A 72,089-nucleotide genomic window follows, 5' to 3' on the forward strand; every position below is an offset into this window, starting at 1 on the left:
GTGGAGAAATGGATTAAAGGCGCTCAGAAACTACCTTTTTAAAGATTTCCCAAAGTTTATGTAAGAATGGATAAAGAACCCAAAAGTTGAGTTTTTGATCCAAAAATCCGAGTTTGAGATTAGGTAAACATGCTTCTAGACCTTTTAATGAATCCTAAAGGTTTTTATGATTAGAAATGGATGAATCACAACATAAACTAAAGAGAAAACACAAGTTTAGCTTTGATTTTTGGTTGAGTTTTAAAAATGGTAGAGTTTCTTTAAGTTTTCAAAAAATCCTCTCCAACACAATTCCCAATGCCCTATTTATAGGCAAATGGGAATGTGTTGCCCTATTTTAGGGCTTCTGTGGCAAAAATGCCACTAGTGGGTCCCAAAATAGTGTCGGACCCACTTTTCTAAAATCGAATCTGGTGGCATTCATAGCGAGGCGATGCATTGAAAAGTGTGCCGAGTGGGCTCGACAAGCTTCTCGGGCTCGATTTTGTCACGAAACACTTGGTGATTCGAAAAAGTGAAAATGGTTACACATGTGTATTATCTCAGCCACGAACATTGGTATAAAAATCGGGACAATCGAGAATCCCGATCCAATCTTATGTTAAAAACGGTTTACCATCACTAAGCTATCAAGGCAAAATTTGAGCGTCTACAAATTGGTTGATTTTTGGATTATTTCATCATCTTCCTTTTTTTTTGTGTTTATATTTAAGCTGCTATGAACTTATGATGTGGATTAGTGTTGTTTAAACTTTGAACTTTTCCATTGAGTATTTTGAACTATAATGAATTTAAATACATCAAACAAGTTGACACAAATATGTTTTGGTTAAATTTAGGCTATGTTTGGTTGAATGTAATACAATGTAATGTAATTAAAGATGTAATACAATGAAAAATATTATAATTGAATGAAATGTAACTAAGATTCCACTAGTATATTTGGTAATATAATTGACAAAATTTATGGAATGTAATCACCATTCGATTTTTATGTTTGTTTGTAAATATATAATATTAAAACACTACCACCACCAATCACACTGCCACCACCACCACCACTCCTTCACCACCACCACCACCCCGCCACCACCACCACCACCACCACCACCACCACCGCCACCACCACCACCACTCTACCACTACCACAGCCACCACCACCACCACATCATTATTAATACAAAAGAAATATTTGAACTAAAAACTATTCATTGTATTAAGCTATTAAAGATCATTTAGATTTATAAATTTATTTGAACTAAAAAAAAAATTAAAAGAAGGTAAGCAAGAAAAAAATGTAATTTATAAATTTATCAATTACTACTTAAACAAAGTAAAAACTGAAATATTTTTAATTTTATTATCTACTTAATTAAAACGACATAGTTTTGAGATTCGATTAATTTGATTAATTCGGTTAAATTAATTTTTACCCGATCACTGAAATTGTAATTTTCTTTAATCAAACTTTTAACCGAACATTTATTCACCGAACCAAATTGATTGAATTAATCGAATTAACTGATCTGGCCGAATCGAATGCTCACCCTAATGTAATATAACAAAATAAAAGTTAATTAGGTCATTATAAATTAACTTTTTTTTCATATATTTTCATTGAATAAATTAAATTACAATATAAAATTATCAGTATTTTTATCTTTTTAGTGATTTTTCATTATATTTATATTCTTCCCATTCCTATAATAAAATAAAATAATAAAATATAATTTTTATTTCGTGTTGCATATTAAACACCAAAATATAATTTTTATTATGTGGTGGTGGTTGTGGTGATCATGGTAAAGTGATCGAGGTGGTGGTGACAGCAACGCAAAGTAATGGTTGTGGTGGTGATGATGGTAATTGAGGTGGCGTTGGTGGTTGAGGTGGAGGCGATGGAGCAGTGGTGATAGTGCTGGTGGTAGTTGAGGTGGTGATGGTGGTTAAGGTGGTGGTAGTGGGAGGAGTGGTGGAGTGGTTGTGGTTGAGGTGGTGGAGCGATGGTGGTGGTGGTGGTTGAGGTGGTGGTGAGGGTGGTGATAGTTGTGGCACAAGGGTGGTGTGGAGCAATGGTGGTGGTAGTGGAGCGGTAATGGTGGTGGTGGAGTACTGATTAAGCGATGGTGGTAGTGGTGGCACTGTTGTGGTGATAGAGTGGTTGAGGTAGTAGTGGTGGTGGTGGTTGTGATGGTGAGGTGGTAGTATTAAATAGCCTTGAATGTAAAGTTTTTATTAATAACTTTATGTAATTAGTATTATATGTGCTTGATGTAATGGGTAATATATGTTTTTTCATGTAATGAATATTACATCAAATTAAGTAATAAAGATTACACATTTAATTTCAATTACATTACATTGTTCAAAAATAGTCTAACCAAACAATGTAATCATTCATATAATGTAATCCACATTCCATTACATGGTTGATTACATCATACCAAACATGACCTTAAGTCGTCAAGCTCAAATTTTAAAGCTCATCGAGCTTCAAGCCTAGCGAGCTCGAGCAGAGCTTCGAGCCTGGCTAGCTCGAGCTCAGCTCATTTACATCCCTAGATCCATCACCTCTTTATAGATCAAACTAATGAAATTATGAATTTTCTAAAAAATATTCCGACTTTATTTTTTTTAGTGTGGTCAAAAATACATTCATTTCGATAAAAATCTTCAATTTCATTAATTTAGTCTATAAATAGAACTATAAATCCAATTTAGGTAAATTTTTCCCTTTAATTATATGTTTTTTAATTTACCAAATGGTACCTACTCGTTCAATCACCACATTTCCCCCAAAGCTTACATTCACATACCTAAAGACTTTTCATCAGAAACCTCTTTCTTTTCTTCATTTTTTTCATTTTCATTTTGTTTAGATAATCCACGATAAAACAAAAATAAAAATAAAATAAAATAAAAAAAAGGGTTGCAGATTTGCCTTCATCTCTCATCTGTTTGTTCTATATTTGGCTAATTTTGCCCATCGGAAAGTTGTACCTACCAAAAGCAAATAAAAAACACTCGGGGGGTAAAGTTAGTATGTTGTTCAATTTAATCAAAATACAAACCATAAAAAATGAAAAATAAAAAACAAGGAAGCTAGAAGTTCAATTATCCTTGTACACAATAGTATGCATTACAATGTGTGTGCTGACCCAAGGTTTACGAGTAGACAACAGTATAAACCAAGATCATGTTGACCATAACACTTGACAAGAATGGATAAAGCCAATAACAGAATCCTGCGGGAAGTTTCTAAGAGTTGTCTTTGCATGTGGTTAGCAGAAAAATATTCGTCAGCTGAAGTCACCTGTTGATACGGAACCGGGATCGAATCAAAGGAATGAGATGTAAGTTCGCCTCTATCGCACCCCACGTTTATAATGAAACGGAAACACCAATAATCGAGATTAAAACGCTCTATGGCACCCCACGTTTATAATGAAACGGTAACACCAATAATCGAGCAAAGAACAAGATAAATGCCACAAATGAATTGATAAGTTTACCTTAATTCTTGATGCAATTAGAGGATAGCAAATTCTCACAATCACTCTAATTAAGAAGAACATGCAAGAGCATGGACAATTCTGCCTTTGATTCAAATTATGCCAAAAATCTCGTTTTACATCTTAAGGAGGCTATTTATATGCCTCAACAACCCTAAATTTAAAGAAGAGTATCTAACTAGGCTGCCCTAAGACCAAAACACATGGGCCTAACTATTACACACAAAATAGAATCATTTCCAACCCAAAATAGACAACGTAATATTGGGCAGATTGCATGCATATAAAATTAGCCCAAAACAACTTAAAACAAACACTATAAGCCCATATCCCTTACATAGTAATTAGACCAAAACAAGCAACAAGAAATAAGAACACGTCCAAGCCCACATCCCTTACATATTAGCATGGCTAGAGTGTGCTACACCAACAGCACATGTCTCCAACATTGTAAGAAGCTTAGGTTTGCCTTCAAGTTCCACATAACACTTGTTAAATGCCACATCATGAAGCTCTTGTGTAATTTGGGCTTGAACATATAAGGATATGGCTGCCCCATATCTCTTTGCTTGACTTCTTGTAATTGGCCCACTAGGAAACACTAATGGATCTCCTATGTTGTTCTCCTTGTTCCCTTGAGCTCCATGGTTGAGTGATGGTTGATCCATATCATTCCCCCCTTCCTCAAAAAGATTTGTCCTCAAATCTGCATCCATGTCAAAAGGAGACAAATCACTAACGTTAAAGGTAGCGGAAACACCATACTCACCTGGCAAGTCTATCTTGTAGGCGTTGTCATTGATGCGTTCCAAGACTTGGAATGGACCATCTCCACGTGCATCTAGCTTAGACTTTCGTTGGTTGGGAAACCTCTCCTTCCGAAGGTGCACCCAAACCCAATCTCCAGGTGCAAACACCAGCTTCTTCCTTCCTTTGTTTGCCTTGTCAGCATACTGTTTGTTCCTCTTTTCAATATTCGCTCGAGCCTTCTCGTGTAAAGACTTCACCAATTCAGCCTTTTTATCACCATCTAGACTAGAGAGCTCATGTAAAGGTAAAGGAACAAGATCCAAAACAGTTAGTGGGTTAAATCCATAAACAAGTTCAAATGGAGTAAAACCTGAAGTAGAATGTATGCTTTGATTATATGCAAATTCAATAAATGGCAAACAATCCTCCCAAGTTTTCAAATTTTTACCCACTATAGCACGAAGTAAAGTTCCTAAAGTCCTATTCACAACTTCAGTTTGTCCATCTGTTTGTGGATGACAAGTAGTAGAATAAAGTAATTTTGTACCTAGCTTACCCCACAAAACCTTCCAAAAATGTGAAAGGAACTTAGCATCCCTATCAGAAACGATAGTCCGCGGAACTCCATGTAATCGTACCACCTCTCTAAAGAACAATTTAGCAACATGAATAGCATCATCAGTTTTATGACAAGGAATGAAATGAGCCATTTTGCTGAACCTATCAACCACTACAAATATACTGTCTCTACCATGCCTAGTCCTAGGTAATCCAAGTACAAAATCCATAGATATATCAACCCAAGGTAAACTAGGAACTAGTAAAGGCATATACAAGCCATGAGGCATAGACTTAGACTTGGCCTGTTTACAAGTAAGACAAGAATCACAAACTTTCTCGACATCTTTACGCATATGAGGCCAATAAAAATGTTCATTCAACATGTCATAAGTCTTATGTACCCCAAAATGTCCCATCAATCCCCCACAATGAGACTCAAGTACAAGCAAATCACGCATAGAGCATTTAGGAACACAAAGTTTACTGCCCTTAAACAAATATCCTTCATGTCGATAAAATTTGTCAAATGCTCCATGTTCACATGCCAAATACACATTGCCAAAATCAGAATCAGACACATACAAATCCTTAACATACTCGAATCCTAGCAACTTAGAACTAAGAGTAGTAAGTAAAGCATGTCTCCGTGACAATGCATCAGCAACAATGTTATCCTTTCCATGCTTGTATTTAATAACGTAAGGGAATTGTTCAATGAACTCAACCCACTTACCATGTCGCTTGTTGAGCTTACCTTGACCCTTCAAGTGTTTTAGGGCTTCGTGATCAGTGTGAATGACAAACTCCTTAGGTAATAAGTAGTGTTGCCATACGTTCAAAGTCCTCACCAAGGCATATAGCTCCTTGTCATAGGTCGAGTAATTGAGTTGTGCTCCATTCAACTTCTCACTGAAATAGGCAATTGGCTTCTTCTCTTGCATCAGCACTCCTCCAATACCTACACCAGAAGCATCACACTCAATTTCAAAGGTGTTCTCAAAATTAGGTAAAGAAAGTATTGGAGCGGATGTCAACTTCCCTTTAAGCATGTCAAATGGTTTCTGTTGTTCCTCGCCCCACTTGAACCCAACTTCCTTTTTAATTACCTCCATGAGTGGTGCGGCAATTGAAGAGAAATCTTGTACAAACCGTCGGTAGAAACTTGCCAACCCATGGAAACTTCGTACATCCGAAGCTGATTTCGGCGTCGGCCATTCCTTGATAGCGTTCACTTTCTCGTCATCCACCTCTATACCCTGCGCACTCACAACAAAACCAAGAAACACAAGTCTATCTATACAAAATGTGCATTTCTTAAGCTTAGCATACAATTGTTCAGTTCTCAAAGCTTGTAATACTAGCCTAACATGCCCAACATGATCATTAAGAGACTTGCTATAAACAAGAATATCATCAAAGTACACAACTACAAATTTTCCTAAGAAAGCACGTAAAACATGGTTCATAAGCCTCATGAAAGTACTAGGTGCATTAGACAATCCAAAAGGCATAACTAACCATTCATACAAACCATACTTAGTTTTGAAAGCAGTTTTCCATTCATCACCTGGTTGCATTCGAATTTGATGATAACCACTCATTAAATCGATCTTTGTAAAGTAAGTAGACCCACACAACTCATCTAACATGTCATCAAGTCTAGGAATAGGGTGTCTATACTTTACAGTGATTTTGTTGACCGCCCTGCAGTCAATACACATTCGCCATGTACCATCCTTTTTGGGTACTAAAAGTACTGGAATGGCACAAGGACTCATGCTCTCTCGCACCAATCCTTTCTCCATAAGCTCATCAACTTGCCTCTGCAACTCCTTTGTCTCCGTTGGATTGCTTCGATAGGCTGGTCGATTTGGAATGGTGGAGCCAGGAATGAAATCAATCTGATGTTCTATCCCTCTCAAAGGCGGTAATCCACTAGGTAGCTCCTCTAGAAAAACATCAGTGAATTCCTGTAACATAGAAACAAACACAGGAGGTAAACCATCAAGATTAGTGTCAGCGTTAGAAAACAAAATTTCCTTGAACCTAAGAAGCAACACGGGTTGCCTCAAGGCTATGGCACACTTAACCTCTCTAGCTCTCGCATAAAAAGTGTGTTTCTTTCTCTCCCCTCTTTGTGTTTCACTCACTTTTGGGCTAATAATCTGTTTGGTATCTTTTGTGGCCTCTTTCTTTTCAACCTCTCTTTTAATACTCTTTTGTTCTCTCGAACTGGATGTCTCACTCTCATTTTCCCTCAAAGCTGAAGTTTCTCTCTCTCTCTCTCAAATATTTTCTTCTGATCGGTGTACACTTCTTGAGGTGATAATGGAACAAGAGTCACCTTCTTCCCCATATGAACCAAAGAGTATCGGTTAAAGAACCCATCATGTAGTGCCTTTCGATCATATTGCCATGGCCTTCCCAACAATAGATGGCCTGCCTGCATCGGTACTACATCACACAAAATCTCATCTTTGTACCATCCAATGGAGAATGGCACAAGCACCTGGCGTGTCACCTTCACCTCTCCACCATCATTCAACCATTGTAATCTATAAGGTTTAGGATGTTTAAGACATGCCAAATTCAACTTATTCACCATACTCACACTAGCAACATTAGTGCAACTACCCCCATCAATAATAAGCAAGCACACTTTTCCATGTATCAAGCATCTAGTGTGAAATATGTTCTCACGTTGTTCAAGGCTCTCCTCCTTAACATGCATATTCAAAACTCGCCTAACAACCAGAGATTCTCCACGTTCAGCAAACAACAAGTTATGCTCATCCTCATCTGAATTATCATTATCAACATCATGCAAATGAGGCATATCATCACAATCACTACATTCGGATTCAGAACTAACATTTCCATCTTCCCTAACAATCATAACCCTTTTATTAGGACATTGAGATGCAATATGCCCTTTTCCTAAACACTTAAAGCATTTAATTTCTCTAGCAGGGTTTATAGAGTTAGAAGTACCTTTGTTTCCTTTGAATGTAGTTTGGGCAACCTCTTTACCTTTCGAAACTGATTCCGTTCTTTGGAAACTAGGACCTTTGAAATCTCTCTTCTCTCCTCCTTTGGACCATTTGGTTCTCAAAGTATTGTTGGAATATTTGTTGGTAGACTTTCCCTTTTTCTGCCTTTCTAGCTTCATGGCCATATCTACCATCTCTTCTAGTGTATCATAGCGATACATCTCCAAAGCATCAGCAATATCGCTATTTAGACCTCCAAGGAATCGTGACATGGTAATTTGGACATCTTCCTCAATCTTGGCTCTTGCCATGCAAATCTCCATCTCCTTATAGTACTCTTCCACGCTCCTCCCTCCTTGCACCATTCTTGCTAGTTTGTTGTGTAAATCCCTAAAGTAATGAGCAGGGACAAACTTTTGGTGCATTAATTCCTTCATGATCTCCCATGGTGGTACCGGTCGCATCCCCCTACTTCTTCTTTTTAGTAGCAATTGTTCCCACCAAAACATAGCATATCCTTTGAACTCCACAGCTGCAAGATGGGATATCTTCTCCTGGGAATAATTATGGCATTCAAAGATTTGTTCTACCTTTCTCTCCCATTCAAGGTATTCTTCAGCATTATTGTTGCCATTGAATTCTGGGATCCTCATTTGATTGCTCCCAAGTCTCCATCAATTTTATTAGGATTAGTATCTTCAGTTTCCTCATTATCATGGGTTTGAATTCTAACTTGGGGACGGGCTCTAGTGGCATTAGAGCTTTGTGAAGCCTTCATCTCTTGCAATTCTTCCCTCATGTCTTGAAAGAGATTGTTGAAGGTTCTAAATTGTCCTTGGATAGATTCCATGAACAACTTTAGTTGAGGATCTCTAATTGGATTTCCATCTCCGTTACCATCTCCAGATGTGCCTGAACTCATGGTTAGTATTCAAGAATAGAAAACACGAAAAAGATTTGAGTTAGTGATAAAGCACTTCCTCACGTGTTTACACTCCTCAATCACTCCTTGCAAATCCTCCAATTGTACTTCAGAATTTTAGGCCAACCAATCAATCTCAAAGCACGTTTAGAACACAAGGAAAATAAACCTTAACAAAAGAAACGTAAGCACAATTCTAGAAAGAAAACTCAAACAAAATGAATGGTAGCACAAGAACAAAACAATGTACTACTTGATTATTAATTAGAGTGTTGGAACAAGCAAATACACCCTAACAATATAAATGAAGCAAAGATAGCACACAAACAAGAAATAGAAACTAGAATTTAAAAGACAATTTAGGGATATAGTGTATGAATTTAGTTTACTACAAAGCAAACCAAATATGGACCTAATTAATTCTACCCAATCAAAGCAAGCAAACAAAGAAAACCCAAAAAAATTTTTTTTTTTTTTTAAAGGTACTGTAGCAAGTTTGCTTCTGAGTTCCTGTAGCAAGTTACTGTAGCAGACGTGCTTGGCTTGTATCCTCACTTAACCCACAAATGTGACCCAATTTAGGTAGGGTAAGGCCTTAACAAGGTATAAGTGGATGGTTTGTGTCTCCCAATTTCAATTTAGGTAGGTAATGACTTAATATTTAGGTTGTCCAACAATGACTTTTGTGTCTCCCAATTCAACTTAGGTAGGTAACCAACAATGAATTTTGTGTCTCCCAATTCAATTTAGGTAGGTAATGACTTTAACAAGATTTGACTTACCTCTCTTTTTTTTTTTTTTTTTTTTTTTTTTATCAACAAGATTCAAGAAGACAAACAAATCTCTAGATTTGGTATTTAATAACTTATAAATTCTTAATAACGTAATCAATTGATTTTTTTTTTTGTTTTTTGTTTTTTTTTTAATAAACAAACAAACAACAAGAAGATCCAAAGAGAAAACTCAGATCCAAGAACATCTAAAAGAAAAAGTATAGATCCAAGAAGATCTAAAGAGGAAAATCCAGATCTAGAATGAAAGCAAGTATTAAGATAACATCAAAGGAAATCCAGCAAATAGAAAACTCAAATTCCTAAACTAAGATAACAGAACTTACCCCAAAACTTTGATTTGGCTCTGATACCAAATGATACGGAACCGAGATCGAATCAAAGGAATGAGATGTAAGTTCGCCTCTATGGCACCCCACGTTTATAATGAAACGGAAACACCAATAATCGAGATTAAAACGCTCTATGGCACCCCACGTTTATAATGAAACGGTAACACCAATAATCGAGCAAAGAACAAGATAAACGCCACAAATGAATTGATAAGTTTACCTTAATTTTTGATGCAATTAGAGGATAGCAAATTCTCACAATCACTCTAATTAAGAAGAACATGCAAGAGCATGGACAATTCTGCCTTTGATTCAAATTATGCCAAAAATCTCGTTTTACATCTTAAGGAGGCTATTTATATGCCTCAACAACCCTAAATTTAAAGAAGAGTATTTAACTAGGCTGCCCTAAGACCAAAACACATGGGTCTAACTATTACACACAAAATAGAATCATTTCCAACCCAAAATAGACAACTTAATATTGGGCAGATTGCATGCATATAAAATTAGCCCAAAACAACTTAAAACAAACACTATAAGCCCATATCCCTTACATAGTAATTAGACCAAAACAAGCAACAAGAAATAAGAACACGTCCAAGCCCACATCCCTTACATATTAGCATGGCTAGAGTGTGCTACACCAACAGCACATGTCTCCAACATTGTAAGAAGCTTAGGTTTGCCTTCAAGTTCCACATAACACTTGTTAAATGCCACATCATGAAGCTCTTGTGTAATTTGGGCTTGAACATATAAGGATATGGCTGCCCCATATCTCTTTGCTTGACTTCTTGTAATTGGCCCACTAGGAAACACTAATGGATCTCCTATGTTGTTCTCCTTGCTCCCTTGAGCTCCATGGTTGAGTGATGGTTGATCCATATCACCTGTGCTTGAAAACAATAACTATAGCAGTGCAGTTGTCTTTGCAGCGCCGCTCTATCACAGCCTCCCTTATAAGACGGCGGCTCACAGCTGTAGCAGTTAAGCCCTCCTGTCCAACATATGCAAGCTTTGTATTTAATCATTTAAGATCAACACTGCAACTAAATTATTACTAAAAGAATAAGCTTAATCTAGTTCCAGATTAAGCAAAGCATTGAGAAACATTTTCCATCTCCATTTTACAACTAACACCATGAGAAAAAGTAGACCAGAATTTCCTCAACTCAGGTGACAGTTGACAAACAAATTTTATGCTAATGGATGTTATGTTTGTCCTTTTTTCCCCGTAATTGGGGCTGTGAAGTTTGAATATTATGCAAGTCATTTGTAAATTGAAGAGAAAAACTGGCGTGATCTAGCAATTTCTGTATATCAAAACCCTTGCATGCCCTTAATAAGAGCAACTTAAAGGGGAAAATATTATTTGTGTAAATGAAAGCAATAGCTCGATTGGCTAGTGCAAGCTATATACAATCAAGTAGTGTTCTAAGTGAAATGTAATCTTACTTTCAATAGTCTCTGAACAAATTCAACAGCATCATTTGGCCCAAATACCTGAAATAATCTGAAAAGAATTATCATGTTTACAAAGAACACAAAGACTTGATATTACATGAGATACGTACCCCCCATAGACCATCGCAACCAAGAATGATGAAGTGTTCTCTGTCTGTCAGGTCAAAAGAATGAATATCTGGAGTGGCCACCACACCCACCTGAAACTCACATGCTCATTTAGATAGCAACACATTATTGACTACAGGTATACTTATGGGTTTCTCGCCTTATGATAAAACATGCAAAAATGGACCACAAAAATGTAACAAAGAGATGATAGATACTTGATCAAATTCACAGTGCGCTCTAATCTTTGAACCAAAAGAAAATTCATTTATTCTTATCTTGTTCATATCTTCCATTTGATTAAAAGCAACCATCTATGACCAGTCAACTCCTTAGTGCATCATCAAGTTGTAACAGAAGTTTATTACTCTATACCCCATTTATCCAAGTTTCAATATAGCAATATGCTATATTAATTATGAAGTACCATATAGTCAATATTCTAGGGTATTAACCACTAAAATGGTACTTTTTGGATGAAAAAACTCAATAGTTTAATGGAAATAAATCTTAGGGACTAATAAATATATTTACCAAATAAGAGGAATGAAATTATAATTAGGACCAAACATAAGGGATTAAATAGTTATTTAACTATTCACACCTTACCACCACAACCCCCCACCTCCCCTCCCTCTCTCTCTCTCCCTCCACACCCCCCCCCCCCCCCCCCCCCCCAAAAAAAAAAAAAAAGGCACGAGCAATAGAACTAGATTTCTCATTCATTTTCAGTTATTCATCTTCTAGACAGTTTCCTTCTTGTCTAACAATCCATGAACAAATGCAAATATCAGGCATGAAAAACAATAAATTTTTGGCACCCTCCTAGAAACCTCAATTATTCTGCCAATATGAAACTGCAGTGTCAATTATGCACAAAGAAAGCACTTTGAACCTTCTTGAACTGGCGATCCCCAAAAGCCCTTGAAACTTCAAGACGACCTTGTAATCGCCCATTTGAACTTACAATACCGCCAGCCTGGGAATAACAGAATGCTTGTTCGATAATCATCAGTTTGTATTACTCCAATGATACATGCAGATGAACATAGAATATAAGCACAATACAGGCATGAGAGATCATAATAATTTAAAGAGTAGGATAACAAAGTATAATGGCAATGGTAAAATAATACAAAAATTAATTCAATTAATCAAACAAAAATCAATCTATTTGTTGAAATCAAAACTGTTTCTTACTTCTTTTCCCACCTTTATTGTAGTTTTAATCAAACTTGATCTAAGGTGCTTATCTTAATGAGAAGAAAAATCAAAAAAGAAAATAAAGGTAGAGTAAATTATATAACATACTGTAAAGTATTACAAAAAATAGAACAAAACAAAGGAAAATTTGTTACTTTTTTTCTGTTTGTATATGGGTTTTTACATGAGACCTAAAAAATTGTATGATATGTATTTAAAAGATGTATGTTTTATTAGGCATACTTTGTGCCCACTGTGTATTGGATACATGTTGAACAAATCTTACATCCAATTCAGCATAACATCTCATAGGATCTTTGAAGGAAAGAACACTTCATTATTTGTAAACTCAGTTTCATCATCTAAAGATGATTAACCTTGACTCGAATATTTTACATTAGAATTGTAGAGCTTAAATGATTCGGTGATAATTAAAGTTGAAGAACTAAATTAGACATTTATTCAAAGTTCAAGAACTGACCAAATCACCATTTTTTTCCCTTTTCTTATAGTTCTTCCCACCAGCCAATACACTCTCCCTCCCCCACCACTGCTGCCAAACGCTTTATATTAGGCTGGTTGCTAATTCTGTCATTTGCGTTCATTATCCATCATGGATTACTCTTTCTTTTCTTCTTTTTCTTTCTTTTGTACATTGTTAAATCAGTTTGAATTAACATCTCTCTTCAAGCTCTATGCAAGATCTTTGTGATAATAAACTTTACAGTGATATTAAATGTCCAAAGCAATAAGTCATAATTTCAGACCACAAGAGAGAGATATAACAGTTAAAAACAGACAAACAAAATGGGTTGAAATATAAAAGATTCAGGATAGCATTCTTAGACTTGATGAAAAGATTTTCAAGCATATATGGACACAGGAAAAGTTAAACTAAATCAAAAGACAACAATATTTCAGTAGAATTTGTAGACTGAAACTGAAACCAACCAAGCTGACCCACACCCAATACTATTTAAATTTGGTCAAGCAAGCAGAAGGCATAACAAACTCAGTGGCAACCAGCATCCATTTGTCAAACTTTGACTATATTATATTTCAGTGTCATGACATGATTGCAACAAATTCAATGAATCGAATCAGTGCTCCAATCCTTGAACTTTTGCTATAGACTCAAACTCGAAATTTGTTGTTGCAAGTTGTAACTTAATGTCTTATACTGTTCCACCAGGCAATGCGTTTCTCTATTCATCTTTCAACTTTAATTCCCCTAACTTCACCTAATCATTATGATGCATTTCAAGAAGAGAGGGAGAACCATATGAAGTGGAAAATAATTTCAAATTGAACATTTGCAGTTTGTACCTTCTGTATTCGTGCACGTTCTTGTGGATATATGGCTTTATGTTCCCTTGTCAAAACAATGGCCTTTAGTGTACTTCTGCAATCTGGGTCATTTTGTGATCCACCAGCTTCAGATGATCTGGCTAAAACTGCTTTAGCATCCCCAATGTTGGCAATAAAAACCTATAACATGTTTGGCAAAATATCAAATATAATATAATCAATAATCCCTGAGGAAAATCTTTCAAAAAAAAATCCCTGAGGAAAATTATGAAAATTATGAGTTCAGCTATTGTATCGAGGTAGCAATACTACTTCACATTCAGTTTTGTTAGCTTAATTATAACATAACAATTATAATATGCATATGCTCATGTAAAAATGCATTTAACATATCAGGCCAATAATGCCATATTATCTTAAGGAGGAGGGAGAGAACAAAATGAAATGAAAGAAAAATGGGACCAGAAGCATAAATGAAAAAGTCTATCACCATGAAATTTGAGGTTCAGTAATAGTGAAACTAGAGTTAAACTAAAAGAGGAGAGAGGGAAATACAAAAAGTTAAGAATGAAACGTGACATGGTATATCAAAGGAAAGGGTAAAAATTAACCTTTTCTTTAGCTGCAGAAGCAGGTGTTAGCTGTGCGAAACGCGTATAAATATCTATAGATACAAAGCTGATTGCTAACTATCAGAAAGTTGGGGCCAAAGTACATAGTTCAGCCTTGGGCTCAGTGATTGTCCCTCCCAGCCCCACAAGCAACAAATTAAATGACATTAGAAACGTAGAAATTTGGAAAACTATGTGTTGCAATCTTTGTAATTAAAGTAAATATTATGTTCCTTAGTTTAGGTTTATTCCTAATTAGTATAAAGATTGTGTTTCCTAGTTTAGGTTTATTTCTCTTTAGATTACTTCCTATATTGGAACATTTTTTTGTATATATATAGTGGAGTAGAGGTTGAAAAATATAACACAATTGAAAGAAATAAAACATATTCTTTCCTTTAATTTCTATATGGTATCAGCCATTGCCGTGAATTTTTTGGCAACGGTTTCAGCTTGCAAAGTGGTCTGAGATACACACAACACCGCCGGAAGTGGGAGTTAGTCGTCACCGCCCATCTCAAAAGGAAGAACGACCACCGATCGGCACTCCGTCCAAACCGCGTCGCCGTCCAACCACACGCGTGTGCACACGCGCCTCTAGAAGATTCTAACTGTTCTTCACACGCCGGCGCATGCTGCTGTTTCTGACGAGCTCCATCCACGATTCTTGTTCCGGCGACCTCGACTTGGTGTGGCGACTCAAACCTACTGGTTCTTCAGAACCGGTTTTGCCTTTTTTGGAATTTTTCCCTTTTCCACCACTGCTGCTGCCTTTTTTACCACTGCTGCCGTTTAAATTTTTTTTTTTTTTTAAGATATGGTTGACGGAAAGAAGTAGATATGGTTTTTCACTCAGAGAACCCCTCACTTCGGCTTAGCCCAGTGGAGTTAGATGGAACAAACTACCTGGCTCGGTCTCGGTCTTGTTTATTATTCATTGAAGCTAGAGGTTTGCAGGGATACCTTGATGGTGGAGCAACGAAACCAGTTTCAACAAATCTGGCCTTTAATAAGTGGAAATCCGAGAATTCTCTTATTATGTCTTAGTTAATAAATTCCATGCAGCCAACTATTTCCCAAGGATATTTGCTTCTTGATCCAGCTAAGAAGATATGGGTTGTTGCTTCACAGACGTATTCACAAACTGGAAACTATGCTCAGAGGTATGAATTGCAAACAGAAAGTTCATGAAACCGAGCAGGGAGATCTGACTATCGCTCAGTATTTTGCCGAACTTAGTGGGTTATGGCAGGAATTGGATTATTATCAAGACTTTCAAGTAAGATGTACTGATGATGCGACTCAAGTTCAGAAGTTAATTGAAGTAGAACGTGTATATGATTTTCTGGCTGGCCTAAATAACGAGTATGATCAGATTCGAGTCCAAGTTCTTGGACGAGATCCTTTTCCATTCTTACCACAAGCATACTCATTTGTACAGCAAGAGGAGACTAGGAGGAACATTATGGTTCACCGATCTACCATTGACAAGGCAAGGTTGATTGCTAATTCTGCAAGAGAACATATCCATGCTGCAAAGAGCAGTTCTTCAGATAGAGATAAATTATTTTGTGACTATTGCGGTAAGAACAGGCATACTAAGGAGTTCTGCTGGAAATTACATGGACGCCCAACTAAAGGGCGTGGAGGAAAGCGGGTCAGTTCTTCTAGACCACAGGCACACATATTTGATAGTGAAGCTTTATCTGAGGAACCATCTACTGCTAGAAGCTTTTCTAATAAGGAGATTCAATCCCTGAAACGATTGTTGTCACAGCTTGATTCATCCTCAACTCAGATTGCAGCCTCTAATTTTGTTAATTCAGGTAATGCTTTCCTTACCTTTCTTGCAAAAATTGCAAAACCCTCTTGGGTTATAGATTCAGGAGCAAATAAACATACAACGGGCTCTATAAAACATTTCCTCACATATTCTAAGTATCAAGGCACAGACAAAATTCGCATTGCGGATGGCTCCTTAGTACCAATTGCTGGCACGGGTTCTATTGACTGTACTTCCAATATTAAACTCTCCCCTGTTCTTCATGTTCCTAGATTTCCTATTAATCTGTTATCTATTAGCTTAATCACAAAAGCACTTAATTGCAAAGTAACTTTTTACCCTACTCATTGTATATTTCAGGAACTGAATACAGGGAGAATGATTCGCAGTGGTAGCTTGCTCGATGGACTATATCTGTTGGATGACGTTTGTCGTTTTTTAAATTTGGGTACCAGTCAAGCTTTGTTAGGAACTTCTAGAAATCCTTCCCATGAAGTTATTCAATGGCATAGGAGATTAGGACATCCCTCTTTTTCTGTTTTAGGACGTTTATTTCCCACTTTGTTTGCTAAATGTGATTTTAATTCATTAGTATGTGATGCTTGTGAACTTGCCAAACACACCAGGCATTCTTATTCTCCAATTAATAATAAGAATTTAATTCCTTTTGCTACTATTCATTCAGATGTTTGGGGTCCTACTAAAACTGTCTCTCTTTCTGGTTATAGATGGTTTGTGACCTTTATTGATTGTTGCACTAGATTGACTTGAGTTTATTTGATGAAAACAAAAAATGAAGCTTTTTCGTGTGTTCAGAACTTCCATAAAATGATTTGTACTCAATTTGATGCGCATGTTAAAATCCTAAGAACTGATAATGGTAATGAATACATGAATGCAATTTTTCATACCTATTTAGATTCTAATGGTATTATACATCAGACTAGTTGTGTCAATACTAGTGCTCAAAATGGAGTAGCGAAAAGGAAAAATAGACATTTACTGGAAGTAGCTAGGTCCCTTATGTTCACTATGAATTTTCCCAAACCATATTGGGGGATGCTATTTTGACTACTGCTTACCTTATCAATCGTATGCCTCTTCGTACTTTAGATTTTAAAACTCCATTGAAGGTTCTTCAAGGAAAAAACTCTTATATTATACCCCCTAAAGTCTTTGGTTGTGTTTGCTTTGTTCATCAGAATGGTCTAAGCAAATTAGATCCTAGAGCCCTAAAGTGTGTGTTTGTTGGTTACTCTACTACTCAAAAAGGATACGAGTGTTATCATCCTTCTTCTAGGAAATACTTTGTGAGTATGGATGTTACCTTTCGGGAGTTCAAATCTTATTTTCCTTCCCAGTCACCTCTTCAAGGGGAAAAATATCAGATGGAAGAGGTGATGGATGACATTTCTTTCTAGGGGGAGATTCCTGTACACATAGATAGTAAGAGAGAGCAACCACCCAAATCTCTAGGAAGATTGGATAGACCTGATTTGAAAACCTACACACGGCGGACTAATACAGATACAACAATGGAGCATGAGACCTCTGATCAACCGTCCTCTCCAATTTCAGTCCCTAAAGATACAAAAGAACAAGAACTTGGTGAGTCTTCTTTAATTCCTATTGATTCTGATCCTAATCTTAATTCCAGTCCTTCTGACAATAACCTTGATATTCCTATTGCTCTTAGAAAAGAAGTTAGAACATGCACTAAACATCCCATCTCCCATTTTATCTCCTACAATGCTCTGTCCCCTTCCTATAGAGCCTTTGTTTTGTCTGTTTCTTCTATTTCTATACCGCAGGATTGGCAAGAGGCATTACAGGACTCAAAATGGAAGGCTGCAATGGTTGAGAAGATCAGAGCGTTGGCAAAAAATGAGACATGGGATCTTGTAACTCCTCCACCAGGAAAGAAGCCAGTTGGATGTAAATGGGTGTTCACAGTTAAACATATCTTGTAACTCCTCCACCAGGAAAGAAGCCAGTTGGATGTAAATGGGTGTTCACAGTTAAACATAGGACAGATGGTTCAATTGAGAGGTACAAGGCTAGATTGGTAGCCAGAGGATTCAGTCAGACTTATGGAGTTGATTATCAGGAAACATTTGCCCTTGTAGCCAAGATGAACACAATTAGAATTTTGTTGTCTTGTGCAGTCAATCTTGACAGGAAGTTACATCAATTTGATGTTAAAAATACTTTTCTACATGGTGATTTGAAAGAAGAGGTGTATATAGAGATTCCTCTTGGATTTGATGATGACAAAACCAGAGGAAAAGTTTGCAAGCTGAAGAAGTCATTATATGGGCTGAAACAATCACCAAGAGCATGGTTCGAAAGGTTTAGTAAAGCGATGCTTTCTTTTAGGTATATTCAGAGCGATACTGATCATACTTTGTTCATTAAACATCATGAAGGTAAGATCACATTGCTTATTGTTTATGTTGATAATATAGTGATGACTGGAAATAATGAAGAAGAAATGACTCACTTGAGAAATTTGTTAGCTAGGGAGTTTGAGATTAAGGATTTGGGAAAGTTGAGATATTTCCTTGGGATAAAAGTTGCAAGGTTAGAAAAAGGGATTTTTATTTCTCAGAAAAAGTACATCCTTGATCTCCTTACAGAAATTGGTATGTTGGGATGCAAACCTGCAGAATCACCTATTGAAGCCAATCATAAGCTTCAAGCTAGAGTAGAAAGTTTAGTTGATGTTCGCAGGTATCAGAGATTGGTCGAGAGATTCATTGACCATGCCCATATTAGACCAGATATTGCTTATGCTGTAAGTTTAGTGAGTCAGTACATGCATGACCCTCGGGAGTCTCACTTAAAAGCAGTGCATCGGATTCTAAGATATTTAAAATCAGCTCCAGGTAGAGGAATTTTATTTTCTAAACATGGCCATTTAAAAATAACAGGCTATACAGATGCGGATTGGGCTGGTTTCCTTGATGACAGGAGATCAACCTCAGTTATTGTGTTTTTTGTTAGAGGAAACCTGATCACATAGAGAAGCAAGAAGCAGGCTGTCATTGCAAGGTCCAGTGTAGAAGTTGAATATAGAGCTATGGCACAGGGAATCTGTGAACTTCTATGGTTGCGCAGATTAATGGAAGAGTTAAAGTTGGTTGAAGCAACAAATATATCCTTATTTTGTGATAGTAAAGCAACCGTCATTATTATGAACAATCCAGTCCAGCATGATCGAACTAAGCACATAGAGATTGATCGTCACTTTATAAAAGAGAAGATAGTTGAAGGTTTTATAAGTGCCTCCTATATAGCTTCAAAAGAGCAACTAGCTGATGTTTTCACTAAGGATTTGCATAGCAAGTTGTTTCATCCTTTAGTTTGCAAGTTGGGCATGAGTAATATCTATGTACTAACTTGAGGGGAAGTGTTGAAATCTTTGTGATTAAAGTAAGATTAAAGTAAATATTGTGTTTCCTAGTTTAGGTTTATTCCCAATTAGTGTAAAGACTGTGTTTCCTAGCTTAGGTTTATTCTTATTTAGATTACTTCCTATATTGGAACAATTTTTTGTATATATATAGTGGAGTAGAGGTTGAAAAATATAACACAATTGAAAGAAATAAAACATATTCTTTCCTTTAATTTCTACACTATGCAAGACTGAAGAAATCACTTCCTCACATAAATAAAGCACATTTATTCCTGATAAAACAGAAAAAAGAACATTTCTTTCTAAAAGAAAGACTTAGTTTAATAGTTTCAAAGAGAGGAGAGATGGGAAGAAGAAAGAGACAAGGAAATAACAGCTAGGACGTTGTGATCTACTGTCTTAGCATGCACTTCAATGAGAGCATACTTCCATTGTCAAAACTGAACTCGTTCTCATAGATGCACAATGAGACAACTTGCAAAATAAAATAACAACAGCAACAACGGCAACAACTAAGCCTTAGTCCCAAACTAGTTGGGGTCGGCTATATAAATCTTTTGTTTCCAATATCCGCTCTCATCAAATTAATATCAACGCAAAGCAAAGTATAGGTCAAAAAATTTCAAAATACTTCTTGTACAAAAAATATTGAAAGGAAATTTAAAATCATTTGATATATTAGTAAATAAAACCAAGCATAAAATAGGCAACAACAATTAACTAGAGTTCGCTACATTAATCTTTTGCCTCCATTCTGTTTTGCCCATAGCTATATCTTCACTAATATCCAAAGACCATAGATCCTTCATGACAACTTCTCTAGAAATAGTTCTAGGTTGACCTCTTCCCTTTTTAGCACCCTTCACCACCAAAGTATCACATTTACGAACCAGAGCATGTGGTGGTCTACATAATACATCACCGTACCATCTCCAGCGCCTTTCTCTCATTTTATCTCCAACTTCTGCTGCTTGCACCTTTTATCTAATGTAATCATTCCTAATCTTGTCCAACTAGTGTGACCAAACATCCATCTCAGCATATGCATCTCTGCAACATTCATCTTGTGAAATGTTGCACAGTCGATGCCAAACATTCACTCCCAAATAGCATTGCCGGTCTCACCATCGTTCTATAAAACTTACCTTTTACTTGATATTTTCCTATCACATAGTACACTAGTTGGTTGCAGCACTCCTCCATTTCATCCATCTTACTTGAATTCTATGAGAAACGTCTTCATCTATCAGATCCCCCTTCTTAGCCTGATATCTAATTGATTGCTCTTGGGCACAACTAGTTCTCCCCAACTGGTGTTTGGGAAAGAGTATGACATCTTCTTTCAAGTGGGAAGAGTGATAAACATACCATCTAATCTAACCTTACTTTCCTGATTTTTCCTTAAATCAAACTCACAGTGCATGTATTTCGTCTTACTTCTGCTTAGCCTGAAACCCTTATCCTTAAGAGTTCTAGCTTTTGGTTTAATCTGCCACTAGTTTTATTGATTAGGACAATATCATCTGGGAATAACATCACCAAGGAACATCCTCTTGTATTTTGCTAGTAAGCTCATCCATTATTGGGGTAAATAAGTATGGATTCAAAATAGATCCTTAATATAGCCCAACTGTCATGGGGAACTCTTCTATATCCCCTTTAGTTTTTCTCACACTAGTTATTGCATTTTCATACATATCTTTAATGGTCTTTATGTACTTGATATGAACTCCTTTCTTCTCTAATATCCACCAAAGTACTTCCCTCAACACTCCACCATAAGCTTTCTCTATGTCAATGAACAATCATGTATAGGTCGTTCTTCTTTTCTTGATAAATTTTCATCAATCTTCTTAGAAGGAAATATACTTTGTTGTAGATCTATCAGGCATAGGTCCAAATTGGTTCTCTGACACCTTTGAAATGTCCCCGAGTTTATTTTCTATTACTCTTTCCCAAAGCTTCATTATGCGACTCAAAATATCACAATAGGTTGTACAGCTTTGAATGTCTTCTTTCTTTATATATCAGTATCAAAGTGCTCTTTCTTCACTCATTAGGCATCTTTCTACCTCTAGGATAGCATTGAATAACTTGGTTAACTAAGAAACTCCTAGTTCCCCAAGACTCTTCCAGGCCTCTATAGAGATACCATTTGGACCACATGCTTTTCTAACCATCATATGCTTCAAAGCCACCTTGATCTTATTATGCTTAATTCCACAAGTATAGCTAAGGTTTCTATCCATCACTAAGGCATGAAGGTCCGTCAAGTCCTTGTTGCTTTTGTTGAATAACTAATCGAAATAGCACATATATCTCTCCTTAATCTCTTTATCTCCTGTTGACACCAAATGGGAATTATCTTTAGCTCACTTAATTTGGCTCAAGCCCTTATCCTTATTATCTTTGGGCCTTGCGAGCTTGTACATATCCTTCTCCCCCTCTTTTGTTCCCAACTTTTGGTACAAACCTACAGATACTTTACCTCTAACTTTGTTAACCGTTTGTTTTAACTTTTTTTCTTTGCTCTCTTATATTCTTCAAAAACCTTCTCACTAGATGCTTTTGATAACCTTTTTATACCACTCACATTTTGCTTTGATGACTTTTGTACCTCCTCATTCCACCATCTGGAACAGCTTGCCTCCTCAACAAAATCCAAACAAGATTATAATCTTCTCAAATAGAGATTATTCACCAACCAAAAATCAATAAATCCAACGACATTCTTCCTTTCTCAAAATTCCAATACTTCTTTTTCATGACAAAACCACATGTCCTAGCCAAACATATATATAGCATAATGCTGCCAATTCTACAAAGCAAACAACTCCTATTATCAAGAAAACAAAGGGTTCTTATACTAGTGGTATGTAGGACATTATGGGCTAGGCTAGACTCACAACAACTCTCCATCTCCATCACAGAAAATAGTCCATTGTTTGCAAATCTACCTTTTTCATTTGAAGACTAGTTTCAAACAGCATCTTTAGTCTCAGTTTACACAAATTTCCAAACTTTGTTTCCTTTCATTGTCAACAAAACTCTTCTCATTAATCCATCATTTCCATAGTCCTCATAACTTAACTAATCCAAATGCCTAAATCATAAGTTCCTTTGAAGTTTCAGTAAGCACTTTGTACTATTAGGAGTCTTCATGCTACTGTAAAACATATCCAATGTTACCATTTCCTTCAACTTTCAATTAGTATTTTTTACTGATATATTTATTTTTTCGTTACAAGTATCAAACCATCTTTGTTATTATTCGATGAATCCTTATTTTCATATGCCATGAGACATCACCAGTTTCATATTCTTTATCTTGGACAAATGTGGCAACAGTCTTAATCTTATAATGACTTCTTTAAAGTCTAGTAGATCTTTTTTCATCTTCCTAACAGAAATCAAATATGGCCCTTCTCACAACATTAGTAGCACTTCCTATCTCTGAATTTGGTATAATCCTTCCTAAAGTAGAATTAGTTCCATATGATGTAATTCAATCAAGAAAAAGAAATTGCAACACAAGCTCCAAGGTCATAGTTGCTACTCAACCTTTTGTACTTCTTATTCTCTAAAATAATTACTATTACTTCATCCATCTTAAGAATCATTTTCTAGGGCACCTAATGCATAAATTTGGCATTGTACTCTCTGCGATTATCCTTGTAGCTCCCTGAACTTTGCCGGGAATACATCACGACCTTATACTTTCACATTTCAATAATGACTATGCCCCTCACAAAAACGAAATGTGAATGTGTAGGGTCATGATTGAACTCTTGCAAAGATATTTTATTTTGGCAATGAGCATAATTATTATTGAAATGTGAAAGTGCGGGACCATAATTGAACCTCCATAAAGTTTAGGAAACCACAAGGATAATCGGTGAAGGTTTGGAGTCAAATTTATGCATTGGGCCTTTTCCAGGGCAAACCAACAATCTTTTACTAACCTAAAAAAAGAACTACAGTAAAAAGGTTAGCAATTAGTTGTTATTTTTCTTTTTAAATTCTAACATATTTGCTTGTTTGATCAAGTACTCACCAGTTTTAGTCATACTTTATTATATCTACAACCTGCCAAAACTCGAGAAAGAATTTTCTACACAAGAACACAATAAAGCAAGTGAAAGATGGGACATACGATAATATCTCTGATTTAAGAACCATTCCACTTATGCTCATACTCTATTAATACAATATACCTATTTTCATAATTTTTAGTAGCCCTCAGAGTACTTTAAACATAGGAGAAAGTACAAAAAAGTGAGATACGATTTAGCATTGTAACACTTAAAGGTTTGTGATACTGCAGTACCCTGTGTGTCTTTTGCTGTTAGCAATTTCAGTCCAGAACCCTTAACAATGTCATCAACGCGTATGTGGCACTTATGTATAGAACTGTAATTAATTAAAAGTTACCATGTCATAACATCCGACTCATCATTATAGGACATTTTAAATTAAAAAACAAAAAAAAATAAACCCTGAAAGTAGTCTACTAATTAGTAGTCAAAAACAAATTGAATTTTTTATAAAAATATTAAAATGATTATTGTATTCTCCTTGATGCACAATCAACAGTCAAGAATTTCAGAATTTTCTCAAACTACTGTTCATATTACTGTAGCGAGTTATCATTCGCAATAATGTAGCAATTTCCTAATTAGGTTTATTTTATGTTTTAGTTAAGTCGGGCTTTATTTAGAATAGTCAACATCTACTTCTATTAGGATTTACTATTAGGACTATTCTAGTAGGATTTTATCTTGTAGTCCTTATTCTATCAGTATTTATGTTTAAAACCTTTTTCTAGTTGAACTAGATGCTAACAAATAGGACTTTAATGTTCTCCTCAGAGGCAAATTTCAGATTTCATATTTTTGAGTAATAATAAAAACTAATTCTGGTTACTTTTTCTATTTGTGTAACCATAAGTTCCAGCCTATTTAGGTTGACAATTTGGTCTCTTTGTACTCACTTTTTAATATTCTCTTGTCCAATCTAACTTAATTTAGGATTAGGGTCATTTTGCAATATGAATTCTAACCCCAGAAAGTATGCTCCTTTCTTGATAGGAGCGACTCCTACATGCTATTAGTGTGATGCCAGTAGTTCATTTTTGCTTGCTTAATTTTTCCTTCATTTTCTAAATAAATTCAGATCTGCCACATTGATTTCAAGCTTGAATTTTTTGTTTCTCTAAACCTAGCCCCAATCTCCTAAAAGTTCAAGTTTTCCCAAGTTATCCTACATCAGTTTGAAGCTACAAGAGAGGAAGATTGATTTGACTTTGATATTGGAAAAACCTTCGAATGATGATAGTTGATAAAATTAAGAGTAACAACTTGCTAAGTTATTTTTCTATTATGCAAACAAATTGTGTCATCATCTATATTAGTCCCGCTCACAATCATTACCCATAAGGACTTGAATGCAATCCAGCCCAACCCCTAAAATATAAAAGCTTCTGGTGAGAATTTTACAACAGTTGTAATGGATGGAATCGCAAAACCAATGATTAAACATCTCTCCATCAAATAAACACTATTGCTTACATTCATTCTCTATTGTAATTTAATAAGAAAATAATAATTACTTTCTCCAGGCTCCTTTAACTAGAGGTATGGCTTCAGATAGAAGAAATATATTTAAATCCAGCCCAACCCCTAAAATATAAAAGCTTCTGGTGAGAATTTTACAACGGTTGTAATGGATGGAATCGCAAAACCAATGATTAAACATCTCTCCATCAAATAAACACTATTGCTTACATTCATTCTCTATTGTAATTTAATAAGAAAATAATAATTACTTTCTCCAGGCTCCTTTAACTAGAGGTATGGCTTCAGATAAAAGAAATATATTTAAATCTTAGAAGAGTACTAAACTTACTGTTTGTCCCAATACCCAGACACATACAGCTGTAGCACCATCCTGCCATCCCCCTAATAAGAATGCACAAAACCAAATGACATGAGTCCTCAGTTGACACTTGAAATTCTTTTCAGTATTTTTGTGACTCTCCAAAATTTATAATTGACACAAAAGGGAAACGTAAAGGAGGAGAACCTAGAAACAAGAATTGTCAATCAAGCTTACTAGAGACCAGAATCCCACTCCCAAAAACCAAGAGAGAGAGAGAGAGAGAGAGATTAAAAAATAGAATACTAAAGTCAAAAACTTTTGAGATATGCCAAACTTCATGAATTCAGGATATAGCAACACCACTCAAGACTAAAAACCTATAGCAATTTATAAATATAATTCCCAAGACAACCTTTAATTATTCCAATTGCAATTGAATACCCTTATGTATAATTAAGAATATGATGCATTGAAGCTTTGAACACATTGCATTCATACTCAATGCTAGTTTTAAAGTTCCCAAAATAACTGTGGAAAGCAGATTATACAAAAGAGTACAGAAAAAGAACATTCCATATATTGGATATTTTATTCTACCATTTACCTGCAGCACTTTTATTGAGTAGGGATTCATCAGTTCTTCGAAAGCCTAAAATACAAAAAGTTATATATATACTTTAGAACTTACAACAATGAATAAAAGAACAAACAAGAAACATATAAGATGATATTGTACCATCAAGTATGGCTTTTTTGGCAGCTTTCACATCCTTCTGCAACACAGCAAATTATGAGTAATTGCCTTAGATGCTAAAGAACAAGAGTAAATCAACAAGAAATACAAACATGTTTTGTCATAAAAAAAACAAGCCAAGATTCCACATGGGACTAAATTACCAAGAGAAATAATTCAACATCTAGTGCTTGTTAAGCAATCAATCTGAAGGGAAAATTATAACAAAAGTAGATATACCAGTAAAAACGATTTAAAAAGCTGAAAAAACTATAATAGATCAAACACACTAACTGAGAAGACAATTAGAAATTTATAGGTGACAGAATAATCTTTCTACAGTAATCAGGCTTGCATATGAAGTTAATAAGGTAGAAAATGTTAATAAACTAGTGCATCTTTATGCCGCACAACCTCTTAAATAAGGATCAAAATCATAAGGAATAAACAGCAAGATCAGGAGCACATAAAATCCCTAAAAATCCACTGGTGGGGTAAAAAAAACTCCACAAAAGAGAATTTATACATAATATGCCAACAGATGCAAGCACAAAAATATTAGAATTTCCAACCAGAAATTTCAATATTGTGAAAACTTCCATACAGGATGAGTTTGATGCTAAGAGATTAGTAGCAAATTTGTAAATTAAATGAGAAACTCCAGCATATCAGAAGGGTGGGAAAGCATTCCAAGTACACTTCAGAAGGCTATTAGCCAAAAAAAAAAAAAAGAAAAAAAGAAAAAGAAAAGAAAGCTTCAGGAGCAAGGAAACATCACACATGTTTTTAAATATGGTCATAATATACATAATGGTTGCCAAACTGCCAATTGGTGTCGTAATCTACATATTATACTTTATGGGTGTTTTAGAGAATTATCATATATTTATTTGAATGCTAGATTCATTACAAAAATAATATTTATGGAATTCAATTGGATTCCAATTATAAATTTATCATAAAAAAATAGGGAAATTCATTTATAAATAAATTCTACACTTTAGATTCATTTATACAAGCAAGGCCCATAAGTATGAATAGTAAACATTCATAAGAACATAGACAAGAAGAAGAGAACAGCTGCATTCCCTCTGAGTGACTGTGTTAGATTTCCATGCAATGTGCCAAATGGAAATTGCATCAAGTGATCAATGAATTGCACATCAATGCAAGATAAACATGATCAACACGAACCAAATAAAGATAAGAGAAGGCATGAAACAACGAGAAAAGGTAATAATTAGTTTGAGGTTGGAATGAAACAATCAAAGAAGAAAACATTAGATGAGCTGAACCAATTTCTGCCAACACATTTCAAGCCATAAGATACTTTTTTTTTTTTTTTGGTCCTCCCGTTCATGGATGGCCAGGTGGTAAAGATAGGAATACTTCTTCATCTAAGCAACAAGTTATGAAGGCATTTTCCAGATTGAATTGATGGAGAACTGTCTGACAAAACAAATACAGTCTCCACATCAATAGCTAATGAGTTTTCCAAGTGCATACGCCTTTGCAATGGCAAATAAGCATACCTTGTACCACTAAATACAATAATCAGAATAGGAGTTAATTTAAAAACCAGTGTGAAGATTATGGCCAGATTGACACAAATATGTTTCTTACTATGTAGGGCTGTCTACACATATTTCTTGCAAAGCATGTATCATATGTATCTGCAACATAATTATAAATTAAATGGCTATTCGGAGAAACATGAGTTACTGTATGTCATAGATTAATCAAGTTCCTATGTAACAGAAGAAGCCTAAAAAAAAAAAGAAACCAACATACAATTTTCATATTGAGTAAAAGTGGAAAGCAGGAGATCAATGAGATTAGAAGAGGAATGAAACAACTGCAGACATAATAAGTGATCATAATCATGGTATCAACTGTCCTGAACTAGATTGACATTACCAATAAGAGTCCATACCAAAAAAACGTGCCTCCAAAGTTAGTAGAACTGCAGAGAGCAAGAATTGAGAATGATAAAAATTATTTAGAATATGTTGGCGGATATAGAATCTCAGTTATTCCCTAAAGTATTGCCTAAGAAACCAACTTAAAGTGCCAACACAAGAGATATGCTCAACACTTCATCCATAAATACTTTATGTATCAGAAACTAAGACAAGCATCACATACACTCAAGTTTTTTAGAAGGGACAAAACATTACAAGACAAATAGAAAACAGGCACAATAAAATCAAAATAGGAACACAAGAAAAAAATAATTTATAAAAGCTTCTTCTACGCAAACAGAATATGCAATTTGCCTGGACTTCTGCATTGTATTTTAGTCTTTAGGGTATGAAAACTACAGTACTTTTTGCCTTTCCTAAAAGAAAATGCTCACTGGACAGCAATTACCATGTGACATACTAATCTAATCATTATTTTCGTTTGGCTCCTCTAAAATGAGTCAATGTATAAGCTATGAGAATCCAATACCAATTCCACAAGAACTTGCACCAGTGAACACAATACTTAGTCCAACACATGTCCAGAAAAAATCACATATGAAATTAGACCAAGCAAACACACCAACTCACGTGGTAAGCCAGCTGAAAGAACATTTGTGTGTAAATGCTTCTGAGCATACTCAGCAGCTAACCTCCCTCCATGTCCATCATAAATTGCGAAATGAGCACATCTGTCTCATAAACAGCAAAACAACAACGACATTAGGTTTTTGGTTTCCTTTGTTAATTGGAAAAAAAAATCTTAATAAATAAACAAATTAGAACCTCAATGTGCCTGGAGAGTCCAAGCTTGCGTCCGGGAGCACAACCCAAGCATCCTCCATAGTGTGCCTGGAACCTTTATCTTCCGCCGCGTCTGCATCGATCTTGAACTCCTTCGTCTCCAACATATTCTGCTTACCTTCTTCTAGACAACCATTTAGCTTGCTTTCTTCTTCACTCACTTTGCACAAATCTGAATCTCTCCTTACCATCTTATCCACTGTATTGTCTGTTGTAGAAGACGATTTTAATGTTGTTTCTGCTCTCTGCTTCTTCGCTACCCCCGAATTGTGTTCCTGGAAATCGCCATCGCGCTTGTGGTTGTCGTTTGAGCTCTCAGTTTCAGTGATTGGATAAGTGATTTCCGTCGTTCTTTCCATTGATTATTTGACTCTCTAATTCCGATACTTTTAATGGTTCTTATTTTTGGTGTTTTTTGAGAGAACAGATGACTCCGTTTCCCTCCTAACCCTGACAAAAAAGGAAAAAAAATACAAAAGGAGAGAGAGAAAATTACTTTTAAGCCCTAAGATTGATAAAATTAATTAATTTGTCCTAACTGTTTGATAAAATTATTTTAACATCCTAACATACTAGGGGTGACCATATTACGGTTCCGAAAATCGGAACCGTCGGTTCGAACTGGTCCAGAACTGTAATCGGAACCGGTGAGAACCGGAACTGGGCCAAACCGGAACCGGAACTAGAGATTTTCGGTTCGGTTCCGGTTCCAAATTTTCTGGAACCGGAACCGGCGGTTCCAGAGAATCGATCGGAACCGGACTGGAACCGCCGGTTCCCCGGCCAGTTAGAACTGCCGGTTCGAACCGGCGGTTCTAGCCGTTATAAATTGTCAGACCAGTTTTTTTTTTTTTTTTAATTTTGTTCAAACTTTTTTAAACAAAAAATAAATTCAGTTGAAAATTTTTTAAAAAAAAAATAATTATGTTCAAGTCTTTAAAAAAATAAATTTAATTGAAGTATTTTTTAATTTTTTAGGTGTATTTTTTAATTTTTTATGTTCAAATAATTTTTTTTTTAAAACCGGTCTTCAAAATTTAAAATTTAAAATTATGCGATTCGCCGGAAAATCGATCGGAACCGTCGGTTTGTCACCGGAACCGGACCTTTTCGGTTCGATTCCGGTTCCAGTTTTTCTGGAACCGGAACCGCCGGTTCCGGAACCGTGGCCACCCTTAAAACATACACCTCCATCTAACTGTTTAGTCCTTCAGTAAAATAAGTACTATTTTTCCGTTAAATTTCCTTAAATACTCTTTAGTCCTTGCTAATTGAAAAGTTTAATTCTCCATGTGTGTGCCCTACATTTCCTTACTAAGTAAATACAACTCTATTGGCTCGTTCGGAATAATTAAAAAAATAGTTATAGAATTCATTTGTAAATAAATTCTAAATCTATTTGCAAATGAATTTATCATTTTTAGTATAGTATAATTTAAAATAAGTAATTCAATTCAATTTCAAAAATTATATTTGGAATAATTCTTAAATAGAAATTCATTTGTCTTTATTTTCTAAAATACCCTTGACATAATAATTTAACAAAAACACTAATATAAATAACAAAAATTATATATGGAATGATTCATTCCAATACACGATAATAAATTATGGTGTAAAAAGAAGAAAGTAGGCCAATGTACTTACAACGGTAGAATAATACAGTTATTGCAAGTTGGAGACATATTTATTGTAAAGAAGGGTGAAAGAGTAAAATCAGTTATTTACTAAATAGAAAAAACGACATTGCTCTGGTGCCCTACATCTTAATCTGAAAAAGGAAGGCAATCGAATTGATAAGGAAGGCAATCGAATTGGCATAGTCTAATCAAAGACAGGCAAAGAGGAGCAAGGAAAATCGTAGATAATTGTTAATGAAAGTGTTGGGAGGGCACATAATGAAGCCATAGTCGAGAACGAAGTCGTTAAGCAAGCAATGGTCGATAGAAGCAACAATGTTAATTGGACAAATCGAGTTAATCAAGTAAGTGCACCATTACACAATTGTAAGCATGCATCTTCATTTTATCTAGATGTTAATGGATAAAAGTCACTAACCATCCATTACCGTATGATGTTGATTGCAATAGAGATTATTATAAGTACCTGAAAATTGAAAACCTTATTGAGACTAGAGATATATTTGATTTAAGAAATAGGTATGAGATAGTTGATTGAATGTGTGAGAATGAATTGAAACAAAAATCCAATTAATGTATGCATTGAATGGGGCAGTAATCGTAGACCCAATATGTTGGATGTTAAACTTATTAGCATGTTTTGTAGAATATGAAAATACAATTGAGAGAAAATAAATTGCATTGCTTGACAAATATAAATGCATAAATATCAAAGACATGAACTGCATAATATAGTTTTGGAAGCGTGTAAAATTGAATGAGATAATGATGCACAATAATTGAGGAAGAAGAAATTATTTTTGTTTGCAAATTGAGGTTCTTTAAATCACAAAACATTAAAGAGAGGAAGATCCTTTAATTATTATTTTTTTTTTGGAATCCTGTGAAACTGAATCCTTCTCTTTAGTAAAGTAATATGCATTGTTAAATATTATTATTCAAACCAATACACTACAACTGGTATGAATGATTGAATGATGTTTGATTAGTTCTATGATAAAGCGAGCAACTGTGGAAAAGAAACAATTGATGTTAGGCGTATTTGTTATTATGTGATGTAGGGAGGAGGTTAATAACGAAGATGGCAATACAAATGAATCTATAGGTGATTTGATTAAAAATGCTACAGGATTTAGTAAAGGCTGCGATGCACACATTACAAAAAAGTGTGAAATCGATCAGAGCAATTGCAATATGATGCTTTTATATGCTTTTTAGATATGTTATGGTATGATTAAGTAGGCTTATTTATATCATGTAGAGCCCTAATGTATAATGTAGGCCTTTGGCGCTTAAATTACTGGTTATAAATTTGACGGATGTACAAAAGCAGTGGGTGATGGAGTTAGGTCTTAAAGAGTTACTAAAATTGCCAGAAATGACTATAAACAGGAAGTTATGTTATTAGTTGTGTGAAAAATTGAACACAGAATCTGTGCCTGGAGTTGCGTAGCGGGGTATCTATACGAATTTTGTCGAATCATCTTGGGTGAATTTTAGGAATCTAACTGGAGGAAGTGCTCATGCAAGGGGCCAGAAGAGGAAGGGTCGAGAGGGACTAGTTAAGCGTATCACTACCGAGTACGAAGGATGTAAAGCAATTGTGGAGGCTAAGGTGATGAAGAGAAGAAGGAAAAGCAGAGGGAAGCATCAATTCTAGCAAAACTTTTTGTTCTATACTGTCACGACCCAAAATCGTGGGCCGGACCAACACTAAGGCCTAGGTAAGTTTAAGGCCACCAAGACCCGTGGTAAGCCTGAAACAAACTTATATTATTTAAATCTATTGTGAACATTTATCTAGCATGCCTATAATTAATTAAACATCTTTTCAAGGCCCAACTCAAATATATATATATGTTCGTCATTCACCAATTTCCTTATTTTCACGGGCCTGTTTCTTATGCATTCAAACCACATCTATAAGTACATTCATTAGCCCTATTAGTCAAATATCCAACACATGCTGACATTCACAGGTTCAAATTCACCAAACTAAGATTAACACATGTTAGGAATTAGATATAAGTAACATTCCTAATATAATTGTGGATACCTACTAGTATTATAATAATAAATGAACTCAACTATATAAGAATTGACATTCAAACTTTAATTATTACTTTAACCAACTCTATGGAGGAAAAAGAACAAAGCTTCAGCCAACTAAAGAGGTTGAAGATCCAGATTCCTCAACAAATTTAGATGAAACAGGGTAAGTGTTTCGGGTAAATAAATAATGCATAGCCAAACAGTCACACATATGACACAACAACAGCACCCACAAACAATAACACCTTCACATAATCAAACAATGATAATTGGTCAGTGGCATCATCGAAACCCCCCGACAAGCCGTCCTCACACATGGCCCATCCTCTCAAGACGTGTGCACTAGGGAGCCGATTCCCCATACGTGGCTGATCGGTCTAATCCTCACTTGACTGTCCCTCTTATTATTTTCCCATTGTTTCTTTTCTTTTATAGTACCAATAGGAGGCCATCCTATGGTTTTTTCATATCATTCATACATGGATGCACACGAGAGTGCCGATCTCCCCATACATAGCCAACGCTATCACAGATCACCCTCACAAACCCTGGTAACCCACTTCATCCCAATCCCACACAAACAAGTCATATCAATATCACAACATAAACAAACAAACAATTCACTCAGTATAATGCAATTAATCAATAATTAAAATGCAAACATAAAATATAATTATGATGTAAATAAATATAAAAATATAATCATATATTAATGATAACATAGTAATATAAAAATAAATGCTAAGTTATCATTTATATATTTCTTTATAAAGTAAATAATCTATGCATGCAAATGATGGTATCCATTATTTATTATGACTCATAATGATAGATGAGAAAGACCCTTAATTTGGAATATGACTTGTTGGAGCAGTGAAGGTACTAGGGCAATCTAATAAAATGGAATTGGAAGGAGAGAAATAATTAAATAAAGCATTCTCCTACATAAAAATAAAGGAATATCTTAAATAATTCAACAACCTATTCAACAAGTAAAATTAATATAAATCCAATCGAAATCTTGGTAGAACCTCCCTTAAAAATATGATTGTATACCTGTATAAATAGTAACAATAGCAAGCCTTTATCAATCAAACTCACACAGCCCATCCATCGAGCGATCAATCAATTCAATCCGCTCTCCTTTAACAACAATATCAACACCTAGTTATCGCCATGATAATTCTAAATCACTTCTATTCTCACAAATAACCAAACCTTAGAGAAACTATTTAAGCATAACTATGTTCACATATTCGTTAGTAGAAGATAATTATATAATAGTTTCAAGTTTACATTAATCTATATCTTAATTCTTTTCCATAATTTAACCATTGTTGCATAGATTTATGCTTAAGTTCAGTATAAAAATTAAATTTCAGGTCTAAGGCCTAAAGACTTTAGGTTTGAGTCTCTTACCAAGGAAAGATACATCTATTGAGATGAAGTTACCATGAAAATAACAAAAACACATTGATCTCTAACTCATTCTAAACTGTCATCAGCATTTCCAATCGATACTACAACTGTAATTGTAACATTAAATCATACCTAGATTCCTTAAGTAACACCCTTCACCTTAAAGCATGAAATCAACACTTGCACTTAGCTATGACATTCTTTTACACATTGTAGTTCATAAGTTCATTTATACACAAGTGCACAAAAGCATATATATATATTTCATAACTTAGTTGCCATTTCAAACTAAAATTGGTATTCCTACTTATTATCCATTGCTAACTTGACTAATTTGCTTATTATATAACAAGAACTCATGTTTTACTTTATTCCCCATCTCCATTTACTAAAATTTATCATCATAATTCTTATTAAATTGCTTGTCAACTAAGGGTTAAATTCATACAATTAAGAAGGTCCTACTTTCCCCAAACTTATGGAATTTGGTCTAGCTAGCTGTTGCCATTTCAATAACATCTCAATTTTTGGGGTAAAAGTTGTCCTAAACATGCTCAATTATTCATTTCCCACCAACATACAAGTACACAACATCAATTCTCATCTTAATATATCTCATGTTTCTAATAAAAAATTATAGTCTACTTATAACTTATTCATTTCCATTGAGAAATAGATATACAACTTCATATCGCATCTAATTATTGTAAAATTACATAAAGATAAATTATATGGTTACTGCTGTATAGAAGAAAATCAAAGTTCTCTATTTAAAACTCATAATTTATATGTTGTGTAACCCATTTCCTATCAAGAATTTGATATAAAACATCACTTGCGTCCTATCATAGTAAGAACTCAAACAAATAACCATCTAACTGCTACCATCTTAAGGGGTTGTTGGTTCCTTTTCCGAATTTCGTAATGAACCTTCTAAACTACTCATTCTCATATGGAAAACTTAGTTTATAACTTTAATTTATAATTTACTTGAGTTTTCTGCCAATTTTTCGCATGAATAGTACCTTAGAATCTTAATCTGTGCAAATTTATGATTTTACATGATAACCCTCAAATTGGTGAAAGAGATTTATAAAATAGGTAAAGAAAAACTAGAATCAGCTTAACCTAACATTAGATATGGCTAATTACTGCAGGTCGCGGTCTTTCCCTCTCTCACTCTCTCTTCAAGCACTTGCGAAAAAAGAAACAAAAGAAATTGGACTCAACGTGAAGAAGAAGCTGATCTTATCGAGTTCGAGGTTCCCTCCCAGTTTATGGCTGCTTAGTGACCCAAAAATGGAAGAGAATGGTTGAGGCAGCAGAGAAGAGGCTAATCATGCGATGGTGTAACATCTTAATCTGCAACATCATATTATGATCATACTTCTGTATTTATGAACATGACATATGTGACATGAATGTATATACACATGCATTTCCAATTATGATATGCCTAAACACGATTTTACACATAAACATCTGATAAGAATGTGAATATGAAAATGCATAATCTGAATAAGCTCTAGACCTTAAAAGCTTGGCACCCTGTCTTAGATACAGAGGGTGCATATATGTTCTTTAAAACCTTTCAGTACACTTATATATGGTATTTATGAATGAGTTGACTCAAGTGAGAATAATGAGATTACTACGGAAAATTATGTGTGTTTGATGATTAAATTGATTAAGACTATCTTAATACATTATTAAGGAATTGTTAATCACAAGATTATAAGCTAATCAAAGTAGAAAATGATTATGGAGACTAATTAGAAGAAGGTTAAACATGCTCTAGTTATAGTGATGAAAAGCTAGCACGTGAAACACCTCAATTAGTGTTTTGATTAAATACTTAATGACTTCGTGTTAAATTATCTAAGATGTTTAGTTAAGGCCTAAACGAGATTAATTAAATGTTAATGGAGGATTATGGATTTGATTCACATAAAAGAAAAGTTATAATTGTAAATGTGGGGAAAAACATAAATAAGGAAAACCTTAAGGATTTAAAAAGAAAGTAGGAAGTCATGTGACTTGCACATAGCTTGTAAGTTTATAAAGGAACTTACTACTTAGCAAAATAAAAGAACAAAAAGAAAGAGGAAAGAGAGAGAGGAGGCCGGCGCTAGAAGAGAAGAAGAAGAGGAAGAAGAACTCAAAAGCCTAAGGATTTAACTTGACTTCTAAAGGGTTTTTATTGGAAATCACCTTTGGTAAACTAATTTCTACTTAGTTTGTGCTATGTATTTGATTTGGAGGAGTTTGGGTAAGGGTTTCAAAGTAGAGAATTTGAAGGGGAGATTGATTTTGATGTTAACAAATGATGTAAATATGATTTAAGTTGTTAATTAGTCGCTATTGAATGAATAACATATGAATTGAGCTTTAAATTTGATTGACTTAAGAAAATCATACTCAAGGTTAAGGATGGAGGCTTTGTCAGTTTGAAATGATCGCAGAAATGATCATTTCAAAGAGAAAATCATATCTGAGGCTAAGATTGAGGTTCTGTCAGTTCGAAATGATCGCAGAAATGATCATTTTGAAGAGAAAATCATACATGAGGCTAAGGCTGGAGGTTCGGCCAACACGAGATGATCATTTCATTTTGAATTGCTGAGTTTAATTAGTTAATTAAGCATTCTAATAATGTTATTAAGTGTTGGTTTGGAAGGAATTATGGTTGAATTGAGATTTCATACTTGTATGGTTATGAAAGTTTAAGGAACTTAAGAAATATTCATTATTGGTGTAATATTTGATGAATTTCTAATAATATTAATTGTTGAGTAGTTGAATGAGTTGAGATTACAAGATTGTTAAATGAGTGTTGGAGAATATATAGGATTTTTCAAGAGTTCAAAATGCAAAGAAAAATAAAAATATTAAGCATTTTATTTATGCACACTAAGTGTTTGATTAAATGCCTAAATGAGTATTGAGGTGCTTGCTTACTCATATAGGTAAAAGAGTCCTAGAAGGGAGTGAAGGAGGAGACTCTTTTAGGCCTTGATACCATTGCCTTATATACTGTGAATAAAAACATATAATATTTAATTGCACATAAAGGATGAATGCTTTTAACATTAGTTACGATAATGGGAAGGTGTTAAGCATCCATATCACCCAGTTAAACCGGCCTTCACGTTGTCCAAAGATTCATAATTGTTAATAATGCGATTAAGTAAAATTGAAATGTAAAACATTTTTAATGCAATTTTTAGATAACATGTCATTCACACAAATTATTGCAAGCATAATAAACATGAAATATAAAACATTATAAAGAAAAGGGAGAGGAGAAAAGAGTTACAAACCATCCTAATTTATTACAATCTACCCTCCCCCCCTCCAAATGTTCCAAACCCAATCTAATCATTATAAATAAGCTCTTTAATGATATCCATTAAGATCTCTTACATTTTGCAATAATAACTAATAAATCACGATAGGAAATAATCAACCAAACAAACAACATAAAAATAAGGATAAATAATATTCCAATACTAGAAATCATACATCCCATTCAACCAACAATTACACATTCACAAAAATGAAGAAATGATGTATGAATTAAGTAAGAACTTGATGAATAAAAGGTTGTTTTCGCCCCGACCCCGATCGACACGAAGAACGCTCGATTTAATGTTTTATTGAAAAAGGTGGTCTTTATTAAACGGTGACAAAACCTTTTAGGAAAACGGTGCCAATAAATCGGTCTTATAAAACATTTGAGTCGCCACCCATTATTTCAGCAATGAGACCATTTCCAATTAAAAGTGACTTCATTTAACCTGATTTTATTTAAGGCCAATTATTTTAAAAGACTGGTCAGGCGTACCAAGTACGATTCTGGATAAGGGAATTGGGTACGTTGGCCCGTTGGAAGCCGACGGCCGAAAAACCGGCCTCTTTTAACCTACAATTTCTAATTTATTTTAATTTAGAAAAGCCAATTTATTTATTTAAACCCAACTCGAGTAAATCGAACCGAGTTTCTATGTGGAAAATTACTTAATCGTCCCAAATAAATCCATTCATTGCATTCATAATCATTCAAACCACATCAATCATTCAACCCATAGCAATTAAAATAATTAAAAGACTCGCTCTTGCCTTATGGTTAAAGGCGGGCCACAAACCGAATTTAAAATACATTCTACTCAATTTAAATTCAATAAACCCTAACAACCCAAAATCATACATGATAAAATATTAACCTATTTAATCTGATTAAACCATAATTTGCCCATTATTGATTATTTCTTGAATTATAAAAAGAAATGGAACCTTTATTTAATTACACGAAATTGAATAAAAAAAATGAAATTATTCTGGAACCCTAGAACAGTCGCGTCACGCAGCTGTTCTATGGAAGAACAGTTGCGTGACGGAACTCCTAGTTGCGTGACGCAACTATTCGTGACTTTGGCAAAATTCTCAGATTCATCAATCATTTATTTAAATCATAATATTAAATAAAAACATAAAAACGAGATAAAAATTATAAACACGAACAGTTCCGTCACGTGACTAGTCAGGGTAATGTCAACCTCTTTTGGACATGAACAGTTTCGTCACACAGCTTGTAGCTGTGTGACGCAACTGCTCTGGTCCGCAACTACCTTTCAAACTACCTTTTTTACGTTTTCTTTTTATCAAAACTTGTTTAATATACCTCAGAAATGTCCAATAATAGGCAGAATACTATTTAACCAATATCAAACTACCCAAACACCAACAAAATAGATATTTAAAAACTTAACAACTAAGAAAATAACAAGAAGAGTTTAGATGATTACCTAACCCTCAGATTTGAGGATTGCACACGATTTGAATGTCTTAGGAATAAAGTTTCGAGATCCCAGAAGGCCTTTTTACAAAGTTTTAACAAAAAAACCTCTTTTTCTTTTCTTTTCTCTCTTTTTCTCTTTTTTGTAATTTTGTTTTTCAACCTAGTTAATCTCTAAAGCTCGTTTTTCTTCAAGATAACTCAAAGGAGTTCTTGTAGAAAACCTAGCCGCAAATGTTTTCTGTGTTCTCTCAAAAATTGCTCTCCAGTTTTCTCAAAAAAGTCCCTTTGAAAAATAAAAATGCAGTATTTATATGGGTAGGGCAATAGAACATAGCTGCGTCACGCAACTAACAGTTGCGTGACGGACTCGAGAGCTGCCTGACGCAGCTCACTTTTTGGACCGTTGCCACTTATCCACACAAAAAGCAAAACCGTTATGTGGGCTTTTCAAGGTGACGTCATCCTGGTTAGAGTTGTGTGACGCAACTATTAGTGCCGTCACGCACCTTATAGCTGCATGACGCAACCCTAGCGCAGATCAGACTTCCTTGAACTGGTTTAAATCGATTCTTGGTTTAAAGACTTCTGGTTGACCCTGATTTCTTATTCCGCATCCTTATATCCTCATCGGGTTAGGTGGGGGCATAAAAACACGCGTCAACAGTTTGCCCCCCCACTTTATCATTAATTGTATAAACGATTAATGTTAAAGTGGTCCATTGACGTGCCTTCAATCTGGCAATCATCCTCAAAGCTCGGTTTGATTGGCTTTGAAAGATGTTGGATTAATTTGATCATCTGGCCACCTCCTCAGCTCGGTTTGATCGGCTTTTATCGGCTCCAGTCGGATCAGTAACGGCATCCAAAATTCGATCTGATTAGATATGAAGATACCTTCGAGGCTCGGTTTGATTGGCTCGAAGGGTTTTAATTGCCCTGGTCAACTTCGCAATTCACCATCATTGACCGGGAAGAGAGTCCAAACAGCTTCGTAATACACCATCACTGCTTGGTGGTTGAAATTGTCCTGATCAGCTTCGCAATGCACCATCACTAATCAGTAAGAGGATTGGCTCGATCAGCTTCGCAATGCACAATCACTAATCGAGAAAAATGATCCAAACAGCTTCGTAATACACCATCACTGCTTGGTGGGCCGTATCGGCTTCGAGAAATCAACACCGGTTGGCCTGAAAAATTATTCAAGAGAAAAAGAGCAATCTCTGTGTACAAACAAACCTTGCCTTTTATTAGAAAAATGTTGGGACGTCACACGCCCCCATGCATTAATCATAAAATTAAAAAATTTGCATCATGGCAAAAGATTATACTTTTGCCCCCAGTCCGGAATTCTGACCTAGGACCAAAAATATTAGCTTTTTAGGCGTATCTTTCAATGTTTATTGTCAAAATTTGGTTTAATAGTTTTTCAAAAATTTAGCAAAAATTTAGGCTAGAAAAATTTTGAGCATGAATTCTCAGTTATACCTTTCCTGATGCAGTGTTTGAAAGAAAATTTACCTGAGGGTAATTTGGGCAATTTGATGCTCCTGCCCCCTGTGCGGTGAGTAGACAAAATTACTGAAGTGTACGAACCGCATATTGAGGTCAAATTGCTTGAACGGATCACCATAGGCCTAAACGGGCCGTTTGGGCCCTTGTGGGCTTGGAGAGGTTAGTGGGCCCCTCCTTTGGGCTTGAAGAGATAGGAAATGGGCTTGGGCCCATCGCTTACTATAAGTAAGATTCTTAATCATTTCATTTTCACTTTCCAAAACCCTAAGCTTTCTGCAAACACTCTGAACTCCAACCAAAATGTCTCAACTTCCCGAGATCCCCGCCTCCGCCTACACACCGGAGATGAACACACTGGGGGCGATCTCGGATATCACGACTTTTAAGGGCGAGCGGGTGCCGGTCAGCCGTAATCCCCTGACTCCCGGGACGCAACCGCTGTAGCTCCTTCCGTTGCCGGGCACTGAGTTCCCGGTTCGCTATGAGACTAGCGGGATGCACAGTTTCCAGACTGAGGTAAGTAATTTTGCTTTTGAATTTCTTGTTTTTTGATTGCGCATTGTGAATTTTTGTTGAATTTGTTGTCTGTATGTGCATCAACAGTTGCGTCACGCAGGAAGGAGTTGCATGACGCAACTGTTCCTGCATGAACAGTTGCGTGACGCAGCTGTTCTAAGTGAATAGTTGCGTGACGCAACTGTTCGAGGCGTCATTGAACCTAGCTTTTCTGAACTTGGTGAATTCGCCCCTTTGCATGTGTTTAACGCTTTATTTATTGATTGCGAATTGATGTTACCTCCCATGCGACATAATTTTGCCTTGAAAATGCATAGAAATAACACAAACACAAAGAAATTTGATCATAAGTTAGTTTCTGCGTACCTTCGACAATTGCGTCATGCAACTGTTTTATGGAAGAACAGTTTCGTGACGCGACTGTTCGTCAACGAGGCAAGGCCTTAGACAGTTGCGTGGCGCAGCTGTTGAGATGCGTGGCACAACTGTTCGTTGAGATGCAATGTTTTGAACAGTTGCGTGCCGCAACTATTAAGATGTGTGGCGCAGCTGTTCTTCAGGAGGCGCGACTTGGGCAAGCTGCGTGAGGTAGCTTCTCGGATGCGTGACGCAGTTGTAGTTGCGTGACGCAGCTATGCTTGGCCCGAGGCTTGAATGTTTTATTTTCCTGACATGAAACAAAAATAAATAATTGTTAGCTTAATTCTTATTTAAATTGAAATGTTTCTTACACAGGTTGATCTGGGCAAGGCCCGCGCTGGCGGATCTTCTACTGACGCGTCTGCATTCTAGGATTTGCTGGACCCTCCCATGCGCGCCAGGGTCGTTGCTGCTGGTTTCGGTGACTACGCTACTGGGCTCCATCGCACTCAGCTTCAATTTCCACCCGCCATGCGCTATGCGTTAATGGAGCGGTGGAACGACTGCACCCACACCTTCATCTTCGGCTTCGGGGAGATGACCTTGACACCAGCCGACTACATCGCCATTACTGGGCTCAGGTTTGATGGTCCGGTTGCTCCTCTGGATGCTCGATACCAGACCGCTACTCTAGGAGCTCAGCTGGTCCGCACCCTGCTCGGTGTGACCACTCAGACCAGATACACCGCGCAGGGGTGTGCATACTACGAGGTGATATACCGCTTTTGGGCCGAGCGGATCAGGACGAGGCTAGCCACATGGAGATAGCTACCGGTAGATGCTCGACCTGCTGCCCCAGCATACACTCGGGAGGACAGGGATCAGGCGGCCCAATCCTTCCTTTTCTATAACATTTCTTCGCAGCTGCTATGCACCTCCCAGAATAAGGGAGATCCTGCTGTGCTGGCATGTCTGCGGGATTTGAGCCAGGTTGGTTCCTATGACTGGGCCACTCCCGCCTTGGCTCACCTCTATCACGGTTTAGACATATGGACCAGGGATAGTGGTGAGTCGAACTGGCAGTTCATCTGCCCACTTAAGGTAAGACTCATATTCTCTTCACCCTCTTCTTTTATCATCTTATTATTTTTTTTTTACTGCTCAACTGTATACTGAACTTATTGCGATCTTTACTGCAGGTGTGGGCCTACGAGTACCGCATTTATCCAGGTGGTCCGAGTGGTGATACCCCGGCTGACTCCCGGCGGATTCCTCGGTATCTGGCGCACTGCCATCATACCTTCTCCAGTTCTGAGGATCCCCACTACTGGAGGTGCTTCCTAAACGATAGAGCTTTATCCGATGTAAGTACAAGAATCTTCTGAACAACATATCTTTCTTTTCTTTTTCACTTTGCGCTCACTGGCTCTCCTGTTTTGTAGCTTCTTCTGACTCCCTAGGAGGGAGAGGCCTGGAGGACCTATCCCGCTCGTGAGGTAGCAGAGTTCTATACTCGGTCGAGACTCCTGCTGCAGGGGTACTGGCTTGACTGGTACTTCCTGGGGGAGAGAGTCTATGAGATCCAGGTGGCCACGGCACAGAGGCGAGTGCCCCATGCTCCTCCTTGCCACATGTGCTTGCTGGAGGGTATGACCCGGGAGGACCTGGAGGAGGAGTATGATGGCTCTCCTGCTGATATCCCTTTGTCGGTTGGCGATTATGCCACATACTTCTCCACTCGACTGCAGGCCCGGCTGCCAGAGGTTCGGGAGTACACCCAGGTGATTCTCTTATTTTCAATTATGACCCTTTTTCTTTAACTGTTTGGCCAAGCGACTAAGTGTATTTGTCTTCGACTTGTTGCAGGAGAGGAAGAAGCATCAGACGCCGGCCTACTATAGAGCAGAGGCGGAGGCGGAGGCGGTTGCTCTGGCTGGACCAGCGGGAGCTGTACTGGGCGATGTCCCATTCCCTCCGGGTATGGAGGTGGCGCTGGATCCTGCTCTGGGTCTCGGGTCGGCTATTATCATCCCTGCTAACCTCAGACAGGCTCCTCCACCACTACAGCTGGATCCTGAGCATGCCACACACGTGAGTAATAAACTGAATTTACTAAGTAAAGAAATACTTTACCTGGATAATTCTTTAATGAATGTTTTTCTATGCTTGCAGGTGCCAGCTCAGAGATACCAGGAGCTGTGCCGGAGGTTTGGGTTCGCCCGGTCTTACATTGCCCGACTCTACTCTGAGCGTCATGAGAGGGTATGAATCTCTTTACCTTCTTCTTCTTTTTCTTTGCATACCCTTCTTACATCTTTCTGCTTTTACAGGATCTGGAGATTGGGAGGTTGCGGAGGCACCAGTCCCGCCAGTCCAGCGCTGTTACCTGACTCCAGCTGGAGGTGGATCGACTTCGAACGAGGCTAGAGGTGGAGGGGATTCCGTTGGACTTCTCCGAGGACGAGGAGGATGATGATGGTTCCTCATCTGATGACGCACCACCGTCTCCACCCCCTCAGGCAGCAGCTGGTCCCAGCCGGAGGCGACGCTAGCCAGCCTTCTGTGTTTTGACCACTTTTTGAACATTTTTGTAGTTTGTAGGATTACATGTACAGTTTTATTAATTTTACAACATTATTCACATTTTTTTACAGTATTTTTGCTTTTATTACAGTATCATTTATATGTTTATTACTTACACTTTGTGAGACTTTATTCCTGCAAAAACAAAATACAAACACGAAAACGCAAAATAGCGGCGTCCCACTTATTCATAAAAGTGGTCCACCTCGTTAATACTCAGCGAACCAATTTATTGTAAATAAGTAAATGAAATGAAATGAAATAAAAACAAAATAAGGAACTTAAAATAAAATAATGTTAAAAGTCAATCAGAAACAGAAATGGATCGTAGTACTTACCTGACAGGGTAGTCCACTTGGTTAATGCAGACATAATGGCTCAACCACCTTTTCTCGGTTAATGCGATCATAAAGGCTCAACCTCCTTATTGTACAAGCTGTCCTTCTTATTAACGCAGGTTTAAATGTCCAACTACTGGAGCGATATATGTATAAATGCTCATCCAACCACCATCGATAGTAAATACTATGATGATGACATCCTATTCTGTGAATACTCAAATTTTAAGGCTCAAAAAGCCTGTTTTCCCGGACTGCAAACAGTTCGGCCGGGCCGGAAGCCATTCGGGAAGTTCACCAGAACTATGCCAATATGGTACTTGAAATGTCCGGAAAATTATGAGGACCGCGGAACTGGTCCCGGAATATTTTTTGGAGCTTCGGAACTCCTGAAAAAGCCTCCGGAACAAAAAAAGGCACACGGGTCGCCCTCAGGGGTGGGCACGCTTGCCCCCCAAGGGCGGGCACGCCCTCCCTCAAGGGCGGTCCAGCCCTCCCTCAAGGGCGGTCCAGCCCGCCCTCAAGGGCGGGCACGCTCGCCCTGGAGGGCGGGCATGCCCGCCCTGGAGGGGCAGCACGCCCGCCTCCCTGAGGCGGGCACGCCCGCCTCCCTGAGGCGGGCACGCCCGCCCCCAAGGGGCAGGCACGCCCGCCCTCGAGGGCGGGCAGGACAGCCCTCGGGTCTCCTTTTTTCTTATAAAATTGGCTCCGGGGCCTCTGTTTTTAGACACTCAGTCTGTGTTGACGGACGCTCCTTCTCCCTTACGCTCCTTGCGATTCTTTACTGCCTTTCTGCATTTTTATTTAGCTTTATTATTTTCTTGCTTTGCTATTTGGTCATCTAAAATTAAATTAATTAATATTCCCTTAACGAGGAGCTTAACCTGGAGTTAAGAAGTGGCCGTCGATTAAATCAGGTACATGAACTAAAACTCTGCCTATTTAATTTTAGCATGTCATACATTCTTCTCTTCTACTCCTAATAATTCTATAACTGCATAAATGCATTCATGACATCTTTAGGCAAATAAACTGCCTCAATTAAATAAATTTAGACTAAATGCCCGGTTAATAAATAATCGTGGTATTAAAGCCTAAACCCGACAATATTGGTTTAAAATACCTCGTTAATTAATAGCTATGGTATAATCGCCTTTATTTCGAACAAATCTGGCTTAAGTCCAATTAATCAATAATTGTGGCTAAAAAAGCTTTAATTCAAATACGTTTTTCCCGGCAATAAATTGCCTACATTACAATTCGGTTAATCGATTTTCGGCAAATACATTGCCTATAAATTAGATTAACTACTTTCAGCGACAAATCGCTTAAATCAATCTTTTGGCAAAATGCCTTAAAATTAATCAACTTATTTTGGCTAAAAGCCTTAAATCAATCATTTTGGCGACAACCGCCTAAAAAAATCATCTTTTGGCAAACTGATTGCCTAAATCAACCTTTTTGGCTAAAAGCCTTCAAATTAATCAATCTTTTGGCTAAAAGCCTTAAAATCAATCAATTTTTTTTGGCGACAATCGCCTAAATAATCATCTTTTGGCAAGCAATTGCCTAAAGTAAATCTTTTTGGCTAAAAGCCACTAAAATCAACATTTTTGGCATCAAATGCCTAAAACAATCAATTTTCAAGCAAAATGCCTAAACAAAATGCACGAAGCATACACACACTCATGCATTAAGCATACCCATTCAAAGCCCTTCAAAGAAGGCCTACCGAACTACGTTGACTTTGATCTTCCATTCAAACGGAAGTACGTAGGCACGTTAGGGATTTAACCCCGAGCGGCAAGTCAAAATCACATAAACATTTTCATTGGTCCAATTACATCATCTTCCTTGCAAAGCATTCATTCATAGGTTAGTTCATCAGCATGACATAGTCTCGGGATCCACCTCGGGTTCGTAGACCATGCCTTAACATTGGGTTAATTAATCTAATAATTAGGTTAATTAAAAATTGGAGTCACTTAAGGTTTTTTCCTAGTTTACCCAAAAATAATTAAACAAGGTGGCGACTCACACATCACGTGCATTTCTTCCTTAGTCACATGCATTCACATGCCTTGATGTTCGGGGAGGGGTTCACAGTTTGGCGACTCTGCATGGGAACTAACTTATGTAATCTTTTTGCATAAAAGTGGACTACAATTGCTGTGTAAACTAACTAGCCCTTCTGTAGGGTTTTATTTTACTACGTTTTGTTTTGCAGGGTACCCTAGCACAAATCAGGTGTTCTTTCCTTAAGAATACTTGAGGAGGAGATTGGAACTTAATTGACAAATTTGATGAAAACATTTAAATTTGTTGATTTATTTGCACGATTGAGAATCCTTTTCTCCATTGCATAAAAAATGAATTTCAAATGAACTTCTTCTCTTTCTGTTCAAACTTCTGAGTTTGGATAGCAAGTAGCGCTGATCGGCAGGTCTCTTTGATTATGTCGACGGACAGCCAAAGCGTCCTCCCTGTTACTGCAAACCGCCCCTAATCCTTTTGGGGGTGGCTCGTGGGTATGCGTACCGTTGGACCCACGCGAAACTCTTTGTTTCACATGTGGTTAGGTATATCCATACTCAAGGTTCAAGGGTCCCTTATAAGCCAATTCTCTATTTGAGTCATAGCCTATAGAACCTATCCTTTAGGGCTGTATGCACCCAATGATGTGAACCATACCATTAAATAAATTATGACGTGTTGTTATGCGCATTCACGACATATCATAAACATGGGGTAAACACAAAGAGAGCATGAAATACCCTCCTCATTCATGCACGGTTGGACAAAAGAGTCGATCTACATTAGTTACCCTGACACACCCACCACTATGCCTAATCCAGCTACCCTTATCCTTACAGGTGCCCACAATCCAAGTGCCGACATCAGTGCCAGCCACACCTACAGTGCTATCACCAGCTTCACCAGCTTCACTGGCTACACCACTCTCACCTGCAACTCCTACAACCTTATCTGCACCAATGGCATCACTTGCTGATATCCAAACCCTCATTGAACAACTAGAGGCCAGAATGGAGGCCATGATGAATGAAGCACTGGCTGCCCAAAGGACCGCCCTGATAGCTGAATTGGGTAATGGGAATGGTAATGGAAATGGGGCTTCCGTTGGGGGAAGTGGACCTGCTGCCTCCAATCAGGGTCCTGCTGCTGAACCAACAAACCCTACCATAAACCTAGATGACATGCCCTCTAAAACTGCCTCTGAGCTGGAAGCTCAGAGAATGAGAGAGAAACTAGAACTCCTGGAAAGATCTATCACTGCTCTCAAAACCAACAAAGAAGTGGTGGACATGGACTCCTTGTCCTTGTTCCCTGAAGCCAGATTGTCGACTAAGTTCAAAATGCCCAACATGGACAAATTTGATGGAACCACTTGTCCTAAAACTCATTTGAAAATGTATGTGGGAGCCCTTAACCCATTTGGATTGAGCAGCGAGCTCCTTGCTCAGTTGTTCCAACAATCTTTGACTGGTGCTGCTTTGAGATGGTTTGTCAGCTTGGACCGATCTAAGATGAAAACATGGGAGGACATCTGTAATGCCTTCAATTCACAGTATCACTATAACATGGAGGTGGATGTCACTCAAAGAGAGTTAGAAACCACCAAGCAAAAGAACAATGAGCCCTTACGAGGTGGAGGGCCAAAGCCGCCCAAATGATTAATCGGCCCTCTGAGCAAGAACAGGTAGACATAATCATTAAGAACCTGCAGCCTGTTTACCAACACCAACTACAAACCCAGTACCTACCAACGTTTCAGTCGCTTATTGCCGCTGCTACGAAAGTAGAAGATCTGATTCAAATGGGGCAACTGAAAGAAGACTCATGAACCTCAAAGTACAAGAAACCTAGCCAAGCTAGTAAAGTCCACGAAGTGGCGAGCATCACCCCTACTAATCCTTTACGTGTGGGAAACATGAGGAATAACAGTCAATCATCGAGAAGGACATACACTGATCTTGGGATGCCAATCCTTGTGGTATTCCGAGAGGCTGTCAAAGCTAATTACATAAAGCCTTTGGAAGCGAGGCCACCACCAAATCCATTACCAAGGAATTACAGGGCAGATGAATACTGTGAATATCATCAGGGGCATGGGCACAAAACTGAAGCGTGCTGGACGCTCAAGAACCGCATCCAGGACCTAGTGGACAACGATTCAATTATTCCCAGAAGTAAGCCAAACATTAGTACTAACCCCTTACCAAATCACGGGGTAAATGCTATTATGGCTGACCAGGAATTGATCGATCCTTTCGAACTGTTCCTAGAAATGAATAACATCTGTGTCCTGGATTTGAATGACCTAACTGAAGAGGTCGATGCTATTACCAGGAGCGGGAGACAATATGAGCCACTAGTTTTGGATAAAATCCAAAATAAGCCCTACCAGAGGGCAGAGGAGCCAAGGGAGGACCCGATACTTGCACAGTTAAAAAAGACACAAGCTAGGGTGTCAATCTGGGAACTTTTGGCATCATCCTTTCCTCATTGCCAAGCTCTTTGCAAGGCTTTGAGCCAACTTCAGACATCAGTAGAGGTTAGCCCTGAAGTGCTAGTATCCACCCTTACCCAATCATCTAAAACACAGAGCATCGGGTTCTCTAATGATGACTTGCCCAAAGAGGGAGGCAGTCATAATAATGCCCTTTATGTCACTGTCCAGACCAGAGACAAAACGGTGCCCATGGTTCTCATTGATAATGGGTCAGCACTGAATGTCTGCCCACTAAGGGTAGCCAGCTGCCTAGGGTTGGAAGAGACGGATTTCATTCCATCAGACCAAATAGTGAAAGCCTATGACAGTACCCGGAGGGAAGTGCTGGGGGTCGCTACGCTAAAATTAACAGTTGGGCCAGCTGTGATGGAAGTCCCATTCCAGGTAATTGATGTACCGACCAGCTTCAACCTGCTTCTGGGCCAACCGTGGATACATCACACTAAGGCAGTACCCTCGTCCTTGCACCAAAAGGTCAAGTTTCCCTATGAGGACAAAGTTATCACCATTCAGGGGGATGACTACAGTCAGCTCAAAAAGCCAAAGGGCCAGCCTCTCTTTGAGGTCAACCCTGAGACTGCCAACCTACCCCTCTCGGGATTTCAGTATGACACTGTGCAGTTCATAGAAGGAAAGACTGCAAACTCTCGAATTCTCTTTGATTTCGGGACGGTACAAATAAACTGCATAGTGCCCTTGATGCTTAAGATGTCCTATCTGCCAGGAATGGCTATGGCCAGATCCGAGAAAACATACCCCAAACTACAAGCCTGGGAGTGTCCAGCGAACGAGGGGACCTTCGGACTGGGTTATGAGCCCACTAATAAAGACCGTGTTAGGAGAACCAGATGGGGAAGGAAGGAGAGTGTACAGATGCGGCCTTACCTTCTGACTTTGAACAATTACTTCTATAAACCAGGAGAAGCAGTTCCTTACTGTGGCTTCCGAGAGCCCTTTTGCTGCCCAACCGCTAAGAAGATGCTGCCTGGGTTAGAGATATTCTCAGATGTCTGGGGCAACAAGCCCGAAACCATAACTGAACTGGATGCGGAAGACTTCATGCAGCCTAGTCTCTTTGACGAAGTTGCGGTTATCACAGGAAATGATGGGAATCGAGACCTGCTGGATCTGATCAAGCCGAATGAAGGGCCTCTCACCAACTGGTACACCGAGGAGGAGCGCGCTGTTGATAAACCCCCTCCCGAGTCAAGCCTAGTACCTAAGTCGGTAGTCAAGTCCTATATTGAGTCTGAGTCTGACCCCGAGTCTGAAACCGAGTCAGAGTCCAGTTCCAATTCTGAGTCGTCCGTGTCGGATCTAGAAGATCCAGATTTCAAATTTGATGTAATCTTTGAAGACGATTCCGTCATAATCAATAAAGGCTTGCAAATTCTTGATTACCCTGCGTGTCTATCTTTCCAAGCATTTCCAAGCAAAAATAATCAAATAAATGAAATAAAAAATGAAAAAGAAAAAATAATGATTGGCAAAGAAGAAAATGAACATACATACATTGCATCTGACTGTATGAATAGGGAACAGGTCAGTGAATGTTTGAAGAAGTTTGCCGATTGTTTCATGTGGAAGGCAAGTGACATCACGGGAATCGACCCAGCAATAGTGGTGCACAAGATTCCGGTATACCCTGAGGCTAAGCCAGTAAAACAGAAGCTTAGAAGATTGAAGACAGAATGGTCCTTGAAAATCAAGGAGGAAGTTTGCAAGCAACTGGAGAACAAGTTCATAGAACCCATTACTTACCCGACATGGTTAGTAAACATTGTGCCGATTCCTAAGAAGGATGGAAAAGTCAGAATGTGTGTGGATTATCGGGATTTGAATAAAGCATGTCCGAAGGACGACTTCCCCCTGCCGCACATTGACTTATTGGTGGACCGTATGGCCGGACACGAGATGGTCTCCTTGACTGATCTCGCTGTCGGGTACAACCAAATAATGATGCATCCGCCAGACAAAGAGAAAACGGCATTTATCACAGAGTGGGGAACCTACTGCTACAGGGTCATGCCTTTTGGGCTCAAAAATGCCGGGGCAACCTATCAAAGAATGGTGACAACCATTTCCATGACATGATTCACAAAGAAGTCGAAGTGTATGTGGACGACATGGTTGTCAAATCAAAAACGGCTAAAGAGCATACAACAACACTTGAGAAGTTCTTCCTTAGACTTCGAAAGTACAATTTAAAGCTCAACCCGGCGAAATGTCTATTTGGAGCTACATCCGGAGTATTTCTGGGGCACATGGTTAGTCGGAAGGGCATAGAGATTGACACTTCAAAAGCCAAGGCCATTTTGGAAATGCCAGCACCGAGGACGGAAAAAGAAGTTCGGGGTTTCCTGGGGAGGCTACAGTACATCAGCCGGTTCATTAATCAATTGGCCGATACTTGTGGTCCGATTTTCAAATTACTCAGGAAAGGAATAGCGGTTAAATGGAATGAGGATTGCCAGAAAGCTTTCGACCAAGTCAAGCAATATCTGTTATCCCCACCAGTTTTACAGCCACCAAGGCTAGGAAAGCCTTTGTTATTATACCTATCAGTGACAGAAGAAGCGATGGGTGCAATGCTAGCTCAACAAGCAGAAGATACAAGGATAGAAAATGCCGTGTATTACTTAAGCAAAAGGATGCTAGAATACGAGCTAAAATACAATAAGATAGAGAAGCTGTGCTGGCTCTAGTTTGGGCCTGTACAAAGCTGCAGCACTACCTCTCGTCTTACACCACCTATGTCATTTCCGAATCGAACCCCTTGAAATTCCTTATGGAGAGGCCGGTTCTTGACTGTAAGATGGCTAAGTGGGTGTCGGTGCTGGCAGCCTATGACTTAAAATTTGTACAACGGAAGGCAGTGAAAGGCGGAGCCTTGGCTGATCAATTAGCAGAATTGCCGGTCGAAGACCAAATGCCGGAGGTAGAATTTCCTGATGAAGACTTGTTGAGCCTGGAAAGTGAAGGCTGGGAGATGTACTTCGATGGAGCTTCAAACTACCATGGAAACGGGGTTGGAGTCGTATTCAAAACTCCTTGTGGAGAATACGTCCCAATCGCAGTCAAACTAGACTTCGACTGTACTAACAACGAAGCCGAGTATGAAGCTTGCATCAAGGGGTTAGAAGCGGCCCTGGAGAAAGAAATAAAAATCCTTAGGGTTTTCGGAGATTCCAACCTGATAGTCTCTCAAGCTCTGAGGAAATGGAAAATTAAGGAAGAGCGGTTGGTTCCTTACCTACGACGCTTGGATGAATTAGCCCAGCAGTTTGAGGAACTATCTTTCCACTACCTGCCGCGCACCAAAAATCAGTTTGCAGATGCCCTGGCTACTTTGGCCTCCATGGTTAATGTAGGGGGAGATCAAATCATTCGACCTCTGACGGTTCGGCTACAGAAATAGCCAGCACATGTCATGAATCTAGTCGATGACAAGCCTTGGTATTGGGATATACAGAATTATCTTCAGAATGAAGCCTACCCGGAGGGATCCACTAAAACTGATCAACGGACATTGAGACAGTTAGCCTCTGGATATTACCTTACTAAGGGAGTTTTGTATAAAAGAAGTTGGAACGGTCTGCACCTAAGGTGCGTTGATGAAGGAGAAGCTCAAAACATCATGGATTCCTTACATAATGGGGAGTCCGGTCCACATATGCACGGGATAGCCTTGGCTCGAAAAATTATGAACTTAGGTTATTACTGGTCGACCATGAATGCAGATTGCGTGAGGCACGCGCGGAAGTGCCATGAGTGTCAAATTTTTGCCAAGCTGCAAAAGCAGCCTCCGGTCAATCTGAATCCCATTGCTTCGCCCTGGCCTTTCGCAACTTGGGGCATAGACGTGATCGGAAAAATCCATCCAAAGGCTTCCAATGGCCATCAATTTATCTTGGTTGCTGTTGATTATTTCACTAAGTGGATTGAGGCAGCCTCCTATTCGGTCTTGAATGCCAAGAAGGCAGCACAGTTCGTTCATACCAACATCCTTTGTCGGTATGGAACGCCATTCGAGATCATTACTGATAACGGGTCTCACTTTCAAAGCGAATTCTCGGATCTACTGAAGCAAAAGAAGATTCAGCATCACAAGTCTTCACCCTATCGTCCACAAACAAATGGGGCTGTAGAGGCTGCAAACAAGGCTATAAAGGTCATTTTGCAGAAGACAGTTCAAAAGCATAGAGCTTGGCACGAACAATTGCCAAATGCCTTGTGGGGATACAGGACTTCAATCAGAACGCCTACTGGGGCAACCCCGTATTCCTTAGTATATGGCATGGAAGCAGTATTGCCTATTGAGCTGGAAGTTCAGTCGGCGAGGGTTATCCGGGAAAGCCAGATCAGCGAAGCAAATTGGGCTGAGAATTATCATTTGCAACTCTTGGGTATGGATGAAAAACGATTGCAAGCAATCCATCAAACTCAAGTTTATCAAAGAAGAATAGCGCGGCATTTCAATAAGAAGGTCAAAGACCGGAAACTGGAAGAAGGTTGTTTGGTTCTGAAAGAAATTAGACAGCCAATCATAGACCCGCGTGGGAAGTTTCGTCCTCATTGGGTTGGGCCCTATGTGTTAAAGAAGATATTGTCAGGCGGAGCCGTTATTTTGACTGATTTGGATGGTTTGGAATTCACTAATCCATGTAATTTAGATTAGTTAAAAAGATATTTTGTGTAATTGTAATCATTGCATAATGTAAGATGAACTACATTAGACCTGATTCTCTTTGGAAAAAAGAAATTATATATCGGAGATATGTAGGCAACCCTCTTGGGGCACGGTCTAAACATTAATAAAAAAAAATCATTTCATAATTTCGTTCTTCTTTGCCAAATAAAAAAAAAGAAGAAAACAAGAAAAAAAAAGAAAAAAAAGAGGAAAACCCGCTAAGTCGAAAACCCGAAAGGGCGGCTTAGGCAAAAGTCGGGGCCCGCTAGGCTGAAAACCCAAAAAGGGCGGCTTAGACAAAAATGGGTAAGCTCGCTAAGTTGAAAACCCGAAAGGGCAGCTTAGGCAAAAATTAGAGCTTGAAATAAATAAAGTTGGAAAATGCTTGGAAAGCTAAATGATTTTCTCAATTTAAGCTAAAAAGTCAAATCTCATTCCAATAGCAGCCCAAAGTCAGGCGGAAATCAAAAGAGTCCAAACAAATAATGAAGTCTAAATCCAAGTCCAAAGCAAAAAATACATCCAAAGAAAAAATTCAAAAGCCAAATAAAAGTCAAAATAAAAGACAACAAAAGTCCAAAAGCCTATAGGAGTCTAGATGTCCCGTCTCCTCCGTGGAGCAACATCCTTTGAGTCATCCTTAGCTGTTAAACTCTGTCCAGCCTCGCCTGTCCGAGGAGCCAACACAATCTCCTCCCCAGTCCCAGCCTCATCATCAGCGTCAGTCTGAACCCAACCTTCGAGTACACTCAGCAGTGCAGTCCTCCTCGGTCTTTCAATCGGCCAGACAGCGGCAATGAACCAAGTCCGGTACTCAGGAGAAGTCTGAACACCGGCAGGGTTAGGTAAAGGCCTAACCATGCGATGATCTCTAACCCAAGCGCTAAGGACGGCACGAGTAACGCCCGGGGTAATGGCCGAATTAGCTGGGATATCATCTACAATTGGGACAGTCTGGTCTATCCCCATTTGCCTCAAAACGCGCGAAGCGCAGTACCAAGTACAGTGTGTGAGGCCTAAAAGGTAAACCCGAGAATGGCGAAAGCTGACCTGGATGAAACGGGTAATGTTGTACCATGAGATGAACCACAGTATCTCATTTGGACCCAATTCAATTAGCCATGAAGTCCATGAATCAATAGATGGGTGGGTGATCAAAATCCTCCGCATACGATACTGAGTGGGATTATAGGGCAAGAGAGTAGGAGTAGCAACCACTTGAAGGTGGTCCTTCAACCAGACCTGAGTAATGGATCCTTTCTATTACAAGGGAATAAAGTAAAAAAGAGAGGAAAAGATAAGAAAAATAACAAAGGGAAATACCTGGAGAATGATAGGAGAGACTGTCCAGTCATCAAACCCTAAAGCAGCCCTGTCAAGACTTCTAATAGTCTCTGCCAGCACAATGCTACCAATACAACCCATATCCTCCATTTGTAGAACCATGGGGCAAAGGCGCAAGTCCCCAAAGCCTGGGTCCTGGTTAAATAAGAAGCCAGCCAATAAACAAAAAACCAAGGCCCGCATCCTCAGCCTCATCCGGTTTGGGTCATCTGGGCAAGCCCCTGAGAATTCGTCAATCAGAGGCAACAGAATTGCTTTTTGGTCATCAACGATCATAGCCTTAGCTTGGGGTCGACTAAACTGAAACAGGGTTTCAAATGACCTAACATACCCAATTTTTACCTCATGCTTGACCAAAGGGGCATTGGGGTCACACCCTATAATGGCACAAAACTCCTCAAAGAGAGGGCACATTTCCTCCATCATCGCCCCAAATCGGAAAACGTGGGTTTCAGGGTCCCAAAGTTTAATACAAGCCCGTAAAAAATCCCAATCAATTACTACACCCCTAAGAGTAATAACGGGAGAAAGACCGTACCTCCCCAAATTGATCTTTTCAACTTTGGAGAGACTCCTAGTCCAGCTGTGCATGCTATGGTTGTAAAAGGGATTCATGTCCTTTTATTTATTTTATTTATTATTTATTGTTATTTTAAAAAAAAATATAATAATGATAAAAAATAATAAATAAAAAAAAATAAGGAAGAGAAAGAGAGAAGAAACTGACCAGATTTTTGTTGGCTCAAAAAAAAAAAGAGGGAATGAATGAAAAAAAAACCTGAAACAGCTTTTTATATAGAAAGACGCGCCCGAGGGCGGCTGCACCCGCCCTCTGAGGAGTCCTGGCCGAGGAGCCTGAAGCCTGAGAAGAACGAGTGCCGATCGGCTGGGAAGGAGTCGACCTCGAAAGACTGTCAAGCCGAGACCCAATAGGCTGCATTAGAAACATCTGGCAAAATTCATCATAATCCCCACTCCGGATAAATTCCATATGCGGAATACCCTCAGTATGGGCATCGGTGAGAATCATCTGTTTTCCCGCTCGCATGTCCTCAGGAGGAGGATGAGGAACGGAGCGGCAGCCCCTAATCTGGAAGTCCACTCTCTCACCCAGATAATAGCGTCTCAAGACAGGATGTGACAAGATAACCCGCCGCCGAGACAAGGCCTCTGATCGCCGGAAATGGGGATCAGCCTCAATCAAACTTTGGAGTCGGGCATTCATCGCCCCCACCTCAACCTATGTAAGAGAAGCAAATGTGTTAATAAATCTTTTTTATTTCCACATACTCAAGGAAGATTAAAAGGCACTCACCTGCTCCATGGTACAAGTATCAAAGAAGGTCCGCAGGTCCCCTAAAGACTTCTTGCGTAGAACAGACCGGTGATTTGCTCGGTACCACCTCCAAGCTAAAGGTACCAACCCTAATCCAAGATCAGTATGAGTCAGCTCTGGGCGGATGTAGGGAAAATACTCAAAGGCCCAAGTCTGCAAAACGAAGGAAAGAATCAGCAGAAAAAAAAAAGAGACAACACAGAAGGAGGATATGTTCTTTACATTACCTCCCAGAAATAGTAGGTCCCGCTGAGCTTACAGTGGCCTCGACTCAGATCGCACATATCATCATACATGCGGCTCAGAATAGCGCCGGCCCAGTCATACTCAGTAAGATGGGCCAAGTCTTCCAAACTCTTCAGAATAGAGGGATTAAACTTCTCTTTCCTGTTAGACCAGAAGGTCGAAGCAAATAGCAGCAACAGAGTGAATCTAGCTACCTGAGTAGCCGTTAGCTCTCCTTGCCTGTGTCTAGCATAAATGTCGGGGGCCTGGAGGGATAGCCAGTGTCTCGAAATACTCAAAATAGGGGCAGAAGAGCTAGGTCTGACAATTCGGGGCAGGTCAATCCCTATCAGCTCCATCATCCGATCAGGGGTGACCTCAGTCCTCCAGTCGTCATACAGCTCGATCGGCCGAGTGCCAAAAGGAATCCCGGAGATCACCGAAAAATCAGTCGGGGTCATCGTCATCTCACCCCAAGGGAAATGGAAAGTGTTGGTGGTGTCCCACCATCTCTCAGCTAGCGCACCCAGTAGGCTCTTGTAATTCTGCCTACCCAGCTCAAGATGTCTTAAAAAGTCCAGATGAGAGGGGCTGATGATGGCTCCGACCGGGTTGTTGTGGTCAAGTATGTCAATTGGGATCTCAGCAACAGAGGACTCGCCTACATCCAGCCTAATGTATGAATCCTAAAAGGCAAAGTGGCTTAAGATTATTCTTTAGTTCCTTACTAAGGATAATGTCTTAACTCTCTCCTAGCATGCATACTAATAAGACGGTAAGTGCAGGAAAATAAAATTTGTCTTTCTCTTCACAGTTTGGCCACAGAGGCCCAAGAAATCACGATTTGGCCTAAGGCCCAAAAATTCACAATTAGGCCACAGAGGCCCAAAATTTTCACCATTTGACCCAAAGCCCAAATAATAAATAAATGAGAGTGACAAGGAACTGACCTGGGCATAGACACTGGTGACAGAAGCATGAGTGTCGGCGTCTGCTGTCACACGGATTTCGTCAAGAGAAATCCCCAGGGATTCCAGAAAATCCTCATCGCCGCTATGACTCGAAGAAGTCATTGATGAAGGAAAGAAAGATGAGAGAATTTAAGAAAGATCTTTAGAGTAAAAAGATAGAAATGAATGAAAAATGAAAAATTTGAGCTATTTATAAAGAAAAGGGGCCAAAAGGCGGGTCTTTTCGACGCGTCTGTTTTTCGCCTCCAAAATTTGTGTTTCAGACAACCACCGACTCCCATAAATCATCTTTATGGTCGCCGGTGGGGGACAACTGTGAATACTCAAATTTTAAGGCTCAAAAAGTCTGTTTTCCCGGACTGCAAACAGTTCGGCCGGGCCGGAAGCCATTCGGGAAGTTCACCAGAACTATGCCAATATGGTACTTGAAATGTCCGAAAAATTATGAGGACCGCGGAACTGGTCCCGGAATATTTTTTGGAGGTTCGGAACTCCCGAAAAAGCCTCCGAAACGAAAAAAAGGCACACGGGTCGCCCTCAGGGGTGGGCACGCTTGCCCCCCCAGGGTGGGCCAGCCCACCCTCAAGGGCGGTTCAGAGGGCGGGCACGCCCATGCTCAAGGGCGGTCTAGCCCGCCCTGGAGGGCGGGCACGCTCGCCCTGGAGGGCGGGCACGCCCGCCTTGGAGGGCAGCACGCCCGCCCTCGAGGGCGGGCAGGACCGCCCTCGGGTCTCCTTTTTTCCTATAAAATTGGCTCTAGGGCCTCCGTTTTTAGACACTCAGTCTGTGTTGACGGACGCTCCTTCTCCCTTACGCTCCTTGCGATTCTTTACTGCTTTTCTGCATTTTTATTTAGGTTTATTATTTTCTTGCTTTGCTATTTGGTCATCTAAAATTAAATTAATTAATATTCCCTTAACGAGGAGCTTAACCTGGAGTTAAGAAGTGGCCGTCGATTAAATCAGGTACATGAACTAAAACTCTGCCTATTTAATTTTAGCATGTCATACATTCTTCTCTTCTACTCCTAATAATTCTATAACTGCATAAATGCATTCATGACATCTTTAGGCAAATAAAATGCCTCAATTAAATAAATTTAGACTAAATGCCCGGTTAATAAATAATCGTGGTATTAAAGCCTAAACCCGACAATATTAGTTTAAAATACCTCGTTAATTAATAGCTATGGTATAATCGCCTTTATTTCGAACAAATCTGGCTTAAGTCCAATTAATCAATAATTGTGGCTAAAAAAGCTTTAATTCAAATACGTTTTTCCCGGCAATAAATTGCCTACATTACAATTCGGTTAATCGATTTTCGGCAAATACATTGCCTATAAATTAGATTAACTACTTTCAGCGACAAATCGCTTAAATCAATCTTTTGGCAAAATGCCTTAAAATTAATCAACTTATTTTGGCTAAAAGCCTTAAATCAATCATTTTGGCGACAACCGCCTAAAAAAATCATCTTTTGGCAAACTGATTGCCTAAATCAACCTTTTTGGCTAAAAGCCTTCAAATTAATCAATCTTTTGGCTAAAAGCCTTAAAATCAATCAATTTTTTTTGGCGACAATCGCCTAAATAATCATCTTTTGGCAAGCAATTGCCTAAAGTAAATCTTTTTGGCTAAAAGCCACTAAAATCAACATTTTTGGCATCAAATGCCTAAAACAATCAATTTTCAGGCAAAATGCCTAAACAAGGCCTTCAAAGAAGGCCTACCGAACTACGTTGACTTTGATCTTCCATTCAAACGGAAGTACGTAGGCACGTTAGGGATTTAACCCCGAGCGGCAAGTCAAAATCACATAAACATTTTCATTGGTCTAATTACATCATCTTCCTTGCAAAGCATTCATTCATAGGTTAGTTCATCAGCATGACATAGTCTCGGGATCCACCTCGGGTTCGTAGACCATGCCTTAACATTGGGTTAATTAATCTAATAATTAGGTTAATTAAAAATTGGAGTCACTTAGGGTTTTTTCCTAGTTTACCCTAAAATAATTAAACAAGGTGGCGACTCACACATCACGTGCATTTCTTCCTTATTCACATGCATTCACATGCCTTGATGTTCGGGGAGGGGTTCACACATTCACTGACTTATTTCCACTTCTATAATTAGCAATTTTCTTCTGCGTCTTCTTCATTTCTAGCATTCAAAACAACTCAATCGTTTGAATAATCCCCTTTTTTATGGCTTTCAGAAACCAAGTTTCGTCCTTCGTCCAGTCCATCCCTGACGACCTATGGCAGATTCCCCCTATGAACCAACTCGCCTGGCTGAAATATTTCAAAGACTTAAAACCCGACCATAGTTTCTTGTCTTGGCTCGTCACGTACTTCAATCCTAACACCATGGTTTTTCGGTTTGAAGACTCTGAAGTAACTCCGACCTATGACGAAATGTGTGCCGTGATGGGTCATCACCCTGAACAAGATGAAACTCCAGCTTTGCCCCCAGGACCCAGATATGATCTGACCAAGATTGTGGCTCTATGCCTGGTTTACCTTCCTGACGGCATAAACACGGATCAAGGTCTTCCTTTAGAGCCTTTTCTGAGTAGGGTTCTGTCCATGGATATAGATCCTTCTTGGATTCGAGCTTGTTGTTTCTTACTGTTGAATATGTATGCCATGAAGAACCGCCAACCTGGAGTTGGAGATTTCCGACTTCTGATAGTTGTTCGTGACATGCAAATGTATCATCGTACTGTCTTCATGATGATCGTGGGGGAGACGATGTGCTGGGTCAGGGATATTGCCCTTCATGTTACCAACTTTAACGTTCACCATCGAGGTTGTCCGATGTTGTTGCAAGCCTGGGCTCTAGATAAGTTAAGCCTGATTCTTCCTGTCCCAGCTCGTTTGATTCCAACCTATGGTCTTGCCAACTTTTGGTCTCGGTCTCGAGGACACTTCGATTTTGGGGATAACCTAACAATTCGGTGGACTTGTCCTTGGTGGAGGATCAGACTGGTCACTGCTGGAAGCATGAATCTTAATTACGTGTTATACGCCAGTCTAGACCGTTCCATGGCCTATTTCCCAGACAGGATCAGCTGTCAATACGGAATGATACAGTGCATTCCCAGAATTCATGACTTTGGAAGTGGTCTCATGACGCCGAGTCTTTTGGCCAATTTGGCTGACCGCTGGCGAAATCGAAACACCAGGTACCTGGGTCAAGGAGTGATGCAGGACACTGTTACACCCGAGTACGTCAATTGGTTTTACATCCTATGATGATATTAGGTTTTGCAAAGATTGGCGTCTGATGATAGCCCCTACTGGAATAAATGTTGTTGTTGCTTTTTTTCTTCTTTTTTTAGTTCCTTGTATTCCCGAGCCATGAGCTCCTAGTTAATGTGTTCTTCTCTTTTTTTAGTAAACGACTCCGATGGTTTTGTCTTTATTAATTTCTGCTTTCTGCACACGTGGACAACAAAAGACAACAAATCTCTTCCTTCGAAATTATTTGTTGTGTTAGTTATTTGGGCCTCCTACCCATGGGTCAATAAATAAAAGCTCATAGAAACAAATTATTTGATTTAAAGACAGAAGCTTACATTTGGAAATAAAAAGATGGGGTGACTATTTTTATTGCCTGCATAGATCAAACAAAAACAACATATGTAGCTCCTTTATGTATACATGAACCTACTGAGTACTAAGGTTTTATTCATGGTTTTTTATTGATCTTTCGAAGGAAATCACTGAGAAAATGGTATTTATTCTCCTGATCCGTGTTTTTTTAAAAAAATTCATCATTTAGGCAGGACCAACAGCCAGAACATTTTCAAAATAGATGAGTCAATCTTAATCAGATAAGTAGAGAGGAAGGTCTTGCATTCTTTAATCATATCCCGAAACAAAGGAAGAAAAATTTTGAAATTCAGACCCTTTATTAATCTTACTTCTTTCAACATTATACAGAAGTAAAGAAAAATTATTTTAATACAATGGTCATTCATTCTAACTACTCGTTTACCTATTCTCCTTCTGGTCAAGTTGATGACAATGAGCAACCAATCACAAATCTGTCACGAACGCATGACATAGATTTCGCATTTAAACTAAGCACCACGCGTTAATCCCGCCAACTTTATTTTTATTATTATTTTTTTATCATTAGTTTTTATTATGCTCTAACTTTTGCCTAGGCCGCCCTTTCGGGTTTTCAACTTAGCTTTTTTTTTTTTTTTTTGAATCGAAATCATCATTTCAGACATAGAATCTTTTCATTTGGTCCTGATTGACAATCCGGTTGACAGGCTTCCCTTCCATGGTAATTAATTCAGCGGCACCTTTAGCTAATAGCTTCTAAAGTCTGAATGGTCCATGCCAGTTGGGTTTGAATTTCCCACCGGGATGATTCTGGGCTTCATGATCCAATAATCTGATCGATACCAAATCTCCATTCTTTAAAGCCCTTGGATGTACCCATTTGTTGTAGAAACAAGCAATCCTTCTCTTTCTCATCTGATCCTGGAATTGAGCGTTCAATCTTCTTCCATCCAAAAGCGCTAGATCTTCATACCTTTTCTTGACCCATTCTTGCTCGGTCAGACCAGTTTCTACAAGAACTCTGAGGGACTTCTTTTCGAGCTTTATCGGTAACACTGCCTCCATCCCATATACAAGTTCAAAGGGAGAAGCTCCATTCATTGATTTGAATGTAGTGCGATGCCCCCAGAGCGCGAAAGGAAGTTTCTCAGCCCAGCTTCTTGTGAATACCCAAATTTTGAGGCTCAAAGAGCCAGTTTTCCTGAACTGCAAACAGTCCGGCTGGACCGAAGGCCATTTTGGTATGCCAATATGGTACTTGAAACGTCCGGAAAATTACGAGGATCGCAGAACTGGTCCCGGAATATTTTTTGGAGGTCCGGAACTCCTGGAAAAGCCTCCGGAACAAAAGACTCGCGCGCCTGTCAGCCACGGCGGCAGCGGCCACCGGACACGGTGGCTCCTGCCGCCCGCCACGGCGGCGGAGGCCGCCGGACACAGCTGCCGCTGGCCACCGGACCGGGTGGTGGCGGCCCCCGGCCCCGGCGGCAGCGGCAGCCATTTCCGGCCGCAACTGCCGCCCGCGACGACGGCAGCGGCCGCCCTCAGTCCATTTTTTGGCCTATAAAAGCAGCCCTGGGTCTTCATTCCAACTTACTCAGTCTGTGTTGACAGACGCTCCTTCTCCCCTACGCTACTTGCGATTCTTTACTGCTTTTCTGCATTTTTTATTTTAGCTTTATTGCTTTATTGCTTTCTTGCTTTGTTAATTGGTCACTAAAATCGAATTAATTAATATTCCCCTAACAAGGAGCTTAATCTGGAGCTAAGAAGTGGCCGGCGACTGACTCAGGTAATAACGAAACCCTGTCTATTTAATTTTAGCACTTCATGCATATTTCTCTTCTACTCCTAAACTCTACAACTGCATAAATGCATTCACGTCATCAATTAGGCAAATAAATTGCCTCAATTAAATATAATTATGCTTTAATGCTCGGTTATGTGAATACTCAAATTTTGAGACTCGAAAAGCCGGTTTTCCCGGCCGCGGCGGTGGCGGCCGCCCTTAAAGGCGGCGGTAGCCGCTATCGCCGGCGGCCGTGCCGCCGGCGACAGCGGCTGCAGTCGCCTGTGAATACTCAAATTTTGAGGCTCAAAAGCCTGTTTTCCTCCGGACTGCGAACAGTCCGGCCGGACCGGAGGCCTTTCGGAAAGTTCACCGAAAATATGCCAATATGGTACTTGAAACGTCCGGAAAATTACGAGGATCACGGAACTGGTCTCGGAATATTTTTTGGAGGTCCGGAATTCCCGGAAAAGCCCCCGGAGTGAAATTGCATGCCCCGGTGGCTCAGCCACCGGAGCCAGCCGCCGAGTCGGCGGCCCATCCCGGCGGCCCAGCCGCCGGGCAGGCCGCCGGCGGCCCGGCCGCCGGGCGGGCCACCGAGACCCGGCGGCCCGACCGCCGGAAGGGCCGCCGAGACCCGGCGGCCCGGCCGCCGGGAGGGCCGCCGATCCGGCCCGGCCGCCGGGAGGGCCGCCGATCCGGCCCGGCCGCCGAGACCCGGCGGCCCGACCGCCGGGCGGGCCGCCGAGCCGGCGGTCCAACCGGCGACCCGGCCACCGGGCGGGCCGCCGAGCCGGCGGACCATCCGGTGGCCCGGCCGCCGGGACGGCCGCCGGGCCGGCGATCCAGCCACCGAAAACAGTCCGTTTTGCGCCTATAAATACAGGCCTCGGGCCTCCTGTTTTCCTCACTCAGTCTGTGTTGACGGACGCTCCTTCTCCCTACGCTCTTTGCGATTCTTTACTGCTTTCTTGCATTTTTTAATTTTAGTTTTATTTTATTGTTGTGATACTTGGTCACTTAAAATTAAATTAAAATTAATTCCCTTAACGAGGAGCTTAACCTGGAGTTAAGAAGCGGTCGACGATTAAATCAGGTACGTAAACAAAACTCTGCCTATTTAATTTTAGCACTTCATGCATGCTTCTCTTCTACTCCTTTTAATTCTACAACTGCATAAATGCATTCATGTCATCATATAGGCAAGCAAATTGCCTCAATTAAAGCATGATTAAGCTAAACCCCCGGTTAATTAATAATCGTGGTATTAAAGCTTAAATCCGACAATATTGGCTTAAAATATCTAGTCTATCAATGGCTATGGTATGATTGCCTTTATTTCGAACAATTTTCGGCTTAAGTCCAGTTCATCAATAATTGTGACTAAGTAGCCTAAATTATTCACGTTCTTTTGGCATTAAATTGCCTACATTGCAGTTTGATTAATTACTTTTGGTAAACAAATTGCCAATAAGTAAGATCAGTCATTTTTTAGTAATAAAACGCTTAAATCAAAGTTTTGGCAAAATGCCTTAAAACTAAATCAATCTTTTTGGCTTTAAAAGCCTTAAAATCAATCATTTTGGCGACAATCGCCTAAAATCAATCATTTTGGCAATCAAATTGCCTAAATCACTCCTTTTGGCTAAAAGCCTTAAAATCAATCATTTTGGCGACAATCGCCTAAAATCAATCATTTTGGCAATCAAATTGCCTAAATCAATCTTTTTGGCTAAAAGCCATCAAAATCAACATTTTTGGCATCAAATGCCTAAAATCAAACCAATCAACTTTTTGGCAAAATGCCTAAAACAATCAATTCTTTGGCACAATGCCTAAACAAAATGCACAAAGCATACACACACTCATGCATAAAGCATCCCATTCAAAGCCCTCTAAAAGAGGCCTATCGAACTACGTTGACTTTGATCTTCCATTCAAACGGAAGTACGTAGGCACGTTCGGGATCTAACCCCGGGCGGCAAGTCGAATCACATAAACATCTTTTTCATTGGTCTAAATTATTTCAGCTTCCTTGCAAAACATTCATTCTTAGGTTAGTTTCATCAGCATGACATAGTCTCGGGATCCACCTCGGGTTCGAAGACCATGCCTTAGACATTGGGCTAATTAATCTAGTAACTAGGTTAATTAAAATTGGAGTCACTTAGGGTTTTTCCTAGTTTACCCTAAAACAATTAAACAAGGTGGCGACTCATACATTCACGTGCATTTCTTCCTTTAGTCACATGCATTCACATGCTTTGACATTTTGGGGAGGGGTTCACAGTTTGGCGACTTCACTGGGGATGATGTAATCATTTTGCATAAAGTGGACTACAATTGCTGTGTAAACTAACCTGTCCTTCTTTAGTGCATTATTTTACTATGCCTTGTTTTGCAGGGTACCCTAGCAAAGATTAAGTGTTCTTTCTTTAAGAATGCTTAATGCGGAGAATTTGGACCTAATTGAACTGTACTTTAAATTTGTTTATTTATTTGCACGATTGAGAGAATCATTTTCTCCATTTCATAAAAAATGAATTTCAAATGAATTTCTTCTCTCTCTGTTCAAACTTCTGAGTCTGGATAGCAAGTAGCGCTGATCGGCAGGTCTCTTTGATTATGTCGACGGACAGCCAAAGCGTCCTCCCTGTTGCCGCAAACCATCCCTAATCCTTTTGGGGGTGGCCCATGGGCATGCGTACTGTTGGACCCACGCGAAACTCTTTGTTTCACATGTGGTTAGGTATATCCATGCTCAAGGCTCAAGGGTCCCTTAATAAGCCAATCCTCTATTTGTGTCATAGCCTATAGAACCTATCCTTTAGGACAGTATGCACCCAATGATGCTGGATCATTCCATTAAAATGAATTATGTTGTGATGTCCTGCGCATTCACGCATTCATCCCATACTTCACAAAAAAAAACATTCCTTTTCAAAGCTGGAAAATCACATTTTTGGTCCCTAAGACCTGGAAAATTACATTTTGGCCCCTAAGGCCCAAAAAATTTTTTTTTTTTGAGAACTTAGGGTCTTTCGAAAAGTCGAGGTGTCCAGCCCTAAACACTCTACCTTACATATCACATCCCATGGAGTTCTATCCTAGGTGTCCTAGCATACCAATATCACCCCACATCACAAGGGTCATGTCCAAATACCTCGCCCATACACTACCCTACCTCACACTATCTCACATACCCTATGAAAATACCTTATAGTCTAATCATTTTGACTATGTCTTTTTACAGGTACCCCTCCAAAGACCACCTGTACCCGAAACACCAACTGAGCTCTCACCCACAAGTCCAACAACCCCAACTCCACCAATGGCATCACTGTCTGACATCCAAAACCTCATTGAACAATTGGAAGCCAGAATGGAGGCTAGAATGAATGAGGCATTGGCTGCCCAGAGGACTGCCCTAATAGCCGAACTTGGTGGTGGTAATGGAAATGGGGCTTCCGCCGGGGGAAGTGGACCTTCTACCTCCAATCTGGGACCTGCTGCAGAACCAATAAACCCTACCCTTAACCTGGATGGCATGCCCTCTGGAACTGCTTCTGAGCTGGAAGCTCAGAAAATGAGAGAGAAACTAGAACTCCTGGAAAGGTCTATCACTGCCCTCAAGACACACAAAGAAGTCGTGGACATGGACTCCTTGTCCTTGTTCCCCGAAGCAAGACTGCCGACAAAGTTCAAGATGCCCAACATGGACAAGTTTGATGGAACCACTTGTCCTAAAACGCACCTGAAAATGTATGTAGGTGCCCTCAACCCGTTTGGCCTGAACAGCGAGCTGCTTGCTCAGTTGTTTCAGCAATCTTTGACTGGTGCTGCATTAAGATGGTTTGTAAGCTTGGATCGTTCCAAAATGAAGAATTGGGAGGACATATGCAATGCTTTCAATACGCAGTACCATTATAATATCGAAGTGGATGTCACTCGGAGAGAGCTGGAAACCACTAGACAAAAGAACAATGAGCCCTTCTCCTCGTTCCTTTCGAGGTGGAGGGCCAAAGCTGCTCAAATGATCAACCGACCCTCTGAACAGGAACAAGTTGACATAATAATCAATAATTTACTGCCTGTCTACCAGTCACATCTTCAAACACAGTACTTGCCTACGTTCCAATCACTCATTGCGACTGCAACTAAGGTGGAAGACTTAATCCAGTTGGGTCAACTCAAAGAAGACTCATACAAGAAGCAGAATCATGCTGGGTCCAGTGAGACAAATGAAATAGCCAGTATAATCCCCATGAATCCTTTACGTGTTGGGAATTTGGGAAACAACCAGCCAAGGAGGCAATATACTGATCTCGGCATGCCAATCCTTTTAGTGTTCCAAGAAGCAGTAAAAGCAAATTTACTGAAGCCCTTAGAAGCAAGGCCATTACCAAATCCCCTACCCCGGAATTTCAAAGCCAATGAATACTGTGAGTACCATCAAGGACATGGGCATAAGACCGAATCATGCTGGACTTTGAAAAATCGTCTACAAGACCTAGTTGACAATGGGTCCATCATCCCCAAGAGCAAGCTGAACATCAACCAATCCCTTGCCTAACCATGGGATTGATGCAAAAAAAATTTGCTGAACAAGAATCGTTCGATCCTTTCGAACTTTTCTTAGAATTGAATGAAGTTTGTGTCTGAGAAGGTTGAGATCAAGCCTCCAAAAGAACAAAGGAATTGTTCAAGACCAACAACAACATGTCTGATCGATTGAAGCATCGAGAAGAACAAAGTCACTACAGTCAATCCAATCCTAGTCCATCACAGTCCACCTAGAGTCTATCTTTTAGGGTCTCGTTTTTTTTCTTTTTCATTTCCATTCAAGTATTCATTTGTAAATCTAAGTGTCTTTTGTACACAAATTTTGTCTTATCAATAAAAAGGGATCAGTTTACGTTCCAATCATATTTATACTCTTTCCCTATCCTTGCCTGTGAAAGCAAAAAAAAAAAAAATCGAAAAAAATAATAAAAAAAAAATTGAAAAAAATAAAAAAAAAAAATGACAAAAAGATAATAAAAATTGGCAAAGAAAAATGCATTCATCCTTTCATTTGCTCTGCATCAATCAAAACTTGGGGCATCCTAAGAAGCACCATCAAAGGGGAAGTTTTGAAGGGTAATCATGGAAAGGATCCAGCAAAGGGTACGCAAGACTTCAAAACAGTACCGAGGCAAAGCCGATTGAAGGGGTTAGGGCCAGAATGGTTTCTCCAAAAACCCAGGAATGGAAGATGCTCCGAGAGAGAGGTGTTTGAATTTCGAGCTTAAAAGCGACAGAATAAAAGAAGTTATATTTGGAATTGGGTTGGGTCTGCACGAAGTCGCAATGCTATCCATACACTACTCAAGTCATCTCAGAATCCAGTTGCCTCGAAATTCTTTATGGAGAGGCTGCTTCTAAGCAAGCATAGGGAAAAACGGGACAAAAGGAACCCCTGGTCAAAAGGAAGAAAACAAGCAAAAGAAAAAAATGGGTCAAAAAGGAACTCCTGCACAAAAGAAAGAAATCAAGGACAAAGCTACAGGAAATCGAGTTGTCAAAAACGGGTCAACTGCAGGCTCTCCGTTAAATTCAAGACCATCAAGGGTAGATGACAAATCATTTCAGCCATAAGGACAAAGACCAAGCGGCTACTCACACTTTGAAAAAGCAAGTTAAAAGAAGCAGTCATTTTCACGAATTGGATGACAACAAACACCTTGAAAATCAAGCGCCAAGCATGGCACAAGTACAAGTGTCCTTATAAACAAGGATCATTTCTCAAAACGAGGAAAAGGAAGAGTCTCCTCAAAATTCCTTATGGAGAGGAGAACCATTGAGGAAATAAGTTTCAAATTCAGAGGAAGATAAAGTTCAAGAAAAGGAATCAAATTAACCTCAAGAATTCAAACATGGCAAAGCCATAAACTCAAAGCATAAAAGCTTCTTCAACACTCAAGCCCCTCAAGTTACCGCCACAATGTGGGTTTTCAAAACTCTTTGTGGCGAATACAAGTCACATTTCAGTCAACCAGTGGTAAAACCACTACAACAACAAAGTCAGATTCGCCTAGGGTCATCACTATCATACGAGCTCGAGTCAATAAGTTGATTCAACATCATCTAAGTCAGGAATGAATCCCATAAAGACATCAAGCCGGGAAGGAATCCCGCGAAGAAATCAAGTCAGAAATGAATTCTGCATCAACATCAAGCCGGGAAAGAATCCCGCGAAGACATCCAGTCGGGAATGAATCCCGCAAAGACATCAAGTCGGGAAGGAATCCCGCAAAGACATCAAGCCGGGAAGAAATCCCGCGAAAGAAATTAAGTCAGAAATGAATTCTGCATCAACATCAAGCCGGGAAAGAATCCCGCAGAGACATCCAGCCGGGAAGGAATCCCGCAAAAAAAAAAAAAAAAAAAAAAAAATCAAAACAGAGATGAATTCTGTATTAATATCAAGTCAGGAAGGAATCCCGAAGAAGTCAAATCGGAAATGAATTCCACAATCAAAATTAAGTCAGAATTGAATTCTGCCCCAGCAGCAAGCCGGGAATAAATTCCGCACCAAGACGGAAAGGAATTCCGCACTAACATCAAGACGGAGATGAATTCCGCACTAACATCAAGACGGAGATGAATTCCGCACCAGCTGAGCACGAAGTTCGCATCCCCGAAGGAACTACGAAAGACCTGATTCTCCCCATCCCCCGAAGAGTTCTTGGAGATACGTAGGCAGCCACAAAGGCGCGGTCACAAACATAAGTTTGCATCATAAATAGCATTTTCTCTTTGCCAATATAAAAAATAAAAAATAAAAAAAGAGAAGAAAAGAAAATAAAAGCTGGAGTTGAAAACCCGAAAGGGCGGCTTCAGGCAAGAATTGAGCCCGCTAGGCTGAAAACCCGAAAGGGCGGTCTAGGCAAAAGTTAGGGCAAAGAGCCTGCTAGAGTCGAAAACCCGAAAGGGCGGCTACTAGGCAAAAGTTAAGGCCAAAAAAAAAAAAAAAAAAAAAAAAAAAAGGTGCTTTCAAAGGTCTCCTTGGGAGTATATAAATCATTTTTTCCAGGAATCACTGAGTTCCTTCGAGTCAAAATTCACTACAAGAAAACTTTGGGTCTCTAAATCGAGTCTCTAAAATCAAGTCTCCATCACCAGTGGTCATTCCACAACGGGCCACAAAAATCGAGTCATTCTCAAAAGTTCGTTTTGAAAGCGTCACTCTTTGAGTCATTCCTCGAAGAAAGAGGGAGAGAGAAAAATGTCAAAACAACCCCTAAAAAAGTGTCAAACATAATCATTTAGAGGTAATTCTTTAATACCTCGTCTCCACTCGGACCATCGTTTCTTCGATCCTTTCAGACGAGCGATGTCATCCACATTGTCCGTTTCCTCGAGTCATATAAGTAACCTTGTTCTCTTTGATTCCTCAATCGATTGGACAAGTATAACACCAATGTTTTGAAGTATTCCCTGGTCAGCACCATTCTGGGGGCAAGAAGTGATAAGAACCTTCACCATTCTCCCATCACAAAAGTAATCACGGAATTTTTAGTCTTTCATTAAGAAGAAATTCTATTTCAGCTAATTTAGGGCATCAATTCTCTCAAGCAGGGGGCAAAATCCTCCAAGTCGAATTCAGGGGCAAGTGTTATAAAAAAAAAAAAACATACACAACCCAGGGTGGAACCCAACCATCGTCAATCTCTTTTACCCAAACCCAGGGTAGAACCCGGTTAATGGTTAACTTTCTTACATAAAACCTAGGGTGAAACCCTAACCAATAACCAACCCTTTTTCATCCAAAACCAAGCCATTTGATCATTTCGACTTTAGGTGGACCCTTGGTTCTCAATGAGAAAAGTAAAAATAAAGCAAATCTCTTTTCAAGCCCTCATTAAGAGGCAAAACATCTTTTCAAGTCCTCTAAGAGGCAAAACATCTTTTCAAGTCCTCTAAGAGGCAAAACATCTTTTCAAGCCCTCATTAAGAGGCAAAATCTATTTTCAATTCCTCATTAAGAGGCAAAACCTCTTTTTTAAGTCCTCTAAGAGGCAAAATTTCTTTTTAAGTCCTCAAAGAGGCAAAAACATCTTTAAATTGCAAACATAAATCCTTGCATTCGATCATTTCATTTCAAGGAAAAACCCAACGGCGGGGTTCCCTCCTCTGCCTATCCTCAAAATTTGGTCTTCAGACAACCACCGACGCCCATAAATCATTTTTATGGTTGCCAGTGGGGGGCAACTGTGAATACTCAAATTTTGAGACTCGAAAAGCCGGTTTTCCCGGCCGCGGCGGTGGCGGCCGCCCTTAAAGGCGGCGGTAGCCGCTATCGCCGGCGGCCGTGCCGCCGGCGACAGCGGCTGCAGTCGCCTGTGAATACTCAAATTTTGAGGCTCAAAAGCCTGTTTTCCTCCGGACTGCGAACAGTCCGGCCGGACCGGAGGCCTTTCGGAAAGTTCACCGAAAATATGCCAATATGGTACTTGAAACGTCCGGAAAATTACGAGGATCACGGAACTGGTCTCGGAATATTTTTTGGAGGTCCGGAATTCCCGGAAAAGCCCCCGGAGTGAAATTGCATGCCCCGGTGGCTCAGCCACCGGAGCCAGCCGCCGAGTCGGCGGCCCATCCCGGCGGCCCAGCCGCCGGCGGCCCGGCCGCCGGGCGGGCCACCGAGACCCGGCGGCCCGACCGCCGGAAGGGCCGCCGAGACCCGGCGGCCCGGCCGCCGGGAGGGCCGCCGATCCGGCCCGGCCGCCGGGAGGGCCGCCGATCCGGCCCGGCCGCCGAGACCCGGCGGCCCGACCGCCGGGCGGGCCGCCGAGCCGGCGGTCCAACCGGCGACCCGGCCACCGGGCGGGCCGCCGAGCCGGCGGACCATCCGGTGGCCCGGCCGCCGGGACGGCCGCCGGGCCGGCGATCCAGCCACCGAAAACAGTCCGTTTTGCGCCTATAAATACAGGCCTCGGGCCTCCTGTTTTCCTCACTCAGTCTGTGTTGACGGACGCTCCTTCTCCCTACGCTCTTTGCGATTCTTTACTGCTTTCTTGCATTTTTTAATTTTAGTTTTATTTTATTGTTGTGATACTTGGTCACTTAAAATTAAATTAAAATTAATTCCCTTAACGAGGAGCTTAACCTGGAGTTAAGAAGCGGTCGACGATTAAATCAGGTACGTAAACAAAACTCTGCCTATTTAATTTTAGCACTTCATGCATGCTTCTCTTCTACTCCTTTTAATTCTACAACTGCATAAATGCAT

At 39.3% G+C, this 72,089-nt stretch overlaps 1 protein-coding gene across 5 annotated transcripts; it reads right to left on the bottom strand.

Annotated features, from left to right (window-relative positions):
* Positions 1-10,150: 10,150 nt before the first annotated feature.
* Positions 10,151-29,581, bottom strand: LOC105640709 (Protein phosphatase 2C family protein). 5 transcript variants are annotated; one of them, XM_037640773.2, is made up of 10 exons: positions 29,111-29,581; positions 28,908-29,016; positions 26,367-26,403; positions 26,235-26,279; positions 25,658-25,710; positions 13,963-14,124; positions 12,329-12,412; positions 11,436-11,525; positions 11,317-11,328; positions 10,151-10,858 (listed from the first exon to the last, which is right to left on the bottom strand). In XM_037640773.2, the coding sequence occupies exons 1-10, from the start codon at positions 29,485-29,487 to the stop codon at positions 10,748-10,750; spliced, it is 1,080 nt and encodes a 359-aa protein (XP_037496701.1). In that variant the 5' UTR covers positions 29,488-29,581; the 3' UTR covers positions 10,151-10,747. The 5 variants fall into 5 exon arrangements, with proteins under 5 accessions (XP_037496701.1, XP_037496703.1, XP_037496700.1 ...); XM_037640775.2 differs by having other exon boundaries at positions 11,317-11,374; XM_037640772.2 differs by having other exon boundaries at positions 11,317-11,364; positions 29,111-29,579.
* Positions 29,582-72,089: the final 42,508 nt, after the last annotated feature.

This window comes from Jatropha curcas, chromosome 1, assembly GCF_041381405.1.
Source record: "Jatropha curcas cultivar XTBG-Jc1 chromosome 1, XTBG_Jcur_1.0, whole genome shotgun sequence".
NCBI lineage: Eukaryota > Viridiplantae > Streptophyta > Magnoliopsida > Malpighiales > Euphorbiaceae > Jatropha > Jatropha curcas.

Excerpts from the sequence above, each read along its gene's own strand:
- LOC105640709 (XM_037640772.2), bottom strand. The coding sequence starts at position 29,487 with ATGGAAAGAACGACGGAAATCACTTATCCAATCACTGAAACTGAGAGC. Across the intron at positions 26,404-28,907 it reads CTGGCTTACCACGTGAGTTG|AAGGATGTGAAAGCTGCCAA; the intron begins GTGTGTTTGCTT and ends GCTGTGTTGCAG. Across the intron at positions 14,125-25,657 it reads TCTGGGTATTGGGACAAACA|GTTTTTATTGCCAACATTGG; the intron begins GTAAGTTTAGTA and ends AACATGTTATAG.